The sequence below is a fragment of the Diadema setosum genome, chromosome 13, assembly GCF_964275005.1.
Source record: "Diadema setosum chromosome 13, eeDiaSeto1, whole genome shotgun sequence".
Lineage (NCBI taxonomy): Eukaryota > Metazoa > Echinodermata > Echinoidea > Diadematoida > Diadematidae > Diadema > Diadema setosum.
In genome coordinates this window covers 17,493,433-17,565,521 of record NC_092697.1, presented here as the reverse complement: position 1 = coordinate 17,565,521, position 72,089 = coordinate 17,493,433, and the positions used below count along the sequence as shown (strand labels likewise).

At 39.9% G+C, this 72,089-nt stretch overlaps 3 protein-coding genes across 3 annotated transcripts; all 3 read right to left on the bottom strand.

The window, feature by feature from the left end:
- Window positions 1–27,192: 27,192 nt before the first annotated feature.
- On the bottom strand, window positions 27,193–28,183 carry LOC140237020 (uncharacterized). Its single transcript, XM_072316964.1, has 2 exons — window positions 27,457–28,183; window positions 27,193–27,290 (listed from the first exon to the last, which is right to left on the bottom strand). The coding sequence occupies exons 1-2, from the start codon at window positions 28,181–28,183 to the stop codon at window positions 27,193–27,195; spliced, it is 825 nt and encodes a 274-aa protein (XP_072173065.1).
- A 3,111-nt stretch (window positions 28,184–31,294) lies between these two features.
- Window positions 31,295–35,974, bottom strand: LOC140237019 (uncharacterized). Its single transcript, XM_072316963.1, has one exon. The coding sequence runs from the start codon at window positions 35,972–35,974 to the stop codon at window positions 31,295–31,297; it is 4,680 nt and encodes a 1,559-aa protein (XP_072173064.1).
- A 2,677-nt stretch (window positions 35,975–38,651) lies between these two features.
- LOC140237018 (uncharacterized) lies at window positions 38,652–43,331 on the bottom strand. Its single transcript, XM_072316962.1, has one exon. It carries the CDS (start codon window positions 43,329–43,331, stop codon window positions 38,652–38,654), a length of 4,680 nt encoding a protein of 1,559 aa, XP_072173063.1.
- Between the last annotated feature and the right edge of the window lie 28,758 nt (window positions 43,332–72,089).

Genomic DNA, 72,089 nt, shown 5'->3' with positions numbered 1-72,089 from the left:
TGTGGACCGAATATGCACAAAATATTCATTAACATAATACTGATATTAATAAATAACATATTACTTATATCTACCGGATTACTTATGGTATTGCCATCTTTATAAAATACTTGAGAATCAGATAATTATTTGCTCTTGTTAAGAATTTCATTGATTATTTTCCATATAGTTGAACTTTTACCTTGAGCATTATCTATCTTTTTAGAAAAATACATTTGCTTGGACTGTTTAATAATGCTTGTTAATTTATTTCGATATGTCTTATAATTAAAAACATTTTCAGGGATAGCTTGGTGAAGACTTCTTTTGTACAAAATATCTCTTTTATTTATAGAATTCAAAATTCCTCTTTTTATCCAAGGTTTTATAGGTTTATTACGTTTTCTCCCTGCCTTGATCTTAGGTATACTAATGTTGAAATATATCTCAAATTTAGCAGAGAATAACTGATATGCTCTTTCGGCATCGTCACAGGTTAAAACATCTTCCCAATCTTCATCTTGAATGACTTTTTGACATTTTTGCAGGATTTAGAACAAAATCCCATTATAATTAATAAAGATACATTTTTGATGGGCGATTTTAATATCGATCTTATGAAATGTAACTCCTAAAACAGCCCACAAGAATTTATAGAAACATTATCTGTTGCCAGCCAATCGGCTACCCTCATAGACAACATTTTTTGTAATGTTCTTCCACTTCCTGAGTTTGGTATCGTCCTCTCAGACATCACTGACCATTATCCTATATTTGCCCAGGCTTCAATTAAATTGACTAAACAAAATAACTATTATAAGCGACATAAGATTACTGCAGATAATCTTACAAGTCTCCAAAACAGTTTAAAAGAAATCGACTGGTCTTCTGCATACAACACTACCGATGTCAACTTTTCTTATGACTACTTCATATCTACTATTACCTCCGAAATCGATAACCATATTCCCCTGCCTAACATAAAAAATAGATATAAGCAAATTCCAAGACTCCCGTGGATAACCCAGTCTATATTACGATCTATAAATAGGAAAAATAATTTGTTTTATTATTACAGATGCAAACCCATTGAAAAAAATAAGAACAAATATGTTACATACAAAAACACACTCACCAAATTATTACGTACGCAGATTTTTTTAACGTAAATCAGATAAGCAAACATAAAAATGACATTAAAAACACATGGAAAACATTAAAAAATGTTATGAATACATCTAACAATTCATCTAATATTTCTGAAGTTCGATGGGGCAATGCCTCCAGCAACACTCCCGCTGGCATAACTGAAATTTTCAATGACTTCTCCTCTTCAATTGGAATAAATCTTTCTCAAAATATTCCTCCTTCTAATAAATCTTTTAGTGACTTCTTAGATACACCTAACTCAAAAACTATATTTTTGACCCAACATATAAAGAAGAAATAACAAAGATCGTTGCCAATTTGAAAGAAGGAAAAAGTCCTGGTCACGACGGAATTGACAACCATTTGATAAAAAACATAATTATCCAGATAGTAGATCCTTTAGTACACATTATCAACTCATCGCTTACAACTGGCCATGTGCCAAATAGCATGAAAATTGCGAAAGTAATTCCTATTTATAAGAAAGGGGAGAAGGATGATGTCAATAACTATAGACCCATATCTTTATTATCTTCTATTTCTAAGATTCTAGACAGAATAGTTTATATCAGGACAGTACGTTTTCTTAAAACCTGCGACATATTTTCAAACTTTCAGTTTGGATTCAGGGAAAATCACAGCACAACACACACACTACTCGCCCTCATCGACAAAGTCACACACGCACTCGACACATTTTCACACACAATAGGTATCTTCTTGGACTTCTCCAAGGCCTTTGACACGATCAACCATGGAATACTTCTCGCCAAATTATCCCATTATGGCATACGTGGAAAGGCCTTGGAGTGGTTCACGAGTTACCTATCAAATAGATCCCAATTTGTACATGTCAACGGCTTTGACTCACAAAATAAAACAATTGCATGTGGAGTTCAACAAGGGAGCTTACTAGGCCCATTGTTATTCATTATTTATATCAATGATTCTCATAGATCCTCGGAGAAACTATCATTCATATTATTCGCGGATGACTCTAACCTTTTCTTTTCCCACCCTGACCCAAATATCTTAACAAGAACAGTAAATGAAGAATTGAAAAAGGTCATACAATGGATATATGCAAATAAATTGTCACTAAACATTCAAAAAACAAAATTTATGCTTTTAAGTAACTCTTTCGATAGCCTCCCAGGCAATATAACATATGATACTACACCCCTAGAAGAAGTTTCTTCCTTTAAAATTCTTGGTGTTTGCGTTGATAACAACCTTTCATAGAGGAATCATATTGATAACATATGTAAAACTATTTCACGTAACATTGGCGTAATGAACAGATTGAAATATTATCTTCCTTCATCTGCATTATTAACTCTTTATTCTAATTTGATACTACCTTATTTAAACTACGGGATCCTTGCTTGGGATAATACATATCAGACATAACTTGATAAATTTTTATATTGCAAAAGAAAGCGCTCAGAATTGTTTTTAACCTACATACCCAAGAACATGCAGATGCTTTGTATTTTGACCATAAAATACTACCATTAAAATATTTGTATGTGTTTCAATTGGCCAGTTCATGTTTGATTATAACATCAACTTCTTAACCAAAGTATTTCACGACTCATTTCATCGAAACAGTCATGTACATAACTATCCCACGCGACGATCCGACGAATTCCATCTTCCATTAATGAGAACCGCACATGCCCAAAATACATTTCTTTATACCGGACCCAGACTTTGGAATAATTTAGATAATAGTTTAAAAGATTCCCCGAATTCGTCACATTTAAATACAAATATAATAATAATATCAGAATTATAATTCTAGATAATTCAAATTACTTTAATTCATGCTTGAGTTTTCACCTGTCCTGATGTCGCAGCACTTGGCGTGTTCTGTATGCAGACCTCTCTTCTCTCTCTTCTTTCTTCTCTCCTCTTCCTTTCCTGTCTTTTGTTCTTCGTAGACTTGTATTGTTACCGTCTTCTCTCCTCTCGGTACTGTCTCGCGTCTTGAAATAATATGTGTGTGTGGGTAATTGAATGTGTGTACGAGTGTTGTCCTTGTCATATTTTCCCGGTACACGTGGTTCAGCGAACATTGTCCGGGCATTAGCATTGATACTCTATTTTTATTTTTTATTTTTTCCCGACCTGCGTATCTCAAAATAACTACATGTATATCTTTACAAATGACATAAATAAAACGTATAAATAAACGTATAGAACACCAGTGGGGAAATCGTTATGAGCATTTTAAAATTTTGACGCGCGCGTACGCGCGCGTCATGATGACCTGTGTGATAAGCATAACAGTGCAAGACGATCAGAGGTGACTTGAACTTTATGTCTACCGAAAGTATGATAGGGAAATGACGTTTAGTTATGAAGATATGATCGATCATCTGACATTGTCTGAAAATCGCAAAATGGCGCCTAGATGACGTCACAGATTATACTATGTTATCGTCATGAAAAGTTTCATGTATTGAGATGTAATCTATGTTCACTGAAAATTTCATGTTAATTTGTCATGTCAGTGTTGAAAAAAAAATATTCCACCGAAAGTGTGCGCCAGATCGTATGATTCAAATTCTATATAGAAAAATCATAATGCAAAAGCTCCCTCCTGAGGGAGAGGGATACCCCTCAGAAAGGTTCATCGTTTCAAAATTTGAAGCCCCTACCCTCTTCTAAAAAATCATAGTTAAGAGTCATTATCATATGTCAATGTATGGTTAGTCAGTAAATTTATAATGATGTTATAGTGCGAGTGTACAATTTTCAAATTACATTTATTTCGATTTCGCTTTCATTATTCCTTTAAACGTTTAGTAGTCAGAATAGGGTATTTTGAAGTATTCGTGATATTGCAAGAAGGTTGGGACAAATCCTTTTGTGTAGTGGAGTATGCATGTATTTGTTTGTAGTTATTTAATATGCTATCTATTTGCAGTTGTTAATAAAGAGATCCCTGTTCAACGTACAAAATATAGCTAAAGTATTTCCTTTTTTCAGTCCAAAAAGTTTTTTTTTTTTTTTTTCTCTGGGGAAACACTTGCTCCGTAATTATTCAAACATGTAAATGAATTATAATGAACAATCTATCGCCGGAGGATTTGTTATTCCTCACTTTACAAATTTTAGCACTAACCTTAGGAAGTCGAATATATGCTTTCGGAGTTATTTCAACAAGGTCATTTCCCGTGGCATTTGACATATTATTAGTCTTCGAATTCGCCTGGTGCAGAATTACTCCAGAAGTCGATCGAAGTGACGGGTGGTAATTCGCTACCTCCAATCTACAGTAAACAGTAGGCACGTTTAGGAAAATGGACACCATGTAAACTCGCATGCACAAGTAAATGACTTTACAGTGAATAATAATAATAATAAGGTCTTATTTCTCCAGGGTAGCCTTTTCAGTGTTACCACTGCTCTACCAGAGGGCCCTGCCATTATTATTATATAAGCCATACTAGCGTTGCCAGGTATATATAGACCTACCCATTTATACACCTGGGTCGAGAGGGACATGATAGGTGAAAACATCTTGTCCAAGGACGTACGCACTGGGCGGGAATGGAATTCGACGGTGAAGTCATTCATCAATTCGTCTCTCATCAATGGTTAGATAATATCACATCTGCTCTAGGAATAGCAATACCTTTAATGATATAATTAAAACTATGCTAAAAATCTCGGATCTTTGTGGACTATTTCACAGAAGTTCAGAAATTACGATCACAACTTTCTTAAATTTTACAACACATAATGTAACCCAACAATGTCAATACACGTATATTTCAATATATGTATAATATCGAGGGTTATAAAACACCTTATATATCATGACTTTTAATAAAGCATTTTGGACCATGTGGTTTGGTTGTATCAACAGTACTGCACGAAGCAGGAAAAAATGCTAGGATTTAGCAGCAGCACCATTTAAGGTGCTACACTAGTAAACGCGTGGACCTAGTGAATATGTTGACTAGAATTACTTGAGGAAACGTAGAACTAATCCTCTTCCCAATAGTCAAGGCGCTAATTCCTGTACGGGCCTTAATTAAGGAGTTCGTTCAACCCACCCCGCAGAAAAGTTTTGGCCACACAGAGTGGTAGATGGGACCTCCAGGAACACCCCCAGGTAGTATGTGATTCGAAATTGTGGTATCAATAAAATTTTAGAGGCCATTTTAGTTGCGACAAGACCTTATTGTTCGAAAAAGAGTCTGTGCACGCCAAGACTACTACACGCACCACTAGCACTGCTACAGGCGCCAGTACCAGTGGTGCGTGTAGTAGTCTTGGCGCACGCAGACTTTTTCCTCGGCAAACAAGGGTTTTTGCCAGCAAACTCACTAGCTGAGGTCAGTGTAGTTTAGTTTCTAGCCGTTTTTATTTCGTGTATATTTTTTCCGAGTTGCAGCAAGCCGAGTGAGGTTGCATACCCAGTGATTGTGACCCCAAACCGTTCGGGCGTCGCAATCACTTGGTATGCGCCTTCGCTCGGCTTAGCACAATAAAGTGGGCTTCTACACATGCGCAAGCTGCAACTCGGAGAGATGAAAACGAAATAAAAACGACTAGAAACTAGACTGGGGTCGGTTACGGCTGGCACTGAAAATTACAACATAATCACAGTTTTTTGCAGTTATTTCATGAATAATTCCTCAAAACACCGTAAAACCATATATATATATGTTGCTAGAGATGTCAGCAGAACAATGGGATACATTGTAAGTTAAAATATTGTGCATGGTTACCATGGTAACCAGATGTATACAGGTGATTGATAATCCAAAAAATGCCTCCAACTGCTGCAAACTTTGGTATTTTTTGTTCAGTTTTTTTTTTTTTTTTTATAGATAGGTGAATTAAAAACAAACATTTCTATTGATTATTGTTCAAAAAAGTTTTTTCCTGTTGCCATGGCAACCAGTAATATCAAATCAGGATTCAGCTGCCAATACTTAAGAACTAATGCCCATATTTTCAAAAAGCTCAATAAGCATGTCATTCTGCATAATTGTACCATTTACCGTACTTTTAACACATATTTGACTTCAAATTACAGGCAAATGTTGTTTCCAGCAATGTATGGACACAAAATTCCCTTCAAAATCTATGTTAATACAGAGAGCAAAGCCGACGATATTCTGATATTAGCTTTTTAGAGTATATATTTACAGAGAAATGGTTATTCGAAACAACCTTGGCAAAGAGCAGAAGAAAGCAATATTGATTTTTCTTGTTCTTAAAGGAAATTTATTCAAGAATGCAGATAAATTCCTTTCTATAATAATAATACTACTAATAATAATTGCTTTGGATATAAACTCCAAATTTTATTGTCCAAGAATGAAAATTCTTTTTGCCCAATTGATCTTGGGCCCGGCAGCCACTGAGCAGCGCCAGATCGACGTTGCTCTAACCTTTTCAACTGTTGAACGGCAAACAAGGTAGCAGCAACTCCCATCTTTTAACGTCTTTTGATATGACGCAGCCGGGGTTTGAACCCACGACCTCCCGACTGTGAGGGCAGCCGCTCTACTCACTGAGCCAACACAAAGAAGGAATATACATGTACACTGCATTATCCATCAATGGAATTAAAAGCGTACTTTTACGTTGTTAAGCTAGGGTTAAAAATAAAAAATAAAATGAAAAGTCATAACATGTAAATTTGTATTAAAACGTGCAGTAATGAATTAATGCTATTAAGGAGAGAATGAGGGAAAATCTTAGGGGTCCTATCCGTTTTATCCAGGTTAACTTTGTAGTGTTGAGGTGGGTAGTTTAACCCTATAAAGCCCAAGGGGGGGGGGGGCACATTGTGCCCCCTACCATATCTTCATTTGCCGCTCCTAAACCCTTTACCCGATTTCAACCAAATTTGGTGGCTTTTCCTAAAATCTTATTACAAACATTTTGATATATAATTTAGGTATGTCCGATATTCCTGTTTGCTATGGCAACCGTGAACTGACAACCATGTTAGTCAGATTTTGTATGATTTTCTGTTTCAATTTCAGTTAACAATATAATTATGGATGAAATTGGGGTTTTCTTGGCTATAGTTTGCTAAAGGAAAGAAATGTGAAGTAATTATGGTTGAGAATTACCCTGAAATGGTCGTCTTATTATTTCCTTTATTTTCTATATAACATAGGCGTCAAACAATAGATATAATAGAAATAATCGAAAATACAGCATTTTTCAAAGATTACCTTTTTATTTTGTGTTATCTTCACATAAGCTTTGCCTGGAATATCATTTGTTTATCATAATATCAATCTGTAAACTTAAAATTTCAGTATTTTGGAAATATGAAATGTGATACAAATATATTTATGCACCCATTCCAAGCAATACGTAATAGGTTTCATATATTTCTTAATATTGTAATGAATTACGCCCCACATGTTGACCTTGAGAAATTTCAACCATAACAAATAGTGAACGTTGAATTGCTCTTCCTTTGTAGTAAATATGAAAATGATTAATATAAAATAACAACATATTTACTGGGGATAAAGAAATAGAAAGAAAAAACATGATTTTAGCATATTTTCTATGTATTTTTTATATTTTGGGAAATAGTGCCCTCAGTGGGTAACCTTGAGAAATGTTGGGTCATGTAGAGCATGAGTTGCTCTACCCATGTGCCAAATATGACGGTCATACATCATATAATAAAGAAGTTATGAAGGGGGCACAATGTGCCGCCCCCCCCCCCCCCCTTGGGCCTGGAAGGGGTCAAAATAGCTTGGGCTTTATAGGGTTAAGACCCGACCTACAATGGGTGATCATGAGCACGTAAGGCAAAATAAACAAACGTGTCTGGATTCCAGATATTTTTTTTCACTTTATCCTACTTTGTTGTGGCAAACTTATAAATGACTGTGCAAAATAGAAAGTTATCTGAGCCCGAAATGTCCTTAAAATACCCTGATCCACAAATAAAATTGTTGAACAAAAAAGTTACAAAACTTGTACCGTAATGTATAAGAAAGTACTGAAAGTCAGTCACACTGTGAGCTCTAGTAACAGGCATAACAAGAAATTCATATCTAACAAAGAACTGACGATTCGAACTTGGTTATGAAATATCACCATAAGTTGTCCAAATAATGATACCCTATATCGACAGAATGAATCAAATTTCGTGCACTTACAGTCCACGAAAAGCACAAAAAATGTATCTACACTTTAGATATAGCCTATAACAAACAGAATGATTCAAATTTCGTGCACTTACAGTCCACGAAAAGCACGAAAAAGTATTTACACTCGAGATATTTTTTTTTCACTTTTATCGCACGCTGGTGTGGTACAAACACAAATGCTGATGGTTGAGACAGAAAGTTGTCTGATTGTCTGAATTGTCTGACCCTGAGACGTCCTTAAAATACCCTGATTAAGAACAAGAACAATCAATTGCTTTCTTCTGCTCTTTTCCAAGGTTGTTTCGAATAACCATTTCTCTTTAAATATATACTCTAAAAAGCACGAATATCAGAATATCGTCGGCTTTGCTTTTTTCACTTTTATCGCACGCTGGCGTGGTACAAACATAAATGCTGATGGTATATTTGAGACAGAAAGTTGTCTGATTGTCTGAATTGTCTGACCCTGAGACGTCCTTAAAATACCCTGATTCACAAATACCTCGATCCACAAATAAACTTGTTGAAAATAAAGCTAAAATACTTGTATATATATATATATATATATATATATATGTATGTATAACGAAGTACTGAAAGTCAATCCATCACACTGTGAGCTCTAGTAACAGGCTTAACAAGAAATGAAAAATTGAATTCATATTTAACAAAGAATTGGTAATTCGAACTTGATTATGAAATATCACCACAAGTTGTCCATATTATATATATAGCTTACCAACGAAAAGTACGCTTTTAATTCCATTGATGGATCATGCAGTATACGTGTATATTCCTTCTTTAGAAAGGAATTTATCTGCATTCTTGAATAAATTTCCTTTAAGAACAAGAAAAATCAATATTGCTTTCTTCTGCTCTTTGCCAAGGTTGTTTCGAATAACCATTTCTCTGTAAATATATACTCTAAAAAGCTAATATCAGAATATCGTCGGCTTTGCTCTCTGTATTAACATAGATTTTGAAGGGAATTTTGTGTCCATACATTGCTGGAAACAACATTTGCCTGTAATTTGAAGTCAAATATGTGTTAAAAGTACGGTAAATGGTACAATTATGCAGAATGACATGCTTATTGAGCTTTTTGAAAATATGGGCATTAGTTCTTAAGTATTGACAGCTGAATCCTGATTGGATATTACTGGTTGCCATGGCAACAGGAAAAAACTTTTTTGAACAATAATCAATAGAAATGTTTGTTTTTAATTCACCTATCTATAAAAAAAAAAAAAACTGAACAAAAAATACCAAAGTTTGCAGCAGTTGGAGGCATTTTTTGGATTATCAATCACCTGTATACATCTGGTTACCATCGTAACCATGCACAATATTTTAACTTACAATGTATCCCATTGTTCTGCTGACATCTCTAGCAACATATATATATATGGTTTTACGGTGTTTTGAGGAATTATTCATGAAATAACTGCAAAAAACTGTGATTATGTTGTAATTTTCAGTGCCAGCCGTAACCGACCCCAGTCTAGTTTCTAGTCGTTTTTATTTCGTTTTCATCTCTCCGAGTTGCAGCTTGCGCATGTGTAGAAGCCCACTTTATTGTGCTAAGCCGAGCGAAGGCGCATACCAAGTGACTGCGACGCCCGAACGGTTTGGGGTCACAATCAGTGGGTATGCAACCTCACTCGGCTTGCTGCAACTCGGAAAAAATATACACGAAATAAAAACGGCTAGAAACTAAACTACACTGACCTCAGCTAGTGAGTTTGCTGGCAAAAACCCTTGTTTGCCGAGGAAAAAGTCTGCGTGCGCTAAGACTACTACACGCACCACTGGCACTGGCGCCTGTAGCAGTGCTAGTGGTGCGTGTAGTAGTCTTGGCGTGCGCAGACTCTTTTTCGAATAAGGTCTTGTCGCAACTAAAATGGCCTCTAAAATTTTATTGATACCACAATTTCTAATCACGTACTACCTAGGGGTGTTCCAGAGAGTCCAACCGACCACCTTATGCAGTCAAACCTTTTCTGCGGGGTGGGTTGAACGAAGTCATTTTTTCTGGGTCCCTGCGCCTGGACTACAACGGGTTTTCACAAATGCGTGAAAAAAAAAAAATAATGTTAGGGCATGGCTTTCTCCCTTGCATTAAAGCCAAAACATAGTTCTGGCACGCCTGCAAAAGTTGTCAAATTTCGCTCCCAAATGTGAAAGTATGCCTAAGGAATGTGCGGAATAACGCTGTAATAACAAGATATTCAATCGGTTAACGACGAAAATGCGAAATATTAACAAAAAAAGTTCAGTCTCAGAACTTACCCGAACGGGGTCAGGCTAAACTCGGACTCTGGGACAACTCAGCCTCGCTTTGACGGCGGGCTGAGTTGTCTTGGTTGTCCCTCTGGATTGTACAGTGTTGTACTATGGGAGCGGCCTGTATAGCGCTTCGCGTTCTGGCTACTATACAGTCAGACCGCAACGTCCTGAAAAGCCTTCGCATTTATCGTACGCGTATGCATGGACCTCGCGGACATGAATACGTAATGAGCTGGGAGACCACATTTTTAGAGTGTCTGCAAATCTAAACGACATTATCAATCTTCGTGATTTATACATCGATAAAAAGCTGAAGAGTTGTACTTTGATGAAATTCGACCACTATGACAACTGAAATATACTGAACAAGGAAATTATAAAACACAAAATTTGCATATTTTTCATTTTTCTTAAGGGATACACTAGACGTAATTAAGGTGGACCAAAATGGAAGAGGTATAAAATGAAAGAGGAAATTCATTCTATGAAAACATAATGACTTTATGTGGACTGATCCTATGAACGGGTCAGGTTGGCAAATAAATCATTGAGTTGTACAGTTAATTTTTGACGAAATTTCAGTTTGCCGCGAATACGCGTTTCTGATTGGTTAATTCCCTCTGAGTGGAGAGTTGAACGAACCTCGCGGAATGACAGTAAACGTGTACTCTACATAACAGTAATACACTGTGTGTAAATGACAGTGTAGGACCCTATGGTGTGTGTGTGTGTGTGTGCGCGCACAATGTATGTATACGCGCTCAGGTTCAGGCAACTGCAGCTAAGATCTCCACGTAAACAACAAGAGCAACACTCCACTCTGTCGACAGCTCAACTTTGGCTTGAACTTTGTTTGCACAACTAGATAGAGTAGCGTGCATTAATAAATAGCATACAAATCAATAATAAAAGATCGAGCACAAAGTTTGCGCACATGAGTTCTTTGGGGCTCTCTATTTGGTATTAGAATATATTATTCCTTAATTATCCACTGTATACATCGCTGAGTAATTCATCTAATGATACCCTGGGAGCGCATGATCATTCATGTATCTCAAATTGCCACACTATGATTTTTACTCCACGAGACTTTCAATTTTTATTGTTTTCTAAGCGAGGGACCAATTCAGTTCTTACTGTGCTATTATAACAACTACAATGTATATCTAAAACGTTGACTATCATTCATGTGGTGATTCAACCTATGAACGGGTCGGGTTGGCAATAAATAGAAAGCCTTGTTCTAGTTTGTCTCAGGGTCGTTTGGAAAATATTGATATAATGCAGAAATATGAATAATGGTATCAAAAGCTCATTTTATATAATGTAAGCATTAAAAGGTGTGATTTATTTCAAATATTCACAAACCATGTCAATTAGTCACGGATAGTACATATTCGTGTCGTCAATAAGTGAATCTCGTAGACCATGCACTTTGTCTCTGAATTATCTCGCAAAATCTCGGGTGCTGAGAAGGACATGCGCAAAAACCTGCGCGTACGATAAATTTTTTATTTGAGCTCATTAACAGCAGCGTTGCGGTCTGACTGTATAGTACTCGCAGTAATGGTCCGAGTTGACACAACGCGCGCATCAAAAAAATCTCTTTGGCGCGCATGCAAAATTAGTGTGCGCCTATCAAGCACCTTACACAATCAAAGACGCTTGATAAACAACAACAACAACAACAACTTCAAAGACAGCGCGTCTCAGCAACTCAGGTGATGTGCGTAATACGCTTGAGGACCGCGCGCTGTCCATTTGTTTTGTACAGGATTAGCACGCACTTTCCTGTCTGTTCAATTAATATACAGTAGAATATGGCGATCACGAACTGCGTGTAAATTGTCTGAAATAGGGTCGAGTTTTCCCTGAGACCGAGTTAGTCTGGATCCTTCTGGAATAAAAGTCGGCTTACCGACTTTTATTTTTTATCTCAAAATACTCCAAAACGACTCATAATCCCGGCAAATCGCCAGGTAAGTTTCTTTGTAGACTCTTTCGATATATTGCAAGCAAATATGAAATGGTGCCAGACAGGTTCTCAAACCCTTACCAACACTATGTTTTCACTTTAAGTCAAGGCTCTATCAAGACTCTATCGGGGGCGCTGTGGCATAGTGGATAAGACTCCCGACTCCCGATCGGAGGACCCGAGTTCGAATCCCGCCCAGTGCTTACGTCCTTGGACAAGATGATTTTACCCACTGTGTCCCTCTCGACCCAGGTGTATAAATGGGTACCTGGCAACGCTAGGGTAATAATAATAGCAGGGCCCTCCGGTAGAGCAGTGGCAACACTGAGGAGGCTACCCTGGGTAAATAAGACCTTACTACTACTACTACTACTACTACTACTACTATCAAAGGAATTAGTCTTCATAGGGCATACAAGGGGCAATGCGGACAGGAATCACTTGCAAAAGTTTTCTGGTGCTTAGAGAGCCACACGTTAAAGGTATTGTTTGATTTGATTTGCTCTGGTTTGATCCCACCTCTTGTATCTTCTCCAAATAACACTAACAAATGGAATATTCAGAGCATGACAAAACGTACTAAACAATATCGAAATAGCTGGTTTTATTCCACGTTGGTCAGTGTTACTGTTAGGATATTTGCAAAATAATGCAATGTTTCAAGTTACACACTAAAAATACAAAAGAAATATCACAGGTTGGGATCGATATTATAGGCATGTTTTGTTTTACTATTCGTGAATATTAGTCAAATACTTTATCATTTTGAGTAACTGCAAAACCCCTACAAAACAATTCTTTTACTGTAATGCATTTTTGTCCCAGCGGCCTAACCATAACAAGTTGTTGGATCATGATTATGCATTACAAACACTCCTTTTAATCTTTTATGTACTCGAGCGTGTGGACTAAAACCCTCATATATATATATATATATATATATATATATACAGATACATCCAATACATATGCACATATTGCGAATACATGTCTCAGAGTGGTGATTTATACCTAAATTTCTGGACGTTTGTAGCATTTCTTTGCCAGACCTTTGGAAGAACATGGCCATACATGTAAATCACTTCTTCTAAGCCGCTGTTAAAAGACCACAATCGCTTTGTAAGTGAGCCATTTGTCCTGAAGGAGAAAGTTTAAAAATAGAGCACAAGAACATCAAGTCACATAAGACACTTGAGAAAATAGCAGACTGGGATACAATTTAATCTCGAATTGCACTTGGCAGAGTGTGATTCTGGACTAAACATTAACGTTAAAATGAGTAGCGTGCAGTTGTGTAACTGCAGTTAGGTGATGAGGAAGAGCAGACTAAGTTCGTGTGGACATGTGGCTAGGAGAGAAAAGAAATATTGGCTTCAGAGAACAGTAAATTTTCCAGTTGCTGAGAGAAACAAATACAACGCAAGATCTATGAAGAAAATATCAAAGAAGATAGAAGGGCGTCTAAAATCACCCACATCGACGCGATAGACAGGATATCATGGAGGAGGGCTATTGAGAAAACCCCTCCGAGTGTAAAAAATAGAACTTAAACGATGGCAATGATGGAGATGATACAATAATGTGCATTCATGTACATTATAAAACTCACTGCACACGGTAATACTGAATGAAAATCAAGGAGGCAAACTCACGTCAAGTGATGAGTTTTTGTCAAGTCTTTTGTCGTTGTGTTGACCTTCATGGCATTTACCATAACGATTTGAGGCAAATAGTCGCTAACTTCGTCATCTGTCACTCCCGTCAAGCAAATTCTGTTGATAAGATGTATAAGTTGTTCATTTCTCGCAGCATTATTTGAAGTGTACTTGGAATCTTGATATGTTGCATCGGAAACAGGAACACACAAAGTAGAATACAATTGAAATAAGGATGAAAGCTACTTACATCAAGCCAAACGAAAGTGCTGTGCAAGCAAGTACAATATTATGCCCTTTGTAAGCAAGTTTCCTCCTATCATGCCTATAAATGGTATCATTTTGTGAAAAAAAGGATACATTTGTATATTGCATTTTTTTTTTGCAATCAATGCATGATGACGATAAAAAACAAACCAATTAATCAAAGCGCCTTTTGCTCTACTATTTTTGGGAAATAGCAAATGTTATCTGCATAGTTGATAGTTTGTTATTTCATAATTATAAAGGTGCGAGCTCTTCGGTTCGTAATCACATTTTTTTTTTTGTTTTACTCTCAAAACAAAATGTTACCACAGAAATAGACATGATAGGTGAGAAATATTTTGAATTATGTGTGACACTGATATATAAACCAGGGCATGGATCAAGTCATATCCAATCCAGTTCGACATTTAAAAACGATGGAGCAATAAGGGAGTTCACGGTTGTGATTAGCGCATGTGCAAAACAAAGGTCAAATGAGACTGTCTGTGTATTTGCCACTGACTTTAAAATGAATAGAATCCTTGGGCAACTGGGAATCTGAATTATGTCATTACAATGTATGTGTTTTAGACTGAATTAGAACGTACAAGTGTGAGTAATTCATTCATCAACACTGATTAGCGAAATCTCTCCATGCATTTCGTGAGCATTGATTTAATACAAGATGCCATGCTTCAACACGGAATTCTTGATCACAACACAAGTCCATGTTGTTTGAGAGTCTGTGGCGTAGGGGTCAAATGAGGCACGCGCTAACCGTGAACTCCCTTATTATAAACACGCTTCAGAAAGCTTTATCTGAGAAAAAATGCAGACGGTGATTTCCGAAGCTTTTATAATGTCAGTTTTTTTGTGAGAATATATAATTTCTCATTTTGAAATGACTCACTAAGCACTATAATCAACTATAGCCTAGCGACGAGTTTACACACACAAACAAATACACACACACACACACACACACACATATATAATTGGTTGTATTGGTATCATGATAAAATGACATTAATGTTTCGTTTTAGTTAATTAGTTAATTCCAGCGGTAAACTATACTTTTTTTTTTTTCATTCTTGCACGGGGAATCCCATGTTAAAGAGTATGCTATAAATCAATGTTATATGTATAAGTACAAGCAATTTATTACAACAAAATGTTCTTGTATGTGCTAATCTCGCCAATATGGTATACTCCAAATGCATAATCAACCCTGATGTAATGCCATTTCACCGTTGACTTCGACCTTGGTATCAGTGATATATACACTATATAATGATATACATGTATCATATAATGTTATGATAATGAACACAGGCGTATACATGTATAAATGGACAAATAAAGATAGCTGATCGCAAATGACTCACCTTCTGCCAAAAGACTGCCTCAAAGTCGTTAAAGGCATTTTTGCATACATGTCATCAGACATATAGGTGGGGGTTGTCGCAGTCGTAATGACGATGATTATGACAGACATTATTAGTGCGAAAGTTATGAAGATTTTCCACCTCGTCACTGAGCAACAGTCCTTCATTGTATATATTTTCACCTCTTCCTGAAAGATAGTTGGAAGATCTTAATTTTACAATGACAATACATCACATTTATTTAACATAATGTACGGTCGATTTATTTTCATTTTCACCGTTTAGTACTTTATATAACATCATAACATGCGGCCGTCTTTGTGTCTTCAGGAAAGGAATACAACAAGAAAGAGATTTAGGGGCATTAATTTTCAATAGAACTCTGTGAGTTAAGTGGGACTTCACTACTGATCTAGCACTCTATCTCTCTTTTGGGAAAAAAAAAACCGACAACAAACAGTTATTTACCTATTATAATTGTGCCTGACATTTCTTTTTCACCTTGAATTGAAAGAGCAATCTACACCCCCGTATTATCCCACCACACCAAGTATATGGCAATCAGTCATCCTGATCCTACACTAGTCTACGCCAGGAAGGATGTGTTGTATGATATAGTATGATTGCTACGTATAAGAGAACAAATACAGTGAAATCAGTGGTGTATGTAGCACTGGGCGTATCAGGATACAGGGAAATCTCTCCCTAACCGCTAACCATTATACTATATAACTTATCATATTTCTGCTGAAGTATCATAAGCAAGTTTACTGTTCCATTTTGCGCGTGGGCTGAGGAGGTCATTTGTACAATCAGGCATGCTGGTTTTTTTAATTCACTCAGAGAAATATCCCCGATGTAATGATTATTCATGTCACTTTTGTAAAGGTGCTTGTCTTAGCACATCCACCTGACAGCAAGCCTGGTATTTGGCAATGTTGGTAGAAAAAGTTTGTCCATGCCCTCAACACAAAACAATGAAATGAATACCTGCCGAAGTGTCAATTAACAGACCATTCTTGTCACCTGCTCTGCGTAGGTTCATCAATTCTTTGAAGTGAACGTGAATTCCATAAATTGCGGGCGTGCTCGTGCATCGTGCTGCTTTGAGGGCGAGTGGGGTGCCTAACTATTGTTACCAGTAGGCGTTTTCACATCAGCCCGATGTTTCTAAATAGCGCGCTATTTTCTGACTTAGGAAATTAACCCGATCACAAAATAGCGCGCTATCTGATAATTTGAATACAAATTAGAGCGCTAATTGATCGAGAAAATTTCTCGAGTCCAACTCGGGAAATTTCCGAAATAGCAGGATAATTAATGCAAACTAGCGCGCTATCTGATAATGTTCGGGCTGATGTGAATTGGAAATGAAATAGCGCGCTAATTTGCGATCGCGAAAAATATATCGAGCTTGGATTTTTATCGGGCTGATGTGAAAACGCCTAATGTAAAATCGTCTCAAGAAATTAGCGCGATGCATCCCATCATGCCTAGCGTGTGTGACCGCGCTCTGCTGGTGTACCCGACACTGTTTGCGCATGCTCCGCTGTCGAATTAGCTCGACAAAATTTCGGGCTAATTCTCTTCGGGCTGATGTGAATAGGAAATGAAATAGCGCGCTAATTTGCGATCGCGAAAAATATCTCGAGCTTGAATTTTTATCGGGCTGATGTGAAAACGTCTATCGTGCCTAATCGATTGAGAGGTGGGAGGGGTCATTTGTGCTAATGTGCCCATGAGTTAACTGTGAACTGGTTTATTGTCAGTAATGTCTTATGATAGACACATGTTACACATTTTTTCATGCATAGTTGGTGAAATACACTGTAGTCATTTGTTATATGTTGGTAACCGAAATATGACTTGTCAGCCAAGGGGGTGCGCCGCCAGTGTAGTGTTTTTGTATCGTGTACATGTATGTCAGATTATGGCTGCCTAGTAACTTGTATCATTGTATTTTTTAATCGATTATATATCTTATATATATATATATATTTTTTTTTTTTTTATGCGGTATGTACAAAGACAGTAAAGGTTGTTTAGGGCATCATAGGTTATCACATGGGTTTTCTGCCTGTCCACTTTTAACGGGGAGGGCGCTTCAGACGGGGGGGGGGGGGGGGGATACAGACCTTTTATAGATCTTGGGATGTCGCATGGGCAATTCACTTCGTTTATGTGTCAGCCGGACGGGTATCATAATAGGCTCTTTCAATGTATTGTATGGGTTGCAAATGGTGGAAAGTGTTTTCCGGACCTTTTCGTGAATACTTTTATTTGTAATTCAGCATTTCATACATATACATTTTTTTTTTTTTTTTTGTATTGAGTCTGTAAGCCCTGTGTGGTGTTTTTCCCCTTTTTTGACTTACTGTACTTTTGTATACAACTTTGTATGTACTGCATTTTGTATTGTTTTGTTTTTTATAACTGAAAGGACTACCCTGTGGAAATAAAACGGAATAAAATGAATAGATAAATAAAATAAAACCATGCCAAGTGGTATCGTTTTCTTTAATGCAGTGGAGCGTACGTGTACATCGTGACAGGCCTTCCCTGCGTTAAGAATTGAAACAAAAATAAAGTACTGGTAACTTCTTAATGCTTGACTTCAATAACATGTATTATTTTCACAATATCGTGACTCTGTCATCTATTTCAACAGACAGAGCAATTTTTAAGACAGAATACAATCTAATAAATCAAAACAGAACAAAACCCCCGAAAGACAGCGACTATAGCTGTAAGTGATACGAAGCATGGAGCATATATATATATATATATATATACATATATATATGGGCGACAATACATACACACATACATACATATACTATTGTAATGTACATGCAAAAAAAAAACTAACAAAACTATGTGAAATTTACTTACACAACATAATACATACACTGCATCGTTCTCTCACAGACTTCCTTTTCATTTCATGCATGTGGAATAAGTATATGGGAATAAGTTTTAGTCATATTTCGTCATGCATAGGACCAAATGAACCTAAAATGTATTCTTGTATGCGCTGATTGTTATCTGTAGTGAAGGTTAAAACATGTTCCTGCTGGCATTTAACCACCACTCCTTGAAATAAGATTTCCGTATCATTTCAAAGTTTCTCTAAAGAATTTCACCTGAAAAAAAGATAGCGGTTGAAACAAATATAGATATATACAGCGTGTCCCAGAAGAAACGAAACCGAGTTTCATTGCATTTTTTTTTTTTTGCGATCATAATCACATATTTGCTTTATGAGATGTACATGGATTGAAAGATAAACTTCTCTTCTTTCATTTGATACACAACTCATTGTTCAAAATTCGTGCATGACTGAGTTAGACAATAGATAGTAGTGCTACTAAATTTTCATTTGCACGAGCAAATGGCGACTTTGAATGAGTTTTTCAGACTTTTTCAGCAATCTTTTGGAGAAATTAAAACTGTAGCCGTAATATTCATTCTTTTTTATTTCATATGATATCCCATGCGAAAAAAAATAATCAACGCCTGCCCGAGAAAACTTACTTTGAAAATATGCTCCCATTTTACCCGGATAGATAGATAGTAAATAAGGAGCCAGTTAGCTTTCCCTACATGCCCAACTTGGCTGATAACAATGGCCTTTATGCTTCAATGAATTTGCATAAACATGAAGGGAGGGGTAAAAGGGATTTTCACAGACGGTTCGGTTGTGAATAGGGTGGTAAATTAGCACATGATCATGGGCTTGCCTGATCATGCAGCTAACTACAGAGCAAAGGGTGTTCATCAGCGGAATGTTTGGGAAGATGGGGTGGGAGTAACGGACTGAGAAAAACCTTCCGAGCCTCCCCCCCCCCCAAAAAAAAAGACGACTTTCTATCCTGCACTTCCACAGTTGAAATGTTAGAAGCGCAAATTCAGTGATGAATAAAGTGATGTAGCCTCTCTTTCTGCTTCACCTCCCCCTTCAAAAAACTTCAAAACCCTGTCAGTGATGAAGGACTAACTACCCAGATAACAATTCTCCGTTGGGCCAACGTCAGCAATGGTCGCCGCAGTTGCGGCCGGTGAGATGACGTTGGCTCAACGTTGGGCCAATGTCTTTATGGTCGCCACTTGCGGTCAGTGGATATAGTTGGGTATCCTACGTTGGGCCAACGATGGCGATGGTCGGTACGGTTGCAGTTTGTAAACTAACGTTGGCGCAACGTTGGGCCACCGTTTCACCTTATCACTGATGCAAGATGGATATAAGCTAACGTTCGTACAAGGTTGGGCCATTGATCTACTTTCGTTCCCGAGGGAAGGTGGAAATTATTTGGTAAACCTACGTTGGGCCAACGTTGGCAATTATTGTTTTCGCACAGCCGGTAAGATAACGTCGGCACAAAGTTGGACCACCCGTCTCACTTTTGTCATTGATGCAAAATAGATACTGGTTGGCTATCCTACGTTGGGCCAACATTGGCGATTTGTGGGTATGATCGCAGTCAGTATGCTTACGATGGAACAACATTGGCCCATTGTCTTACTTTTGTAACTAATCTATGGTAGATATTGGTTTGCCAGCCTACATTGGGCCAACGTAGGCGATTATCGCCACGATTGCAATCGGTAAGCTACATTTGGAACATTGGCACAACATTGGGTAACCATCTTACTTTTATCACTGATGAAGGGTGGATCTTGATCGGCTACCCACATTGGGCTAATATTGGCAATGACTGGCACGGCTGCAGAGAAAGCTACAGTTAGCAGGCACAGCCTTGGGTTAGGCCAATATTGGCCCAAGAGGCAAAGCCATGACGGTTGACTAACTTTGGAACAATTGTAATGTAACGGGTGGTGTTACATTTGGAATGTTATTATGAAGCAGAAATGAAGGAGCTCAGGTACAGTTTTGGTACATTTCATCAATGCAAAGTTTTTATTCACAATCGTTCAGAAATATCATGATGAAGTTCAATGACAAGTTAAATGACGAGTATGTACATCAGAGTAAAATATAGAAGTATGAAGATGCAGGAGAGAGAGCAATATCAAGTAGAGGTTGACTCTCTGATGTCGAAATCATGATCTCCCTTGGGGCCTTGGAAAGAACACCAAACTTGGAAATGTTCAATGGGTGATGGGTGAGAATTTTGGTAAGACCATTCAAAAAGGGATAACTAAAAAGAGTGACCAAAGGGGTTGTCCTAAGGGGTGATGTTTGACCAATTAAAAGAGGGGGATTCTTTTGTGGGGGAGGAAGTATTATAAGATAAGGGGCAGAGTCTGGTGGTTCACAAGGTGTGTGTATATAATCTTTGGGTAATTAAACCAGGGACAAAGAAGGGTTGTTACAAGGGTGATTGAATGACTCCTTGATGTAAACATCAAACAAGGGTATTAACGACAGGAAATCAATAGTAAATAATCTTGGTGTTATATTCTGAGGTGAGTTTACAAAAACAAGGGAATTTAAGTTGAGTTGTTAATGAACAGGAAGTTATCCCCAAAATATCCTAAATATACATTACATCCCCTTTTGTTAGGAAACAAGGCTGGGGGGTTAAAATATTACAAACAAATCAGAACAAAGAGAGGCTTCTGGAATTTCTAGAATCTGAATGTTGGAAAACAAAATGATAGATATTATAAATAAAAACAAATGAATGGTAGGTAGTGGAACTCAAATCATTACTGTCCCACTATCACTTTGACACATTCACTCTCACACATTTAAATGACATAATGATGATCTATTTCCAATGAGATACAGTGAATAAAGTATCCAAAACTAATGCAATATTCTTCAACATAATTATCCTAAAATGGTCAATTTCTTCAACCATAACAATAACAACTGAGCAATGACTATAATTTATATCTTCAATATGCTCAATTATTAAACAAGGAAAATTAAACCAGCACAAAATATGCATGAATAGGAATTCATGATTAAAAGAGCAAATCAGGAAATATCAGCGAAAATTAATATATCAAATCATAATCAAGAATTTGAGTCAACTTCGCAGAAGCTAATTTCCAAGCATCTAATTGAGTATCAGCGGAGAGGTAACGAGTGCGCTCGAGGTATGAGAGCTATCTGTGCGGCCTATTAGGAATTATCACTTCAGTGAAGGATGTACACAGAAGAATATGACTCTCAAACCTCACTCGATAAGAAAGTAAATTTCTCCAAATTGATAACGATAGAAGTAAGCGAAAGAACAGACACTTTCAAGTCTGTTTATTAAAAATGAGTTTAAACTCAAATTTCTGCAATCAGTGTCAAGACAATTAATTTGATACAATAATATAACATTCAATTACACAGCCTTGAAAAAGGATTCCAAAGCTTATATTCTCATTATTTTGGCAATGAGATTAGTAATGTGAAAGTTACGTATATTACTTCAGCAACAAATACAACAAATCATGAAATGACAAAGAAATATATCATATACAGCTTTAGACTTATAAAGCTTATCAAGAAAATTATGTGTATAATCGTTTTATATATTTCTTTGGTGTTCCCGTGACAGGAATGATTCTATCAATCAGAATTTGTCTTATCAAGTTACTTGTGTCTGTATACAGTCCTATGTTCCACCAAAATCTAACCTCTGTGGGGTTATTACCGTCAGTCGGAGTCCTAATGAATGAAGTCAGTACTTGTAATTGCCCGTTCTTAAATCGTCCTCGGTGTAGGGTCATGTCATTGTCAGAAGGCGCAGTTGTTAGAAGGTCAAATTGTCGTTCAAGGTCAGTTTGTCGTAGGGGGGTTGGGGCGGCTATTCCGTTGTTAGGGGTGATGGATGTCACGTTGTCAGATGTTTGGATTGGGTCTGTCGTCTGAAAGCACATGATGTGATCAGCAGTGCATTTAGGAGGGGTGTGGTCATGCTCATCAATAAAATTTACTGATGGTTTGTCAGAGGTTTCACCGTCTCCAGGGGTCACTGTTTTTCCAAGTGCCTCTTTCAGTCGCTGGAGGTGGGTGATGGGTTTCCTCTCATCCGATGCTTTCATGAGACAGGGTTTCAACCTGTTGTAGTTAAAGATATCTCGCAGAATTTCACCTTTGAGAGTGGAGAGAATGAAGTGGGTTCTATCGAGCACTTCATGCACAACTAAAAGTCCGACCCAAGCAGCTGCAATCTTTCTCGAGTTTGCAGTGAGGGAGGAAGAAGTTGGCTTGTACAAATAGACTAGCTGGCCTACTGAATAAATAGGAGTTTGCCGTAGTTTATTTGTAATGGCGACATTCTGCTTGTCTTGAGTTCTCCTTTGGAGCGAAAGCATCGTGTGAGAGATCTGGTCAAATTTCCGTTTGAGATGGGAAACATATTCATCATAAGTCTGGGTCAGACCAGACATTGGGTTGAAGGTCAAGTTAGTCATGGTTGGGGGGTCTCGTCCAAACACAAGTTGGTAAGGGCAGTGGTCACCTAGATGAGGGGAAGAGAATGAGTTGTAGGCATAGCAAGTAGTGGGAATAAACCGAACCCAATCTGTTCCAAATTGGTTCAAGTTCACCTTGAGGAAGTCAGAGAGTGTTCGAATGTGGCGTTCAACTTGTAAGCTGCCGTGGTTTGCTACACTAATCACTTTCCTATCAATGTTCAGGGCGGTACACAGTGTAGTCAGTAGTTTGCCTGTGAGAGCGGCTGTTGCGTCAGTCACAAGGCAGGAAGGGGGTCCGAAAATGCAGATAACCTTTTGTATCAATGCCTCACAAATTGTTTCGGCATTGAGAGTGCGAAGTGGGGCACAAATAACAAAGCGGGTTATCTCGTCACAAATGACTATCAAATGTCTAAAACCAGTTGCCGAGGTAGGCATGGTCTTAAAGTCAAGGCTTATTCTGTCAAAGGGTCGATAGGAGTCAGGTACACGAGTGTGAAATGGGCGTAACTTGTCTGGTTTGCCACGGAACTGTAGGCATCTCAGGCAAGCTTTGACATAGTTTTGTACCCTGTCAAACATCTGTGGCATATAGTAATTACGTCGCATAAGTGCGCATTGTTCTTTGGTGGTTGCTAAGTAGGTTGTCATGGTATTGTGAAATGATAACATCAGTCAGTGATTCTGGTACAGCAAGTTGTAGTTTAAAGTCGTCAGTCTTGTCAAAGAAAAGGCGGAATAATTCACCATCACATAGGATGTATTGCTCAGCTTTCAGCTGAATTGTTTTCGCTGCCTTTTTGTCAATAGGTAATATGTCATGGGCTAGAAAGTCATAGATCGGTTTGAAAAATGGAGATGTCTCTTGTTCTGTCTTAAGTCTTCGTATGTCAATGGGCAGGTTGTAGTCACGGATGATTTTTCTCTTTATCAAGTCTAGTACTTTGTCATGTCATGTTGTTTGGGTTAGGGGCTGTAAACAAGTCTGGGGGCACATCCCTGTATGTTTCTGTACACGGTGACTCATTTTGTTTGTCCACCAGTCTAGGTTCTGTTTGCTTCGGAGCTTTAGGTGTTGGTTTTTGTGTGTTGGGTCTGTTATGGTCATGTGGGGCAAAGTGTGTCGTAGTTGGGGGCAGGTCAGGGGGTGTGTCTAATGCTGATCTCTGATTGGCCGGTTCATGCGAATGTGGGGTATTGTTATTGGGTGCAGGTGTGATGATTGGTTCAGGGGGTGGGGCGGTGTCAGTATCAGTATTGTTGTGGTTGTTAGTTTTGGGTCTGTCAGGATAAAGATTGGGAACAGAAATACCCATCTTTTTAGCAAAGGCGCGTGTCACTGGACGCTCGGCAGGTTGTATAGGATTAAGATGATCTAGGTCATGATTATCAACTAAACTAAATGAAATGGGCACTATGATCTATTTCGGCATGTTTGTCGCTTGGTATGCGAGACAGAAAATCTGCTAGGACAAGTTCGGTACCCTTCTTGTATGGAATCTTAAAGGAGTACTCTGATAATTTCAAGATTATTTTCTGAAGGCGGGTGGTGGATGGTTCATCTTTGGACTTTAATATCTGAACAATTGAGCTGTGATCAACATATGCATTGAATTCACAGCCACGCATTAAGTGTTTGAAAGCAGTTATGTTTATCAAAAGGCCAAACAATTCTAGTTTTGTTACACTATACCTGTGGCAAGCGTCAGGGAGAACTTTAGAGTAATAGCCTATAACTCTTTCATGTCCGTTGTTGAGTCAAGGAAGATCCAGTCGCAGTCCGTGATGTGTCACTGTAAAGTGTGAATCGTCCGGTATTCGTAGGCATGTGTAGTATAGGGGGTTTGGTCATGAGGTCTTTGATTTTGTTAAAGGCGCGTTCATGTTCGTCAGTCCATTTGAATTTCTTACTCTTTCGGGTAAGCTGGTGTAGTGGCTTCAAAATAGACTGTATTTTGGGGAAGAATCCTGCAACATAATTGACAGCACCAATTAACCGTCTAACTTGTCTGGGTGTCTTGGGTCGAGTCATGTTGTGTATAGAGGCGCATCTATTGTTCAGTGGTCGAAAACAAGCCTCACCGTCCGAGTTAATAGTTATCCTATGTCCCATGTAGTCTACGTCATTGGTGAAGAGTTTACATTTCTTAGGAGAGATTTTAAGTCCATTGTCAGAGAGGGCCTGTAATACTTTGGTCAGGTGGAGTTTGTGGGATGTCTTGTCAGGGCTAAATAGGATTATGTCATCATGGTGAGCAATGCAGAAATTGCGGGAGTTGGGAATGGTGCCTAGAATGTTGTCGATTTTTGCTTGGAATAGTCCGGGTGAAATGTTAAGTCCTTGGGCAAGTCGTTTATAGTAATAGTGCTTTCCTCCATGATAGGAGGCAATGCCGGTATACTGTTCTGCTTGTTTAGAGAAGGGAATGCAGTGAAAGGCAGATTTGAGGTCGATGACACTCATTACTTTAGTCTTAGCATGTCCGATGCGTTTACGGGTTTCAGTCAGTAGGGGAAAGGGATGGTTGATACGTCTAATTCTAGAGTTCAGGTAACGAAAGTCGGTCACTACTCGTTTCTCAGTCTTGTCTTTCTTGGCAATGAGTAACGCAGGCGAGGTGTATGCCTGATGTCCAACCTCAAGTATACCAAGTTTCACGAGTTTGGTCAGTTCTTTTTCGATTTGTCGTTTGTCAGGTTCAGTAGCAAAGTATGGTCGAATGAAAAATGGTTCGTCATTGGTCAAGTGTATGTCTACTTCAAAGTTTGGGCAACTAGATAGCTCACCATAGATGGAGACTGCGGGTCTGTTGTCTTTAAGGATCTGTATCAACTCATTCTTTTCAGAGGGAGAGAGCACACTATCCTTTAAGTCAATATGGGCCCTAATGATTTGGTCTTCAGTCATGTTAGCAATGGGGTCATTGGGATCAAGGTGGGGGTATTTGTCAAGGTTTGCTTGTCTAGTCTAGTTGTCAAGGTTACTGTCTGCGGTGTCAAGCTGAGTGGAGTAAAGTGCATGTGTGTTGTCAGTCAAGGTCATAGTTATGTTATCTACTGGGAGGGGCTCAGTCACACGTACGGGGTTAGAAGTGTCGAGAAAGGGAATCGCCCTACCCTTAGAGAAATGTAGAGGTCTGTCAGTAGTATTAGTCACAATGATTTGAGTCGCACCTTTTGTTAGTTTTACCACCATTGTTGATGGGCAGTGCATACTGAGGTAGTCATTGGAAGTCAGTATGACGTCAGAGTTACGTAAGTGGGCAGGTGTATGTCCCTGTAGTGTCATGAGTCTGGACCCAAATGGTTCGATTTTCACCTTTGATGTAGGGGAAAATGGTATCCTACGCCGTTTGATTTTGAACCTATGGTCCCTGAAAGTCAAAGTCCCGTCTACGTCCGAAAGTGTGTTATTGCCTAATATCAAATCAACACCAACAAGGCTTTCAACGACTAAAGCAGAAATTTAGAATTTGTAACCTTGAATTGTGACTCTGAATTTAATCGCGGTTTGCGCTTCAAGGAACTGCCCGTTCCCTAGTTTAAATCGAGTAGGAGTCACGCTCTGCCTCTTTAGGTTGGAAAGGTGTGGAGTTGATTTAACATAGCGGTCAGAAATCAATGTCTTGGTAGCACCACTGTCAAAAAGAATGAAAATGTGCTTACCACTGTCAATTCGTCCCTTAACAAAGTTATTACTAGTCAGTTGCAGGTCTACGTCCTCTGTCCCTAAGTATGTCGATTTGAGATTTTGTCCGTCCCTAGGCCTGGGGTGTTCATTTTGGGAGGTGGAATAGAGAGCGCTTCTATTTTCCTCGCTTAATGAAAACCCTGGGGATGTGTGTCGAAGTACTGTCCTGTGTATTGTAGATGATGTTGTTGTTGTTGTTGTTGTTGTCGATGATGATGTCGGTTATAGTCATTGTATTGTTGTCTGTGGGGTGGGGGTGGTCCGTAATATTGGGGTCGTCTGTCGCGTTCAATGTCTCTCAACCTATGCCGACAATCCCTCCAAAAATGGCCAGGAATGTGACAATAGTCACACTTGCCAGCGAATCGAGGTCGAGACCGTTGGTCGCGTCCCCGGCTTTGTGACCGATAACGATCACGAGAAGGAGAGCGCCGTCCAGGATGTCTGTCTCTACTATCATGTCGTCTGTCTCTACTTAAACTACGTCTGTAGTCAGAATTATGTCGGTCCCTACTTAAACTACGTTCATGTCTGCTGTGGTCATCCCTATGTCGAGTCCTACTAGCGCTGCGGCTGGTACTGCGGTCAGAGTCATTGTGTTGGGAATGTCGATTTCGTCTTCGTCCTCGGGAGTCTTTCTGTTCGGTTTTAAATCTAAGGGAGGAAATTTCCTCACTCAGGAGGTCGACATCGTCTTTGGTTGCGAATGTCACCTCTTTTGTCGGGGTAGTGTCAGTCCTAAGATCTATGAAAAGCTGCGCTTTCGCGGCTATCTCGTCAGGGGTGGTCGTTGATGTCGGCGATGCCATAAGAATGGCGGCGCGACAGTCGGGGGTCAGTGCAGCAAGTAAACGGTACTTTATTTGCTTCTCCCCATAGTCTATGTAGGAGGCAGTCTGTCTGAGTCGTTGGAGAAAAGTTTTGACACTCTCTCCATCAGTCATAGTCATGGTGTTAAAGTCAGTAACCCTAGCAAAAGTCGATTTGGCGGGGCTAAATCGCCTAGTGAAAGCCGTCTTTAGGTCGTCATAAGTAGTGAAAGTCAATTTGTCTATCCAGAGTCTGGCCTGTCCCTCTAATGTCCGCTTGAAAGTCTTAAGTATAGTCGTCAAGTTGCCAGCTTTGTCCGAGTCAATGTCATGGGCGTCTAAATAGTCTTCAAAGGTCAAAATATGGGCAGTACAGTCATTGTAATCTAGTCGGCCGCCAGAAAATTTAGTCGGTAAAAAGTCGGTCTGTCGGAGGGTCCTACTGGTGGTCATGGTGGTATTGGTACTGTGATTGGTCATGGTGTAATATTGAGTAACACAAAGCCTATCTAATCAAATATGAAAGTCAAAGATCAGTAAAAACAGTCAAACAAATATGAGTATGAAAAATTCATAAGGAAACACATGAGGATTAAATACAAATAACCAGTCAAAATAAAATAATGCAAACTCAGTAAGCACTAATCAAAATCAACATACTCTCAAATATCTCTCACAATGGGATAGTAATAACAATCAAAGTTCCACTTACCCAATGTGAAAGGGTTCAACCAAGTCTCCAATTCCCAAAATGATTGCATAGTATAGTATTCCAAAAACAAGAAAATAATCACAATAAGCAATCAAACTATCAGTCCTCCAAGTTAAGAGTCAATTATCCTCGAAAATGTTATTAGTATTTACACTGTAAGTGTCTGGTCCTGAATCCGTCTGGTAGTCCTATCGTTGTCGAAATGTGTCAGTCATTATTCAGCAAAGCGTCCATTTTTGAAGAATTTCCCCTGGAGCTGCATCCGCGTCAACACCAGTCATGGGTCCTCCTCGTACGTCCCTCAGGTCATGGTCGTCGTAGTCCTCGTTGCGTCGTCATCCAAGTCGGTCGTCAATCAGTCGTCATTTGCAAAGGCCGTGTCACCACAAAGTTCGTTGTTTAAATAATTGTTGAAGTCCATCGCCTGATTCGTCAGCACTGCAGTTTCGAAGTCGACGAAAAATCTGACCATTGTTATATCAACCATTTTTCAAACTTGAATGAACCGTTGGGCCAATGTCACATAGTGACCTTGCACCTTGTCACTCTGTGGTTATATATATTTTTTTTTTTTTAGACCTGCTAGTTCATCTACTAATGGCAATAATAACTACCGTTATAGCTACACAGCCACACTAAAACTTTAATAGGCCCATGATGTAAACACGATTGAATTCACGTGCACACAAATCAATGTTTGACTGACCGTTTGACACCACTTTGTTTATTTACTCATGTGTAAATTCTACAACAGGGTAATGCCTTGTGAAGGAGCTTGGCATTAAGTCTATGCAATCACATAAAAATTATCGTTAGTGTGAGCACTCAACTTAGATACTGTAGTCGACGTCTGCATTGGCTATACCAATACACGTAGCCCCGGGACGCTCCTTATACACAGTTGTACTGATGTCCCCACAAAACGTCTCGACATCGTCCGTCCTTCCCCAGCCGGATCCAGATCGTCGACCTCCACTGCTAAACCCTCAGCACAGCACGACGAGCGTCACGATCATTGTCTTCGATGAGAGCTCACCGACCTCCACTGGTAAACCGTTAGCACGATTGTCACGGTCATTGTCCATGATGAGAGCTGACTTGCCTATCGTGGTCGTCCATGCTTCCTGCTTATCCTCTCTCCTCAGCTGTATCTAATTCCCCGCACGTCTACCTTACCAATCTCTCGACTATACAATGCATAACCTCCCATACCGAATGTACGACACTACAGTACGTCCTGTACAGACCACGGCGCACGGAATGTGGTCGCGTGTCAGCTGTTTACATATGGTCTACTGATTTGCATACGATAAACAAACAACTACGCAAATTTTCAAACCCACCATATCTTGGCTATCATACTTCCATTGATCTAAGCTTACACTGTTCTCTGTAATAAAAAAACAACAACTATCGTGATCTGTCAATACATGCTTGGAAACCTAAGGAAATACATGTTTCATCCTGACAATATCCCCCACCTTAAGATATAATTCAAGGGGAAATCTTAATTATATCAACAACAACAAAAAAATGTATTTTCCTTGTAAAACACTGGCATATACAGTATAACAGTTATGTTCTATACAAAGAAAAACCTAGCAACTGAAAATCACCTTTGTTAAACTATAACAAAAAAAAAAACAATCATATATCCTACAATTATATACAACCCGGTGCATCAAGCAATTACACCTTGTACATACCAGTTCTAATTCCTTTCTGAAACATTACCAAATGACAAACAATCATTTCACTACTACTAAGCAAACAATAAGCTTGCATAAAATGTGCTATGTACTTCGCATGTGTAGCACATAATTCTAATCGGTTTCACCTAAAACTGATGTAATTGATAAACACTTGCAACATACACTGATCATCACTGTGCCTATCGTTTCGAATCAGTCACATAATATGCACTTGTGTAGATGTTTAATAAACCACCAGAAACTCTCAAATATCACAACTTCTCTTTGGTTAATGCCAAAATTATTAAAACTACAATAAAACTTTCCAAAACAAACAAAACCAATTTCCCTTTTTTTGTTTTTGTAATAAAAAAGTGACACATTCCAAGTTCAAACAGACTTATTAAACTTACATAATAATCATAAAACAATTCTACGAACAGCATGAATTTTTTTTTCACACTGCACATCATGCTTTGCGTGACTATGCATACATAAGTTTGAGATTTGGATAATACATGTATGTGTGTCAATGATGCCCCATAGAATTACAGAGTATCAATGCTAACCTTGCAACCTCTCGACTGTCTGAAGATCTGGTGTCTAAAAAGAGACATGAAACCTATCTCACTCCTCAACTCTGAATTATCACCTATATGATCCTGTATAGCAGTATCCAGTAATAGTTGGATAATAACCCAAGCTATGTAATTAAACATTACATATGCGATAACAACTCAAACTACAATCTGTACATGTACATAATTATACACTACAACGCGATTGCCCTACACCTAATCAATAGCGACGTTGATGTAGTGCGGGTGTAGTCTTGTCGCAATGCTGAAAGAAATAACAGAAATAAAAACAAGTATCATATTCTTTGCTTTGCGCATTTTGTTCTTAGCAAACAAAACATGTACAAAGGAGTTACTGAACTTATTGATTTTTTTTTCATGTATATGTCCATATTAACACCTGTCTACAGCCAACCATGTTGCCTGTACATTTAAAGTAGACTTCCATGATAATGCATCTTTGTAACATGAAGAAAAATCTTATAATACTGTACTGACGTCAGATATATGCAATAAACACTGTATAAAAAAAAAAATGTTTTGTCAGAATTGGTTATCTTGGCTTTACTATGTTCCATTTGAATTTGACCGTCTACTCTGTGTTGTAGGTTCACACTAGGCGGCTCATGGCATCTGCAGCCACATTGTCTTTGCCCTTTACAGAGACGAGCCTGAACCTGTGCTCCTGTAGGCTCATGCACCATCGCATGATTCTTTTGTTGTGCATTTTCTTCGCCTGTATGTACGTTAACGGCTTGTGATCTGTGTGTACTTCGAAAGACCGGCCACACAGATAGAACTCGAACTTGCGAATGGCCCAAACAATCGCAAGACACTCCTTCTCGATAGTGGCATAACGACATTCCCTCGGAAGGAGTTTCCGACTTGCGTAAGCCACTGGGAAGTCTTCGCCATTCCGTTCTTGCATTAGAACAGCACCTAGGCCAGTGTCTGAGGCATCGACCTTCAGCTTGAATACCTTGGTCTCATCGGGTAGGTGCAGAATGGGTGGCTTGATCAAGCTCTTCTTCATTCCGAGGAATGCTTGTTCTTCGCCTTCTCCCCACTTCACCTTCTCGGGACTTCCCTTCTTCGTGAGATTTGTGAGGGGCAATGCCACATCGGCATAGTTGGGTATAAAATCCCGGTAATAGCCGGTAAGGCCTAGGAAGGATCTGACCTGCTTCTTGGTCACCGGTCTTGGGGCCTCGGCAATCTTCTTTGTGAGACGTTCGCTCGTCTGTAGGATCCCCTCACTCACCTCATGGCCAAGGAACTCTATGGACTGAAATCCCAGCGCACACTTGGTTGGTCGAGCTGCCAAGTTGGCCTCCCGCAGTCTACTCAACACGGCTGAGAGTGTGGTCACATGTTCCTCCCACGAGTTTGTGTGCACCAACACATCGTCAATATAGGTCATCACATTGGGAACACCCAATAGCAGCTTTCTCATCATCTTCGTGAATTGGGCCCCTGCTGTGACAAGTCCAAATGGCATGTATCTGAATTGGAATTGTCCTATCGGTGTCAGAAATGCTGTCTTGGCCTTGTCTGAGTCTCTCAAAGGGAGCTGCCAGTATCCCTTTGATAAGTCCAATTTACTGAAATACTTGCTCTTTGCAAGTGACGCAAACAAGTCTTGCTGCACCGGCATCGGCTCAGGATCGAAAACCGTAACCTTATTAAGGCGCCGAAAATCGATACAGAAACGGTTGGTTCCATCCGGTTTCTTTACCATCACAATCGGATGACCATAGGGAGAGTCAGATGGTTCAATAACACCCAATTTCACCATCATCTCAACCTCCTTCTGGATTTCACCTTGCAACGCTTGGGGTACGCGGTATGGTGGTGACCGCACCGGTTCGTCTGTGGTCAAGTGTATCTTGCACTCTGCAATACTTGACTTCTTTGGTACATCTGTGAACACATCCTGATACTCGCACAGTAATCGTCTGATCTGCTCTTGTTTCACCTCGTCTAGGGAAACATCCAGCTGTACATCCTCAACGAACTCTCTCTGAATCGGACAAGGCATTTCTGGTATCTCAGTGAACACATCATCGTTGTTTTCCATGCCTTCGTCACTCCACAACTCATCTACACCACCATCATGGCACACCTCGAAACAACTTCCAGCAGTTTCTTCCTCTGCTACCCTGCTGAAGTATCGCTTGAGCATGTTTATGTGGAATGTCTTTTTCACGCCATCTACATCCACTACGTAGTCATAGTCATACTTGGCACCGACCACCTCATATGGCCCTTTCCATTTAACCAAGAGCTTGTTTTGCTCCGTCGGCAGTAACACCAAGACTTTGTCTCCGATCTTCAACTTCCGTTTCTTCGCACCTCGATCATAGTAGGTCTTGTATCGCTTTGCCGACTGCTTCAAATTTTCCTGTGCCATCTGCCATGACTCAACAAGTCTCTTTCTCAACTCGATGACATACTCATACTCACTCTTTCTTTCTGGCTCGACAGCATCGTTTGTCAACAGCTCTCTCAAAACCTCCATGGGTCCTCTCACATGCCGACCGTATAGTAATTCAAATGGAGAAAAACCCAGGCTTGAGCTTGGTGCCTCTCGCAAAGCAAACAAAAGGGCAGGAAGATACCTATCCCATTGGCGTGGCTCCTCTGTGCACAACCGCTTCAAAGACGATTTCACCACAGCATTATACCGTTCCACTAGCCCGTTGCACATGGGATGGTATCGGGAACTCGTCAACTGCTTGATTGACAATAACCGGCAGACTTCTTTCATCAAGTCAGAGACAAATTGGGGTCCTAGGTCAGACATAACCTCTTGCGGTATACCCACTCGACTGTACACTGTCACCAGTGCTTCTGCGACATCGACTGTCGTTATTGACTTCAACGGAATCGCTTCCGTATACCTCGTGGCATAATCTACAATTGTCAATATGTAGGTGTGACCACGTTCAGAGGGAGTGAACGGCCCCATCAAATCGATGGCGATACGCTGAAATGGTACCTCGATTGTTGGTAGTCTACCTAACTCCACCTTGGGTACTTTGCCTTTGCTGATGGTCTTCTGACATACATCACATGATCGGCAGAAATTGGCAATGTCTTCATACATGCCCGGCCAAAAGAACTGTGTCTTTACCTTTGACAATGTGTTGTTGATCCCTAAGTGACCACCAAACAATGACTCATGTGCCAAATGCATGATATCAGCACGATATTCCTTTGGCACCACAACAAGTTTTGGGCCAATCCCCTCTGTCGGGTTTTGCGGATCTCTTTCCTGCCTCAATAGGCAACCTTGATCTACCCGGAACAGATACCTGGAATTATCAGTCACACCAACCTTATCCCACGATGCTCGAAGAGTGGGGTCATCTTTCTGTTTCTGACGAAACTCTGGCGGATCTGCGACTTTGACCGAATCGACCACAACTAACCCCTTCTTGGGTTTTGTACTGCGTGCTTTTTGGGCCCGTGTCTCCACAGCCATGACAGCTGGCACTCCACTGTCATCATTCCTGACTGAACACTCTGTCTCGCCCAACACCTGGTCTTCCTTCTGAGATCGGGTTTCGACTGCCATCACCTGTGGATCATCTTCTTTCACCTCAGAAAGATTGTCAACCTCTTCCTTATCAACGCCATCAACCTTGGTATCTACAGTTTGCTCACCATCTCCAATGACGTATCTACCACCATCATCCTCCTGATCAGCATCGTCACTCAATGCTTTGCCCCCTCTGGGCACCCACTTCAAATCTGGATCATTGGGCTCACGTGCACCAGTGACATTCCCAACAATCACTTCACACAAGCAATCCGGCATACACAATGCTTCAATCTCACCTGAAAAATATGGAGAGTCTAACTCTACCTTGGCGACTGGAAATTGCTTGACTGTTCCATCAATCAACCTCACTGTTTGACACTTCCCAGTCAGCTGATGTCTCTCAACCAGTCTGGACTTAACAACACATGTACTGCATCCTGTGTCACGGAGTACTGAAATTGGAACTTCACCAGGATATAACCTGCCTGAAACAACTGGCATACGATTCATCATCGCACTTACTTGTCCGTAAGCCATTCCCAGCTTTTCAACTTTCTGATACCCGTCAACGGGCACATGATTTCCAACAGGCATGCACGCAGCTGATTGCCCTGTTGCCTGTGGCTGTTTGCCACCCCCGTCATTTGACCTCAAACTACCTATTGAGTTTCCTGGACTGCCAGCTGACGGCGTGCTAGCATCCATGTTTGACCGTGTCATTTCTGATCCTTCAGTTAGCACCTCTGTACCAACCATTGCTTGAGCTGATTTCACACGCACCATGGGACAATCCCTCTTCAAATGTGTAGGACTCCCACACTGATAACAACCCCTCGGGCCATCTCCGCGCCCAGCCCCATACTGGGTTTTCTTACCCTGTGATGGCTGATTCCTTCCCCTCACTTCAAATGGGCGCTGTGGGGGTTTCGGACTGCCTGGTGTGTTTTTCACACCACCTTGTGAGGGCTTTGAACCTCCCCATTTCTGATTCTGATCAGATGTCTTTGATTGCTGTCCAAATGTGTGCACACCATGTGCATTTACATACACATCAGCATTCTTACTGACCACCTCCATTGAATCACAATCCCTTTCTTTCAAAAATGCCACCACTTCCTTTGAACAATTATTCAAAAATTGTTCCCGTAGGACTAGATCAAACAACTTATCATACTCTTCATCGATCCCTGACAACTCAATCCACTGCACCAGATACCCTCTGAGCCTCGTCGCAAAATGATGTGGCCTTTCTCCTTTCTCTGGCCGTGCAGTCCTAAACTTCCTGCGATACCCTTCTTCAGTCAACTGAAAATGCACCATCAACTCCTGTTTGACTCTTGCATAATCATCTCTATCAGCAGGCTCCATTCTGTTCACCACTTCAAGGGCTTTGCCACTCAGATTTGAAATCAGATATAAGGCCTTGAATTCAGTAGGGATCTTCTGACTGTCAGCAAACAACTCAAACTTGTTGATATAGGCATCGAACCTATCCCGATTCTCGTCAAACTTGCCTATTTTCAAGTGCAAACCACTCAAATCCACATGCGTACTACTACTGGAATTTGTCGATCTCATTTCAGCCATTTTCATTTCATGTTCCCGGACCTTGGCTCTTTCCTCAGCCCGCATTTTCTCTGCAGCCTCATCACAACGAGCATTCACGAAACTATTCAACTCTCCACCGGAGTAACCAAGTTCCCTACCAAGGGTGGCAAAGTCTCTAATTTGTTCTGGAGTTGCCATCGTATCATCCAACAACAGCCAACCAAAAGAACATCAACCAGGAGAAAAATCCACTCCCAATTCACAACAATTCACTGAATACTCCGCTCAGACTTTTAACTGCGAATTCGACACAACCTCAACCAGGTCTACTCTTAACCAGTACACACCTTAATACATGCATACACTGCATACAATACCATGCTCAACTACATAACACCTTAAATCAACCACATGATAAGGAAGCCTTTAATTTTCTTTACCAGCCTATGGCTGTGTCTTACACCACCTAACATAGATCTAACGTTAGCAGGTCTCGGTGGGACCTCCAAAATTGTCACATAGTGACCTTGCACCTTGTCACTCTGTGGTTATATATTTTTTTTTTTTTTAGACCTGCTAGTTCATCTACTAATGGCAATAATAACTACCGTTATAGCTACACAGCCACACTAAAACTTTAATAGGCCCATGATGTAAACACGATTGAATTCACGTGCACACAAATCAATGTTTGACTGACCGTTTGACACCACTTTGTTTATTTACTCATGTGTAAATTCTACAACAGGGTAATGCCTTGTGAAGGAGCTTGGCATTAAGTCTATGCAATCACATAAAAATTATCGTTAGTGTGAGCACTCAACTTAGATACTGTAGTCGACGTCTGCATTGGCTATACCAATACACGTAGCCCCGGGACGCTCCTTATACACAGTTGTACTGATGTCCCCACAAAACGTCTCGACATCGTCCGTCCTTCCCCAGCCGGATCCAGATCGTCGACCTCCACTGCTAAACCCTCAGCACAGCACGACGAGCGTCACGATCATTGTCTTCGATGAGAGCTCACCGACCTCCACTGGTAAACCGTTAGCACGATTGTCACGGTCATTGTCCATGATGAGAGCTGACTTGCCTATCGTGGTCGTCCATGCTTCCTGCTTATCCTCTCTCCTCAGCTGTATCTAATTCCCCGCACGTCTACCTTACCAATCTCTCGACTATACAATGCATAACCTCCCATACCGAATGTACGACACTACAGTACGTCCTGTACAGACCACGGCGCACGGAATGTGGTCGCGTGTCAGCTGTTTACATATGGTCTACTGATTTGCATACGATAAACAAACAACTACGCAAATTTTCAAACCCACCATATCTTGGCTATCATACTTCCATTGATCTAAGCTTACACTGTTCTCTGTAATAAAAAAACAACAACTATCGTGATCTGTCAATACATGCTTGGAAACCTAAGGAAATACATGTTTCATCCTGACAATATCCCCCACCTTAAGATATAATTCAAGGGGAAATCTTAATTATATCAACAACAACAAAAAAATGTATTTTCCTTGTAAAACACTGGCATATACAGTATAACAGTTATGTTCTATACAAAGAAAAACCTAGCAACTGAAAATCACCTTTGTTAAACTATAACAAAAAAAAAAAAACAATCATATATCCTACAATTATATACAACCCGGTGCATCAAGCAATTACACCTTGTACATACCAGTTCTAATTCCTTTCTGAAACATTACCAAATGACAAACAATCATTTCACTACTACTAAGCAAACAATAAGCTTGCATAAAATGTGCTATGTACTTCGCATGTGTAGCACATAATTCTAATCGGTTTCACCTAAAACTGATGTAATTGATAAACACTTGCAACATACACTGATCATCACTGTGCCTATCGTTTCGAATCAGTCACATAATATGCACTTGTGTAGATGTTTAATAAACCACCAGAAACTCTCAAATATCACAACTTCTCTTTGGTTAATGCCAAAATTATTAAAACTACAATAAAACTTTCCAAAACAAACAAAACCAATTTCCCTTTTTTTGTTTTTGTAATAAAAAAGTGACACATTCCAAGTTCAAACAGACTTATTAAACTTACATAATAATCATAAAACAATTCTACGAACAGCATGAATTTTTTTTTTCACACTGCACATCATGCTTTGCGTGACTATGCATACATAAGTTTGAGATTTGGATAATACATGTATGTGTGTCAATGATGCCCCATAGAATTACAGAGTATCAATGCTAACCTTGCAACCTCTCGACTGTCTGAAGATCTGGTGTCTAAAAAGAGACATGAAACCTATCTCACTCCTCAACTCTGAATTATCACCTATATGATCCTGTATAGCAGTATCCAGTAATAGTTGGATAATAACCCAAGCTATGTAATTAAACATTACATATGCGATAACAACTCAAACTACAATCTGTACATGTACATAATTATACACTACAACGCGATTGCCCTACACCTAATCAATAGCGACGTTGATGTAGTGCGGGTGTAGTCTTGTCGCAATGCTGAAAGAAATAACAGAAATAAAAACAACTATCATATTCTTTGCTTTGCGCATTTTGTTCTTAGCAAACAAAACATGTACAAAGGAGTTACTGAACTTATTGATTTTTTTTTCATGTATATGTCCATATTAACACCTGTCTACAGCCAACCATGTTGCCTGTACATTTAAAGTAGACTTCCATGATAATGCATCTTTGTAACATGAAGAAAAATCTTATAATACTGTACTGACGTCAGATATATGCAATAAACACTGTATAAAAAAAAAATGTTTTGTCAGAATTGGTTATCTTGGCTTTACTATGTTCCATTTGAATTTGACCGTCTACTCTGTGTTGTAGGTTCACACTAGGCGGCTCATGGCATCTGCAGCCACATTGTCTTTGCCCTTTACAGAGACGAGCCTGAACCTGTGCTCCTGTAGGCTCATGCACCATCGCATGATTCTTTTGTTGTGCATTTTCTTCGCCTGTATGTACGTTAACGGCTTGTGATCTGTGTGTACTTCGAAAGACCGGCCACACAGATAGAACTCGAACTTGCGAATGGCCCAAACAATCGCAAGACACTCCTTCTCGATAGTGGCATAACGACATTCCCTCGGAAGGAGTTTCCGACTTGCGTAAGCCACTGGGAAGTCTTCGCCATTCCGTTCTTGCATTAGAACAGCACCTAGGCCAGTGTCTGAGGCATCGACCTTCAGCTTGAATACCTTGGTCTCATCGGGTAGGTGCAGAATGGGTGGCTTGATCAAGCTCTTCTTCATTCCGAGGAATGCTTGTTCTTCGCCTTCTCCCCACTTCACCTTCTCGGGACTTCCCTTCTTCGTGAGATTTGTGAGGGGCAATGCCACATCGGCATAGTTGGGTATAAAATCCCGGTAATAGCCGGTAAGGCCTAGGAAGGATCTGACCTGCTTCTTGGTCACCGGTCTTGGGGCCTCGGCAATCTTCTTTGTGAGACGTTCGCTCGTCTGTAGGATCCCCTCACTCACCTCATGGCCAAGGAACTCTATGGACTGAAATCCCAGCGCACACTTGGTTGGTCGAGCTGCCAAGTTGGCCTCCCGCAGTCTACTCAACACGGCTGAGAGTGTGGTCACATGTTCCTCCCACGAGTTTGTGTGCACCAACACATCGTCAATATAGGTCACCACATTGGGAACACCCAATAGCAGCTTTCTCATCATCTTCGTGAATTGGGCCCCTGCTGTGACAAGTCCAAATGGCATGTATCTGAATTGGAATTGTCCTATCGGTGTCAGAAATGCTGTCTTGGCCTTGTCTGAGTCTCTCAAAGGGAGCTGCCAGTATCCCTTTGATAAGTCCAATTTACTGAAATACTTGCTCTTTGCAAGTGACGCAAACAAGTCTTGCTGCACCGGCATCGGCTCAGGATCGAAAACCGTAACCTTATTAAGGCGCCGAAAATCGATACAGAAACGGTTGGTTCCATCCGGTTTCTTTACCATCACAATCGGATGACCATAGGGAGAGTCAGATGGTTCAATAACACCCAATTTCACCATCATCTCAACCTCCTTCTGGATTTCACCTTGCAACGCTTGGGGTACGCGGTATGGTGGTGACCGCACCGGTTCGTCTGTGGTCAAGTGTATCTTGCACTCTGCAATACTTGACTTCTTTGGTACATCTGTGAACACATCCTGATACTCGCACAGTAATCGTCTGATCTGCTCTTGTTTCACCTCGTCTAGGGAAACATCCAGCTGTACATCCTCAACGAACTCTCTCTGAATCGGACAAGGCATTTCTGGTATCTCAGTGAACACATCATCGTTGTTTTCCATGCCTTCGTCACTCCACAACTCATCTACACCACCATCATGGCACACCTCGAAACAACTTCCAGCAGTTTCTTCCTCTGCTACCCTGCTGAAGTATCGCTTGAGCATGTTTATGTGGAATGTCTTTTTCACGCCATCTACATCCACTACGTAGTCATAGTCATACTTGGCACCGACCACCTCATATGGCCCTTTCCATTTAACCAAGAGCTTGTTTTGCTCCGTCGGCAGTAACACCAAGACTTTGTCTCCGATCTTCAACTTCCGTTTCTTCGCACCTCGATCATAGTAGGTCTTGTATCGCTTTGCCGACTGCTTCAAATTTTCCTGTGCCATCTGCCATGACTCAACAAGTCTCTTTCTCAACTCGATGACATACTCATACTCACTCTTTCTTTCTGGCTCGACAGCATCGTTTGTCAACAGCTCTCTCAAAACCTCCATGGGTCCTCTCACATGCCGACCGTATAGTAATTCAAATGGAGAAAAACCCAGGCTTGAGCTTGGTGCCTCTCGCAAAGCAAACAAAAGGGCAGGAAGATACCTATCCCATTGGCGTGGCTCCTCTGTGCACAACCGCTTCAAAGACGATTTCACCACAGCATTATACCGTTCCACTAGCCCGTTGCACATGGGATGGTATCGGGAACTCGTCAACTGCTTGATTGACAATAACCGGCAGACTTCTTTCATCAAGTCAGAGACAAATTGGGGTCCTAGGTCAGACATAACCTCTTGCGGTATACCCACTCGACTGTACACTGTCACCAGTGCTTCTGCGACATCGACTGTCGTTATTGACTTCAACGGAATCGCTTCCGTATACCTCGTGGCATAATCTACAATTGTCAATATGTAGGTGTGACCACGTTCAGAGGGAGTGAACGGCCCCATCAAATCGATGGCGATACGCTGAAATGGTACCTCGATTGTTGGTAGTCTACCTAACTCCACCTTGGGTACTTTGCCTTTGCTGATGGTCTTCTGACATACATCACATGATCGGCAGAAATTGGCAATGTCTTCATACATGCCCGGCCAAAAGAACTGTGTCTTTACCTTTGACAATGTGTTGTTGATCCCTAAGTGACCACCAAACAATGACTCATGTGCCAAATGCATGATATCAGCACGATATTCCTTTGGCACCACAACAAGTTTTGGGCCAATCCCCTCTGTCGGGTTTTGCGGATCTCTTTCCTGCCTCAATAGGCAACCTTGATCTACCCGGAACAGATACCTGGAATTATCAGTCACACCAACCTTATCCCACGATGCTCGAAGAGTGGGGTCATCTTTCTGTTTCTGACGAAACTCTGGCGGATCTGCGACTTTGACCGAATCGACCACAACTAACCCCTTCTTGGGTTTTGTACTGCGTGCTTTTTGGGCCCGTGTCTCCACAGCCATGACAGCTGGCACTCCACTGTCATCATTCCTGACTGAACACTCTGTCTCGCCCAACACCTGGTCTTCCTTCTGAGATCGGGTTTCGACTGCCATCACCTGTGGATCATCTTCTTTCACCTCAGAAAGATTGTCAACCTCTTCCTTATCAACGCCATCAACCTTGGTATCTACAGTTTGCTCACCATCTCCAATGACGTATCTACCACCATCATCCTCCTGATCAGCATCGTCACTCAATGCTTTGCCCCCTCTGGGCACCCACTTCAAATCTGGATCATTGGGCTCACGTGCACCAGTGACATTCCCAACAATCACTTCACACAAGCAATCCGGCATACACAATGCTTCAATCTCACCTGAAAAATATGGAGAGTCTAACTCTACCTTGGCGACTGGAAATTGCTTGACTGTTCCATCAATCAACCTCACTGTTTGACACTTCCCAGTCAGCTGATGTCTCTCAACCAGTCTGGACTTAACAACACATGTACTGCATCCTGTGTCACGGAGTACTGAAATTGGAACTTCACCAGGATATAACCTGCCTGAAACAACTGGCATACGATTCATCATCGCACTTACTTGTCCGTAAGCCATTCCCAGCTTTTCAACTTTCTGATACCCGTCAACGGGCACATGATTTCCAACAGGCATGCACGCAGCTGATTGCCCTGTTGCCTGTGGCTGTTTGCCACCCCCGTCATTTGACCTCAAACTACCTATTGAGTTTCCTGGACTGCCAGCTGACGGCGTGCTAGCATCCATGTTTGACCGTGTCATTTCTGATCCTTCAGTTAGCACCTCTGTACCAACCATTGCTTGAGCTGATTTCACACGCACCATGGGACAATCCCTCTTCAAATGTGTAGGACTCCCACACTGATAACAACCCCTCGGGCCATCTCCGCGCCCAGCCCCATACTGGGTTTTCTTACCCTGTGATGGCTGATTCCTTCCCCTCACTTCAAATGGGCGCTGTGGGGGTTTCGGACTGCCTGGTGTGTTTTTCACACCACCTTGTGAGGGCTTTGAACCTCCCCATTTCTGATTCTGATCAGATGTCTTTGATTGCTGTCCAAATGTGTGCACACCATGTGCATTTACATACACATCAGCATTCTTACTGACCACCTCCATTGAATCACAATCCCTTTCTTTCAAAAATGCCACCACTTCCTTTGAACAATTATTCAAAAATTGTTCCCGTAGGACTAGATCAAACAACTTATCATACTCTTCATCGATCCCTGACAACTCAATCCACTGCACCAGATACCCTCTGAGCCTCGTCGCAAAATGATGTGGCCTTTCTCCTTTCTCTGGCCGTGCAGTCCTAAACTTCCTGCGATACCCTTCTTCAGTCAACTGAAAATGCACCATCAACTCCTGTTTGACTCTTGCATAATCATCTCTATCAGCAGGCTCCATTCTGTTCACCACTTCAAGGGCTTTGCCACTCAGATTTGAAATCAGATATAAGGCCTTGAATTCAGTAGGGATCTTCTGACTGTCAGCAAACAACTCAAACTTGTTGATATAGGCATCGAACCTATCCCGATTCTCGTCAAACTTGCCTATTTTCAAGTGCAAACCACTCAAATCCACATGCGTACTACTACTGGAATTTGTCGATCTCATTTCAGCCATTTTCATTTCATGTTCCCGGACCTTGGCTCTTTCCTCAGCCCGCATTTTCTCTGCAGCCTCATCACAACGAGCATTCACGAAACTATTCAACTCTCCACCGGAGTAACCAAGTTCCCTACCAAGGGTGGCAAAGTCTCTAATTTGTTCTGGAGTTGCCATCGTATCATCCAACAACAGCCAACCAAAAGAACATCAACCAGGAGAAAAATCCACTCCCAATTCACAACAATTCACTGAATACTCCGCTCAGACTTTTAACTGCGAATTCGACACAACCTCAACCAGGTCTACTCTTAACCAGTACACACCTTAATACATGCATACACTGCATACAATACCATGCTCAACTACATAACACCTTAAATCAACCACATGATAAGGAAGCCTTTAATTTTCTTTACCAGCCTATGGCTGTGTCTTACACCACCTAACATAGATCTAACGTTAGCAGGTCTCGGTGGGACCTCCAAAATTGTCACATAGTGACCTTGCACCTTGTCACTCTGTGGTTATATATTTTTTTTTTTTTTTAGACCTGCTAGTTCATCTACTAATGGCAATAATAACTACCGTTATAGCTACACAGCCACACTAAAACTTTAATAGGCCCATGATGTAAACACGATTGAATTCACGTGCACACAAATCAATGTTTGACTGACCGTTTGACACCACTTTGTTTATTTACTCATGTGTAAATTCTACAACAGGGTAATGCCTTGTGAAGGAGCTTGGCATTAAGTCTATGCAATCACATAAAAATTATCGTTAGTGTGAGCACTCAACTTAGATACTGTAGTCGACGTCTGCATTGGCTATACCAATACACGTAGCCTCGGGACGCTCCTTATACACAGTTGTACTGATGTCCCCACAAAACGTCTCGACATCGTCCGTCCTTCCCCAGCCGGATCCAGATCGTCGACCTCCACTGCTAAACCCTCAGCACAGCACGACGAGCGTCACGATCATTGTCTTCGATGAGAGCTCACCGACCTCCACTGGTAAACCGTTAGCACGATTGTCACGGTCATTGTCCATGATGAGAGCTGACTTGCCTATCGTGGTCGTCCATGCTTCCTGCTTATCCTCTCTCCTCAGCTGTATCTAATTCCCCGCACGTCTACCTTACCAATCTCTCGACTATACAATGCATAACCTCCCATACCGAATGTACGACACTACAGTACGTCCTATACAGACCACGGCGCACGGAATGTGGTCGCGTGTCAGCTGTTTACATATGGTCTACTGATTTGCATACGATAAACAAACAACTACGCAAATTTTCAAACCCACCATATCTTGGCTATCATACTTCCATTGATCTAAGCTTACACTGTTCTCTGTAATAAAAAAACAACAACTATCGTGATCTGTCAATACATGCTTGGAAACCTAAGGAAATACATGTTTCATCCTGACAGCCAATATCGGCCCAACAATGAAAGTCTGACGTTGTACTGACATTGGTACAATGTCAAACCAACATCATATCAACCGTATTTCCACTTTGAATGCTATGGTTTTCTAATGTTAATCCAACTTGCAAGTGTATATTGGCACAGCATTAAGACATTTGACGTCACGCTGACGTCATTTTGGCCACCGGGCCAACTTTGACCCAACAATGAAAGCCTGACGTTGGACCGACGTCACACCGACATTATACCAACCATGTTACCAATTTAATGCTGCGTTGGCCCGATGTTGGTCATACGTCATGCGTGTATGTTGTCACAACATCAAAATATGACGTTGGCTCAACGTATTTTCGGTTGTCGGGCTACCACTGGCCCAACAGTTAAAGTCTGACGTTGGAATGACGTTAGCTCAATGTCAAATCAACATCATATCAACCATATTTCCACTTTGAATACTGCATTTGTCCAATGTTAATCCAATTTGAAAGTGTGTATTTGGCACAACGCTGACGTCGCTCCGACGTCATTTTGGCCATCGGGCCAACATTGGCGCAACAGTGAAAGCCTGACATTGGACTGACGTTGGTTCAATGTCAGACCGACATCATACCAACCATTTTACCAATTTGAATGCTGCATTGGCCGGATGTTGGTCAAACGTCATGCGTGTATGTTGTCACAACATCAAAATATGACATTGGCTCAACGTAATTTCGGTTGTCGGGCTACCACTGGCCCAACAGTTAAAGTCTGACGTTGGAATGACGTTAGCTCAATGTCAAATCAACATCATATCAACCATATTTCCACTTTGAACACTGCGTTTGTCCAATGATAATCAAACTTGATTGTTTGTATGTTGGCACAATGGTAGGAATATAACGTCGTTCCGACGTCATTTTGGCCATCGGGCCAACGTTGGCCCAACAGTGAAAGCCTGACATTGGTTCAATGTCATACCGACATTATACCAACCATTTTACCAATTTGAAAGCTGCATTGGCCCGATGTTGGTCAAACGTTATGCGTTATGCATGTATTTTGTCACATCATAGAATGACGTTGGCTCAACGTCATTTTGGTCGTCGGGCTACCACTGGCCCAACAGTGAAAGTCTGACGTTGGAATGACGTTGGCTCAATGTCAAATCAACATCATATCAACCATATTTCCACTTTGAATACTGCATTTGTCCAATGTTAATCCAATTTGAAAGTGTGTATGTTGGCGCAACGATAGAAATATGACGTCACTCCCACGTCATTTTTCAAATTCACCATTCAAATTGGTTACATGATTGGTATAATGTCGGTCTGACATTGAACCATCGTCAGTCCAATGTCAGGCTTTTACTGATGGGCCAATGTTGGCCCGATGGCCGAAATGATGTTGGTCAAACGTCATGCGTGTATTTTGTCACATCATAGAATGACGTTGGCTCAACGTCATTTTGGTCGTCGGGCTACCACTGGTCCAACAGTTAAAGTCTGACGTTGGAATGACGTTGGCACAATGTCAAATCAACATAATATCAATCATATTTTTACTTTGAATACTGCGTTTATCCAATGTTAATTCAACTTAAATGTGTGTATGTTGGCGCAACGTTACAAATATGACGTCGCTCCGACGTCATTGTGGCCATCGGGCCAACATTGGCCCAACAGTGAAAGCCTGACGTTGGACCGACGCTGGTTGAATATCAGATCGATATCATAACAACCATGTTATCACTTTGAATGTTGCGTTCGCCCACTGTTGGTCAAACGTCATGCATTTATGTTGACCCAACATTTATTATATGACGTTGACTCAACGTAATTTAGTTCGTCGGGCCACCACTGGTCCAACAGTGAAAGTCTGACGTTGGATTGACATTGGTACAATGTCAAATCAACATCATATCAACCATATTTTCAGTTATTTGAGTACTGCATTTGTCTAATGTTAATCCAATTTGAAAGTGTGTATGTTGGCATAACGTGCAAAATATTACGTCGTTCCGACGTCATTTTGGCCATCGGGCCAACATTGGCCAATTAGTGAAAGCCTGACGTTGGTCCAATGCTAGTACAATGTCAGACCAACGTTATATCAACCATTTTCTACTTTGAATGCTGCGTTGGCCAAATGTTGGTAAAACGTTATGCGTGTATGTTGGCACAGCGTCAGAATATGATGTTGGCTCAACGTCATTTTGGTCGTCGGGCCACCACTGGTCCAACAGTGAAAATCTGACGTTGATCTGACGTTGGCACAATGTCAAAAACATAATATCAACCAAATTTCCACTTTGAACACTGCGTTTGTCCAATGTTAATCCAACTTGATTGTTTGTATGTTGGCACAATGGTAGGAATATGTCGTCGTTCCGACGTAATTTTGGCAATCGGACCAACGTTGACCCAACATTGGAAGCCTGACGTTGGTCCAATGCTGGTACAATGTCAGACTAACATTACATCAACTATATACCTATATACTCTTCCAGTTTGAATGCTACGTTCGTCCAGCGTTGGTCCAACGTCATGCGTGTATGTCTGCACAATGTCAGAAACGTGAGGTTGGCCCAACGATATTTTGTCCGTCTGGCCATCATTTTTCAAACAGTGAAAGCCTAGTGTTGGACCAACGTTGGTAAAATGTCAGACCCTCATTGTATCAACAATTTTCCACTTTGAATGCTGCGTTTGTCCAACATTAGTCCACATGCGCGTATGGTATCACGTCAGAAACATGAGGTTGGCCATTGCTTTGGCAAAGAGTTGCGTGAGCGTTAGCCAATGTTGGGGAGATTATAGCATACATGTAATTCACAACCGGGTACTTGTCCAAAATGTTGATGAATTGCAGCATACATTTGAGCTAGCTAGAAATGGTCTACTGGAGTGGGGTTGGTGTACTCCTGGAACGATACTCCGTATAAGTTCACTATAGCTTGGTCTAAATTAAGTTGGGATAAACGACATTTCCATCATTATCCATCATTAGGAAGGGAGAGTCTGTAAATTGAAAACTAATTAAGATAGACCAAAGACATTAAATGAAAATGTATTGATGCCAAGATTAAGCTGTTTTTTTTTTAGATTCAACAGTTTTATTCTTACTTCCACCAAAGGAAAAAAATAATTAAAGCCGTACATGTTTACAATTTGACTTTCAATCATTGAATGATGGTTCACCGAACAGAATATAAAAAGGCACGAATACTATAAAAAAAAATGCACATTTTGTCATTTTAACAAAAAAGATAATTAATCATAACAAGGGAAAAGAGAAAACTGTTAAGCTATTTAAGGGTTTACTGCTTATATCATTGCAGTATGTTCATGATATAAAGACATTTTTCAATACATTGTATTGGGATTTTTATTGCCAAGTCATAATTATGAGAAAAAGCTTTTGGGACAACGTTGGCCCAACGTTCGAATAACGACGTACAAAGATCATGAATATTAATGAGAGAATTTGCAATTTAAATCTGGCGAATATATCAAAAAATGTTAAATTTAAAAGTATTGATGCTGGAATTAAACTGTAAACTATGTTAGAAATTGCCATCAAATTATTGCTGATTTACGCACAATTTCCACTCGCGTTTGTAAAAAGTATTCCGATGTTTTGATGGAATTTTGACGAAAATGTAAAGAAAGTGTCATCCAGTTAGTAACCATGTCTTGAAACATTATCATCACGCAGGGGTTCATAAAGAAAACCAAATACTTTTCTTTCAACTAGGAAATAGGAATAGATATAGGTATAGAATAGGTATAGGATGTTAGGAGTTTAGGAATAGGGTAGATTGTAGGAATTATAGGAAGATACTCTAATTCAGGCGGCTTCTGCCCAGAAACAAGACTACGATGGCCTAACGTCAGAAACATGACGTTGGCCTAAAAAACGTTTTCTGGCCATCGCACCAACGTTGGCTCAACAGTAAAAGGATGACGTTGAACCAACGTTGGTACATCGTTGGCACAACGGTGAAAAGTGAAGTGTAAGCTGTTGGTCCAGCGTTGGGACAACGTCATAATAAGGTCGGAGGGGAATTTTTATGACGTTGGTTGGAAGTTGAGATTGCGTTATTATATGGTGAAAATGGTTGGTATAAGGTTGGTCTATCGGTGGGATAACATCAAAACACTTTTGAAAAGTGGTCGGTATAACGTTGGGATAGTGTTATTAGCATGGTAGAAAAGTGGTTGCTACAACGGTGGTTTAACATTGGGATAACAGAGTGGAAAAGTGTTTGGTATAACGTTGATCTATGGTTTGGATAACGTCATTACATAGTCAGAATGTGGTTGGTATAACGTTGGTGATAACGCCATATAACATTCGAAATGTGGTAGGTATAACAATGGGATACTGCCTTAGTATGGTGGAAAAGTGGTTGGTACAACGTTGGTCTAACATTGAGATAACGTTATTGTGGGGTGGTTGATACAACGTTGGTCTAAGGTGGGTCTAACACCATGACACATTTGTAAAGTGGCAGGTATATCGTGGGGATAATGTTATAGTATGGTATGAACTTGGTTGGAACAATGTCGGTGTAACGGTGGGATAGCGTCATAACAAAGTGGAAAAGTCGTTGATTTCATGTTGGGATAACGTCATTACAAAGCCGAAAAGGGAATGATTTAACTGTGTGATAATGTCTATATATAAAATGTCTACATATAAAAGAAGAAAACATGAATATTTTGGTTATGAACTTTGTTTTTCCAATACGCAACGTTAAAAGTCTAAAAAAAAAATCACTGAAAGTCACCATTTGCGCGTGCAAATGAAAGTTTGGTAGTACCACTGTTCATTGTTCTAACTCAGTCATGCATGAACGATGAACATCGAGTTGTACATCAAATGAAAGAAGAAAAGTTTATCTTTCTATTGATGTATATCTCATAAAGGAAATGTATGTTTTCAATAGCAAAGAGTTGCATGGAAACCCGGTTTCGTTTTTTTCTGGGACACGCTGTACAATTATATATAACGAGAGTAAAGAAGAGGCGGTAGACGTAGCTTTTGAATCCTCATAATTTGACTTTACTTCTCGAGCTTTCGGGCCCTGCCCTTTATCAAGACTGAGGACAAATCGGACAAAATACAGAACATGGATATTATATACAAAAAAAAATAATGATGAACGGGACAATAGTGAAAATAATGACAATGATAGAGGCAGAGACGGCAGAAAATAACATCACTAATAGGAGTGCATCATTGCTTGCGAGCACTACGTCTATAGTCAGTCTATCGCTTATATACTCCCGGCACCTTTCCAATCATACTCACCTTGTTTTCTACTCTTCTTTCATCTCTCCTGGATTTTCGCTGTTGTTTTCCATGGTATGTGTGCATATATATGTATTTATATATCCATGCTGTTTTTTTTTTTCCTTTCCTATACCCACCAAACCAAATGTACAACCTTGAAATGTGTATTAATTCTTTTGCTTGATTGTTTTACATGTGTAGTGATATTTAAGCATTACTGGGGCCCCTATTTATAAGCACTGCTTCTCCTGGGGTCCCCATCATCAAGTTTAATTGTTTTTCTGCTTTGTTTTTGTTTACTTTGTATATAGTTATGTATCTTTGTGTATCTTTTTTTATTGTATACTCCTAAATTGATGGTGAATAAAACTGAACTGAACTAAACTGAACTGAACTATAATCATATGCGTCAATCTTACATAATATAACATACATATACAATCACAAACAAGCATACATATAAGCACTTATAGGAACACGTATAACTAAACATCTGCGCACACACATGTACATATATACGAATATGTACGCACATACACACTTGTAAATCTCCTCACACATGTGAAGACAGGCAACCATATAAACAATAACGGCAATTAATAAAAATCATAATAGTAATTAATTTGAGGTGTGTATGTATAAATAAACGGAACATAGGTACGAAAAAAAGCAGAGCACATAAGTGGCATTCTTAACCAGAAACATGTGTATAATAGTGTGTTTGACAGCATTCAAAGTTACAGGAAGGGAGAAACAAAATCTATAAATAAGTACGATGTGAGACGCACAGTTCACATTTGGCCTGGTTGCAAGCCGGCAATAAATTGGCAAGCGGTTGCGGGAAACCGAGACATGCTGGTGGTATATGAGAAAATAAAAACGGGGATGGGCTAGTATCGGACAACATGAGCTACATCTCGCCTTCCTCCTTCAATATGAACAAAACGACATTGTTCCTAAAAACCTACTCGCTACGGTAAATCCCACCTTCACAAAAGCCGATTCTCAATGGCGAAAGATAATCTGGGCCGGTATTCCATAAACTAGATAAGCATGCTTAAGTCAGAAAATATAAGCAATTTTGCAATTTTCTGGCGAAGATAAAATTCTTAGCTTAAGTTCGTATTCCATAAAAATTTGCTAAGAATTTGTCTTAGCATTTTGCTAAGAATTTTGCTAAGAACTCTGTCTTAGCTAAGACATATTTCGGCTTGCTGGCTAAGCATATTTTCTTAAAAATGTGCCGTCGGTATTCCATAACGACATTTGTCTAAGAAATTTACCCTAAATCTAAGACAGCTAGTGGAACCCACCTGTTCACAATGCACATTTAGAGGTCTTTTTGGAAAACGTCAAGTGTGACATCGACAACGTGGTACAAAGATAAAATAACCGCACTGACAATCTCTCCCAACCAGAAAGACAAGCACTACAAAGCCTATGCAAAAATAGGGACATTGTAATCAAATCAGCGGACAAAGGCTCATCAATTGTTATAATGTCAATCGCTGACTACATCGCTGAAGGCGAACGACAACTACTGGTATGAGATTCCAACACCTACACACTACTAGACAAAGACCCCACACAAACCTATCTAGAACAAGTAAAGGAAGCCATTGAACCACTAGATATTGATCCCAAAGTCAGGAGGGTATTGCCCCACCACACCCAACCTGTCCTAACATTTTATTTCCTACCCAAAGCCACAAAGAGAACCCTGGGAGACCGATCGTATCCGGATTCGCATGTCCAACGGTAGAAATCTACAGACTCGTCGATTTACACCTACGACCGCTTGTTCAAAAATTGTCCTCTTTCATTCAAGACACAACACACTTCTTACAACACGTACAGGAAATAAACACCAAGTATGCCCCATTTTCACCACTTAGCATCCTAGTATCAGCCGACGTATGTAGTTTGTACACCAACATCCCTCACAATGAGGGTATCCTAGCAACAAAACGCGCAATGGACAACCGCATCAGCCCACATCCTCCACCTGACCAGCTCTTGCGCCTATTAGAGCTTGTACTTAATCTGAACTACTTTCAGTTTCAAGGGAAAATATACAAGCAAACCCATGGAACTGCCACCGGAACCCCCTGCGCTCCCTCATAGATTATGCAAATCTGTTTATGGGTGACTTAGAGCAGAAACTGATCTTCTCGAAAATCAACACCACAATCATCTTGTCAGGCAGTTGAAAACGCTTCATTGATGACATCCAATTCATATGGCTAGGATCACCACGCACACTGTCAAAGTTCGGCCGTAATCTGGCAGAACTCCCTAAGTCGATTTTGGTCGATTTTCAGGTTTTGAGTGTTTTGTGTCTTTTTTCTCATGCTCTTTCACGTGGGCCAAAAAATAAGTTGTGATTCGGTACAGAAAGTTATTTTCAGAAAGTAATTTTGGCAAAATTCCTGAGGAGAGAGGGCGATTAATCTGGCAGAACTGCGTAAGTCGAGATACGAAATGAATTTTCCGATGTTAATCAGGCAGAACTGCGTAAGTCGACTTACGACAACGCTTGGACCAAGGTGTTCCTGCATCCCGCACGGACATGGTATATCTTAACACGCGCGTGCGCGACCTTGGTAGTGACGAACGCGCTGACGCGCTGCGCGTTCAAGCTAGCAGTGCCTAGCTAGCTAGCTAGACACGTCGTACGGCTACGTGTATTGTACACGACGACAGTCACGCTAAAGCAATAACCCTCGTTACTCTTGGGGGAAATTGCCACTTTCTTTCCCTTCATAGACTGACAGGCTTCAAAACAGGTCGATATGCGGTATGCCTTACTATTAAGTTTTGCTACAATCTAGTGTGTTTTAAGCCTAGAGCATTTCTAGATCTAACATACGTTATAGTTTGCATCTTGTCTGACATCACGCTCCAGTCAACTTTAGGCGTACGTAGTACTGCTGCAGCACTTGTCCATTGTTAGTGTACGTGAAATCAATGTACTGTGCGGTAGCGTAGGTCACGCGAACAACAATATCTGTAATCCATTGACCATAGCTTCTTATTTTGTTTTTCATTGTAATAAGCGGTTAGTGGGCTTGGATCTATGGGATTGATCTCGAGAAGTTTAATGAATATCTAGGATACCGTCCATAACGATGGCATTTTCGATCCAATCCTACAGACGTCAGAAATTGACCATCTACTAACACTTTTACAGTTTACTTTTTAATACCGGTACCGTACCGTTACTCCCAGGAGAGTTGTGCAGTAGGGGCCTACTAGACTACTAGGTAAGTACTGGGGCCTACCGTTATTTAACTTAGGCTGAATCGCCGGTTATTCTGTCTTTACTCAGTTTTCTATTTTTCTAGATTTGATTCGGCTAGACATTCTTCAAGTCTGTAATAATCTACAGGTTAAACGCTAAATTATAACCATTTAGCCCTAGAAATAGATCTGAAACTTAGTAGTTACATTTAGATCTGTGATCCGTTAGTCATAAGATAGGCAGGTTAGGCTTTACGTTGTTCTTAGATCTACTATAACATTAGTACTAGGCCTAGATCCCCAATAGACAGTCTAGCTGTAGATTTAGCCCCTACCTGGATATAGAGTCTAGATCTAGTCTAGACTAGAAAATCTAGAAACTAATTTTCATTGATCTAGTTCTACTACTTAGTACTAGTCTGTTATAATGACGCCCCAAAATAGACGTCTGGATGTTACATAGACCTAGTCCTAGACAATCGAGTAGAAAGAGTCCGAGAGCTCTCGTACGTTTTAGGCCTGCGTAGATAGTAACGGTTAGAACACTACTACCCTAACGTTAGTACTGTAGTGACAAATTGGCCTACAGTAGGAGTCGACACAAACGAGATCTAGGGTCTATTTTTTTTCTAATAAAGCTGTAAATAAACTTTTAGTCAGGCCTAGCTCCTAGTATTCTTTAGTTTAAATAGAGTTTAGGCCTTCAGCCAAAAGGGTCTAGGCATACTCTTACTTTGGGCATAGAGTAGGATAATGATGAGATTAGGCCTATCGTATACAGATTCCTACGTACCGCTCTACTAGTCTCTAGATGTCTAGTGTATCGTTAGGCCTGAATAGACTACGGTCTAGACGGTCTACAGTGTAGGACTAGTACCTGTAGTCTTGATGAACAACATAGCTTGACATCTAGAACATAGTCTAATATTATTCTTAATCCAAATGCAATGCTTCATGAGATCGACAATAACCCAAGCAGCTGCCAGGCTTTTGATGTAGCAGTACTTCTTGTGCCGCTAAATAATACTGAAACATGAACACAGACTGACAACATTTGGGGAAAGCAAGTTATTTTCCACATACAAATGAATTGATAAAATGAAATTAAATGTGAATCAATAATGATGACTTTATACAATCCAAATATTTCAAAAAAATTGTACTCGATCTAAAATATTCATTGTTTTGACACTGCATCCGCTGAATAGTAAGGGGGTGGATGGTAAAATCCGATAGGCAACCCGCAGAAAATAGACCGAGATACGTAGTTCTGGTTGATAAACCACGTGCTTATCAGCCAGAACTGCGTATCTCTAGGAGATACGCAGTTCTGGCTGATAAGCACGTGGTTGACGACGAAAAGAGATACGTAGTTCTGCCTGATGAAACACGTGCTTATCAGGCAGAACTGCGTATCTCCTAGAGATACGCAGTTCTGCCTGAAGAACTCCCCCGCATGGCCAAAAACTTGGGCAGTTCTGGCTCATCAACCCGGGCACGTGACCAGAGATACGCAGTTCTGCCAGATTACGATCGCAAAAATTTGGCGACGATTAATCTGGCAGAACTGCGTAAGTTTTTTAAATTGGTAATTTTTACTACTTAAAAAAGTCAAATTGTCATTTTTTTGCTGGAAATAAATTCTTTAGACCAATTATGACCAAGAAAAGAGGAAAAATGCAACTCATCGTATCTCAGTTTAGAAAGGTGTAACATTGAATCTTTAAACCCGATTTCTGGCGTAATGTGTTAAAGGAGATACGCAGTTCTGCCAGATTACGGCCGACTTCCAACTGTCCTTAAAGGGAGGCAGTCCTGAGATTTTCACTGTACTGATAATTAAGAAGAGTAAAAATATAACCTTTCACCAGTTTATACGCGTGGAAATGAAAAACTGTCTCCGTACGCGATTTTTGAAAAATGATCGTGTAAGAGCCTGCAGAAAGATGCTACGTCATTCATGCCCTACTCACCAAGTTGACAGCCGTGCCTCTAAAAATCAAATTAAGTGTTCAAAATGATCAGTTGTAATTTTATCATAAAATGTGAATTTGAATTTATTATTTTAAACAAAATATTTCAAGCTTAGTTATATATAATTCATGAAAAATCAATATTGTAAACTTAAATTTATATATATATATATATTAAAATCAAATATACCATGTACTTGACATCAAATAGGCACTGTCCTTTTCTAGCTTCCGTCCGTGTTGCATGTACTACTTTGCGTACAAACCACTCTCGCGCGCGAATTCTTACCATACTAATGTACACAGTACTCCGTCTAGCTGAGTTTGGCATTCAAACCGAGGATAACCTGTGCATTACAGAGTCGAATTCTTCAAAGAGAATATTGTTTGTATCTCGATATTTCTGTAAGTACTCAGATATCGCCTTTCCTCGAAAAAAGAAATATGACATCTGCCGGGCAGGGTAAACACAGGAGGCCGCAGGGACATGATTTCGCTCCACTTTGCCGTGCATGTCCAGTCGGCACTGGCAGCATCTAGCTCGCAGTGGCACTGTACTGCAGTCCAACCCCGGCTGCAGCCCCACCGTAAATGAAACATAGTTAGTCACTTTCCTCGGTTCTCTTCGAAGACGATGCTCGAGGTGTTTCTGTTTTATAACTCATGTGAGCAAATATGGTCGGGATTGCATCTGGCTTCAGGAGTTTTTTCAGTTTATAACCGAGGGCCACAGCCTACCTGTCCACGTAAAAACATTGCTTCTCAAATGGTCCACGCACAGGTAGGTCACAACACGATATCGAGAATTCTTGTAGGCCCTAAGTTTTTTATGTTCGGCTTCGTTGTACCGAGATTTCTCAGCCATACAGCGCACCTTTCACAATACTTTTGTGGGTCTGGGACGGAAAAAACGATTTTCCTGGGCAATTTTCTGCACAATTCGAGCAAAACTACTGCTTGACACATCGGCATGATATAAGATAGCCCGACCAGACGACGCTGAATGCGGTCACCCCAACCAATAACGTGTTAGTGCCTCGCAAGTGTAGAACCGTTTCTACCTACAATCTGTACGTACCAGAACATAAACAGCTAGCTAAACTGCAAGCGCGGCGACAGGGCTGCAGCTGCGCTGTGATAGACTGGAAAAGTATCTACCGTAGATCTAGTAGTACCGTCCACACGTGTATTTTGCAAATATACAATACACAATACATACACACACTGGCGTAGCCAAGGGGGGGGGGGGGGCTATGGGGGCGGTCGCCCCCTCCCCCCCCCCCCCCCGAAGATTTGGACCGGGAATTTGGGAGGCGGAAAGAAAAATGTGTGTATACTGTATGCATGCACATGAAGCGGGTCTCCTTTGCAACCTTTCATCAAATAAGATTTTTTTTTTTTTATATTTCGCTCAAAGTCTGCACCAGATCGTTGAATTTCAATTCAAAATATGCAAAATCTCTCGGGCTTGGGAGGGGGCATCGCCCTCCCAACCCCCCCCCCCCCCTGTGCCTCTTTCCCTAGCATAGTACACTTTTTAGATTTACCAAAAATTACGAATTCTGAGTGCACAAGACTTATCACTTATATTCCGAAAACCCAAAGTTCCCTCATGTACAAGGGGAATTTCCCCTTTTAATCGACCCTTTCCTCCCTCAGTCTCCGCCCCCCCCCCCCAATCATTTTTTTTTTTTGTGATTTCCCAAATATTCCATCAAATATGCGTATACGAGATATCTCAAAAGCTCCACAGTAAGGGAAGGATGGAGATAACACTCGCCCTCGCCTTCTCCCTGCTCGCCCCCCCCCCCCATGCATATAGAAGTAGACTGTGGCTACACTTTGAACATAAACAGTTTTCCAAATATGACACAAAATGTGCGCACCAAAACGTTAAACTACAATCAGAAAATTATACAGAATCTTCTTCCACAGACTTGCTACACTTCTCTTCTGATTGACAAATTTCCAGATACTCCAACAAAAGTGTGTGCCAGATTGTTGAATTGCAGTTCTAAAAGCTTAAAACTGAAAAAAAGAGGTCCCTTTAATATGGGAGAGGTATCTTGCCACCCATTCATTGCTTGTTACCCACTATAGACTTGGTACATTTTTGGGAATGACATTTTCCGAATTTTTCACAAAAAATGTGCCCCAGATCGCTTTAGTTCAATTCTAAAAACGCAAAAGATCAGAGAGCGGGAGGGGGAATCCCCCTTCCCCTAAGCTCTACCTCACTAGACTTTGTACATACACACAGATGATGCACATTCGGAATAAGAGCTAAATTCCGTGATTTTAACATTTCGATAAAAAAGTATTGCACCAAACAATTTCCCCAGATCGCTCAATTTCAGGTCTGAAAACGCAAAAATCACCTTCGTGTGAGAGGGGATATGCCCCTATCTACACCCTCGTGTGCATGCTTTTTCTGTTTGATTGCTGAACAGACAGCGTTTATGATATTCAGTGTAAGAATTAATACAAGAAGATAATTTAAATGATACCATTTTATAGGCAAATTGTTCAATAATAATCTACTCTAGAATATACTGCAACCTTAAACAAGTGGGACTGTTTAAGCACGCAAAAATATGCATCAAATTGCATCATTTGCAACATCAAAATGCTAAAAACAAATCTCACCGTGGGAGGGGGGACACCCCCCTCCACCACCCCCCCCCCCCCCCAACACTCTCCCCTCCCCCCTCCAACACTCTCCCCTCCCCCTTCGCTCGCTCCGCTCGCTCGGGTTCAGTCTCGTTCATGATATTCAGTGAAAAGAATTCATACAAGAAGTGTATTTAAATCATACCATTTTATAGGCAAATTGTTCAATAATAATCTATATACATCAAAATATACTGCTACCTTAAACAAGTGGGACTGTTTCACGTCGATAAAACGCGCAAAAACATGCATCAAATTGCACCAGTTACAACATCAAAATGCAAAAAGTTCTTACCGTGGGATGGGGGACACCCCCCTCCCGCACCCTCCTCTCCCCCTCGCTCGCTCCGCTCGCTCGGGTTCAGTCTCGTTCATGATATTTAGTGAAAAGAATTAATACAAGAAAAGTATTTAAATTATATCATATTGTAGGCAAATTGTTCAATGATAATCTACATCAAAATATATTGCAACCTTAAACAAGTGGGACTGTTTCAACTCGTTAAAACACGCAAAAACATGCATATAATTGCACCATTTGCAACATCAAAATGCAAAAAGTTTTCACGTGGGAGGGGAGACACCCCCCTCCAAAACCCTCCCCTCCCCTTCGCTCGCTCCGCTCGCTCGGGTTCAGTCGCGTTCATGATATTCAGTGAAAAGAATTAATACAAGAAGTGTATATTAATTATACCATTTTATGGGCAAATTGTTCAAAAATAATCTACATCAAAATATACTGCTACCGTAAACAAGTGGGACTGTTTCACGTCGATAAAACGCGCAAAAACATGCATGAAATTGCATCATTTGCAACGTCAAAATGCAAAAAGTTCTCACCATGGGAGGGGGACAACCCCCTCCCACAACCTCCCCTCCCCCCTCGCTCGCTCCGCTCGCTTGGTTTCAGTCGCGTTCATGATATTCAGTGAAAAGAATTGATACAAGAAGTGTATTCAAATTATACATGTACCATTTTATAGGCAAATTGTTCAATAATAACCTACATCAAAATATGCTGCTACCTTAAACAAGTGGGAATGTCGATAACACGCGCAAAAACATGTTACAAATTGCACCATTTACAACATCAAAATGCAAAAAGTTCTTACCGTGGGAGGGGGGATACCCCCCTCCCACACCCTCCCCCCCCCCCCCCCCTTCGCTCGCTCCGCTCGCTCGGGTTCGGTCGCTTCGCTCCCTCGCAGACTGACCGCCCCCCTAAGATGAAATCCTGGCTACGCCGTTGCATACACACATACACACACACACACACACACACACACGCACAGCATGTAAAAACAATGTCAAGTACTAGTAGCCATCGACTTCTTCATGCATCCGGGTAACTAGGGAGCGTACGGATAACGAGCAGAACAAGGCTGGGAAGAGTTGTGCCTCGGTGACGTCTGACTCTCCGCCAAGACTTCTTCATTAACATATTCACCATGCAGATTAACACTTTTTCAATCAAAATTTACGAGCTTATTTGGTGATTTGAAAGTTTGTTTTTGGTGAAAGTAGTTCATTGGAGGTACCAACATTTTTTTTTAATTCTTGATCACTGCCTCACTTTAAAGGGGATGGCTAGTAACTGATCAGTGGGTATCAGTGGGAATGCTGGGGGATGATTGTTCCAATCCTTGTGGGATTCATTTAAGAGTATATATCTATTGTTGTGCGAGCATTATTTTCTTCAGAATGGTACAGTGACGGGGCGATCGTTAACGGGCCGTTAACGATCGCCCCGTCACTGTACAGGCGTGCTAACTTTGGAAACATTAAACTGCATGTTATTTGAATATTAGACCATTCTGAAGCAAATAATTTTCACACAATAGATATATAATGTACTCTTAAATGAATCCAACAAGGATTGAAGCAATTATCCCCAGCATTCCCATTAATTCCTACTGATCAGTTACTAGCCATCCCCTTTAAATGAAGCGCACCCCACAATCACCCCATGAGTATTTGTATTGTTATGAATTTAATACTTCCCTACCTTTTCCTCGGGCCGGCCATCTTTTCAAGCAATGCTTACAATGGCGGCCCTCTGCATTATCGCTTCTTAAATGTAATATTGTTATTGTAATCCCTGCTGCATAGACATGCATACTGTAATATAATATCATTAATTTCCTTTTATATCGTTGTTTATGCAAGTCAAACAACTCTGTTTCAAATGTACTTTGTATGTTTCCCATGTCCATGATTATGTAATTTATGTATACATGTATATTGATTTGCAGAAAATAAAGTATCTATCAAACAAATTCACATTTCAATCATCCGACACTGAAATCACCTTCCTTGACACATACCTCCTACTCCACAACGGCACCCTAAACACAGAAATCTACGCTAAACCCACGGACACACATGCATACCTTCTTCATACATCATGCCATCCCAAACACACATTTCACAATATACCATACAGCCAGGCCCTCAGAGTGAGACGTATCTGCTCTTAGCCGAAGACGAATCGCATCATTAGTTCATGGGCCAGTCCAGATATTGGTATCACCTGAGGTGGCAAAACCTTTTTGGTGTCATTTTGTTTGTCGGGCATAGATATACTTATCAAGCTATGATAGCATTTCCAAATGAGTAGCTTAGTCATAATAAATGTACTTTTAACCAATCTGGTCTCGTTTTTATATTCCTATACTTCTCAATCGAGACTAATCGCTATACAAAGAAGAGCCCTGTCTTCTGCATGTCCACATGTGTTCTGTTTATTCAAGGCAGCGAAGAGAATATCCAAAGGTTATGATGTCCACAGATTTTCTGCTGTAAACGTGGTGCGCTTAGTCTTTATTCAAGACAGCAAAGGGAATATCCAAAGGTTATGATACAGTGAATATCCCTTTATCTAAAAACAACAACAAAAAAGCAATTCTGCCGTATTTTGATAATTATTTCTTTCAACTATTCATCATTTTCCGGTGAAAACGTGAATGCCACGCCAATTTCGCTTTATTTCCATCCAACAACGAAAGATAATGCAATACAATGTACCTTTACACTACAATTCATTAATATAAATAATATTATAAATGAACATAGTGACTTAAGATAGATCTGCTTAGAAAAAAAAAGGCTTGTGAATCTGCGCCTAGTCTTCACAATATTCACCTTTATGTTTGAAGAAGGGGAGGGGATCTTTGTCCCTCGTTCAAACTCGAAGATGAAGCAAAAGTTGCTGCTATATAGTGCCGTGGGACACGATCACATCGCGCGGCAATGGACATTTCTAGTTTGCATACAGCACGATTGCTTATACTTAAAGTTACAGTGATGTATTCATATAAGTTTTGCTTTTGTCATGTAAAAGTTACACTAAAGTCACATTGAATGAGAGAGAGAGAGAGAGAAGAGAAAGAAAACAAAAACAATCATCTACGAAGCATAGCATTCTATGTGCCTATGAACCATGATTTGCCCAACATAAAATGAACAATGAACAACAGGTCAATAAATCCCACTAAGATCACAGGAGCACAGTATACTGCAGGTGCATCGGCAAAGACTCAGAAATAAACATGATAGATAGAACAATGAATAAAGAATGAGTTGTTAAGGGTTTCTACATAACGTATCACTGGTACTGTGAGACAAAATAAGATTTGTGTTGACCCATTCTGGTCATCACTGCAAACAGCATACAAAATCAAGTGGTGAATAATTTTTAGTGCTTTCCCAAAGACGTATTATTGGGAAAAGTCTCTAGCATGGCTCGATATGATTTCTTCACATGAAATATGAAATATGATTAGATAAGTTTTTCTGTGCATTTTGTTTTTACATTTTCCGAGGTAATAAATAATACTATTTTATAGCAGCGTCTCCGTAACAATTGTGACAGCGCCTTTTAATCTGCTTCAAAGCAATACATAATAATTATGTACAGTCAGAACCACAACAAAGGTTATTTTAAAGAAATTTTCATTAATTATTAATACGGCTATAGCGCCCTCTTTAATTTTTTTCTTTATTTCTTATGTGGTAAACACCTTTTTCTTGCAAGATTTGGCCATTTGAATGCACTAAATTTGTCAAAATAAGGCTCAAAATATGTGACCCGCTACAACAAAATGATCCTAAAGTCGGGCGAGGTCGATTATTTGAGAATTGCATGACACAAATCCCTAATCTTTCTGCTTTAAATTGATATATAACACATCGTATAAAAACAATCGGCTCCGGAGATATCGATGTTTAACCCGTTTAGGACGTGTCCCGAGTATACTCGGGCTGACGTTTTCCAGGCTGTGGACTGGTCCCGAGTATACTCGGGCTGAGAGAGTGAAATGAACAGGCATTTTTAAACTTAGAATTTCACCAACAATACGATGCCTATGTTAAAAATGATTTATATTTTGTGAGACTACATACATCAAAGTTGCCATCTGTGTACATTTTGTAATGATTGGTCATATCTTATGTCTATAAACAAGCAAAATATTGACAACATGAGTGCAATTTTCACAACATTCAGACCTTCGCAACGGTCGGGAAACTGGCCAATGACGAGCGACCAGCCGCACGCTCTGGCGATCTCATTTGCATCGGTATGCAAATTGCCACACTCAAGTGAAAAGCGTGCGTGCGGCGGTCAAGACCGTTGCGTGCACGCACCTACCTTATTAGCACACATTTACATGATAAAGTATTGCGGCATACTACTTCGTGTTATATCAGTAATGTAATGTCGTACTTATGGATTTTCTATGAAAGCCATCTCGGCATGGCAACCTGCTTACCATTATTGGCATGAAATGTTGGCCTTCCTCTTCCGCTACCGAGTCCTGGGATTTACCAAAACTAGGCAAACTGAATAAATTCAAAAGTAAATCTTTTGTGTGTCCCTGCATGTGATGTGTGTGAATGTTTTTTTGTCTGTTTGTTATCATGACAGCGATGTTACTTGTAGTTGTTTGAAGAGTTTTACCGTCATGAATAATATTCTGATTATGTTATAAAATCGTTTTAAAAAAAGAAACCACTTGGCCAAGAACAAACCGAGTAGGGGATGTACTGCATACAAACAACGCAGTCGATTGTGCTACTTCATCGAAGTCGTATATTCATCAGGGCGTAACACAGCGTCACATGTGCACGTGTTATGGGCGAGAATATTTTGAATAGACCAGCTGGCAAGAGTGTCAGGTTACATTGTATATTTATGAATAGACAGGATGCAGACACAAAAACATTCCTAGATAGGGCAGGGGAGGGGCAGGGCAGGGGATTATGAGCATAATAGAGAAGGTAAAAGGTCGATTGCCGACAGTCTTTTCGTTTCTGTACCGGTCCCTATAGAATGGATGTTAGCGATGTGCTTCGTATGTTATGTAACCATAACTTTATGGTTGTTGGGAATTGAATGTGCAAGTTCTCATGTGCATGTTCCAAACATCAATTTATCATAGAAATTAAAATGCAACAACGAAATGCGCTGCAATAAAGCGAATAAAGAAGACACATGGCACAAGTTTTCTCTCATACGTTTATAGCATTTGCAAGAAATTGTCTATGAAAAATCGGTATCTGGTATTTGCAGCCGTTCAAAAAAGTATATTTGCTATAATTATATCCTATATTACGTTGATAGTGACAATGGTGATTTCGACTGTTTAGTCTGTATTTCTTTTTTTTTGTATGAATTCTTTTAATATGCTTATTTTCGGCTGCAGTCGCTCGATAAACGTTTAGAAATCTGGTTTTTTTTAGTCCATTAAAATTTTCTTTCGTAAGCTCATAAGTCAAAATGATTTTGCTATCATTGAATTGCAAGGATTTTAGCCAAACGTCACTGGTTGTAGTTCAATCCATTTTCAGTCAATCGGATATGACAACTCATGCCGAAAAAAAAAAATATCTATTTTTCATTCAAATTTGTAGAAAACGCTCAAAATTTGCGAAGCGGTCATTCAATTCTGCGAGAGACGGAGATGTAATTATGGAGCGCTTCAATTGTAGCTCTCGACTTTTTGGGAGTAAGGTATTTCGAGCAATAAAAGTACGAAATGCTCTTCTCTTTATTTGATGTAATTAATGTTTGCTATCACCAAAGTGGTTTAAGCCCTTATTGTGCATGTGTCTTCTCTCTATCTACCTCTGCATTTAGGTACATGCTTTCAATCCAATTATAGACTTCATGAAATCGCGTTGCAGCATTTTGATATTCATAAACGATTGCAGCAAAATAATGCTCGTTTGCTTTATGCATTATGCATATTGAATGAGAAAAGTACTGTATTTTCTGTCTTTTATCGGGGGATGATTGGTATACACAATGAAAAAAATATTGATTTACACTCTTGACAGAAGAGAAGATCATTTCAGGGGAATTAGCCCTCTGCTATGAGAGATCGAAGAATGTCGGGAGAAATGGTGTAATTTCAAGAAGCATGTTGTCTTTTCCTTATTTTTTGAAGTGTGTAACGATGTTAGGCCTTCAAGCCTGTGTGGCATGTGCTCGCCATTCTTCCATGATCATGCCGACTTCTTCAGCTTTCAGGTGGCCAACATTTTGTTGCTAAATTGAATGAACTTCTCCGACGAATTCGGAAATGCTACCTGCGACTCTGTTTGAAACAAAAACAACAACAAAAAACCTCTCTCACATAGCGACGAATATAAGTTCTCGATTGGCATTCTAAATTGAAGTGTGTTCATGCTACATTTTTGAAGGGATAGGATATAGCGAAAGGAAAACAAAGCCGAATGATCATCTTCATGAAACTATATTTTTTGTTGGCGATTATGAATTACCTAACTATGAAATTGAAAGACAAACATACGCAAAAAATGACTGCAAAATCTTGCATAATGTACCATTTTGTAAACTAAGTTTGCCATTTTGCTTTCCCTTTATGATACATTTGCTTCGATTAGTGCTCCTTCATTCTATCTCATTACATTTCATCACTTTCCTTTCCAGCTTTCCACGTCATTCCCGTCTACAAACGTAGAGATTGGTTATTATCATTGATGGTGGCGGTCACTTCTCCCATATTTATCCCATGGAAACCTAAGTCAAATCTGTAGGCAGTCATGATGGATAATTTCAGAAAGCAAACTTCTTTATACACAAAAACTTCAGTGTGGATGGCAGGTACCGCAAGAGCATGGATTTTTCAGATTTAGTCATCATCAGTTGTCAAAAACAGCAAGAAAGATGCAGTGATTTATTTGAATATTGAACATCCCATCAGGCTCTTGTCAATATTATGGCAAAAATACTTGCTGAAACAAAACCAGGAAACAAACTCAAATGAAAGATTGGTCTGCGAAACTCAACTTTGATGATGCTTGAAGTTTTTTTTCTTCTTCTTTTCCGTCATGCTTATGAATGACAGCCTGATTATGCTATAAGATCGTTCAAAAAATCTACCTGGCCAACGAACCAAATAGAGGATTTACTGTAAAATATTTATACAACGCAAGAGCCGATATTGCCACTATGGGGTCCTATATATTCATCATGGTAAAACACAGCCTATTATGCGCGTGTTTTGGGCAAGAACGCTTTGAATAGACCAGGTGGCCAGAGTATCAGGTTACATTGTACCTCCTTGAATAGACAGGATGTTGATATGAAAAAAAAACATTCATAGACGCGCTCGTTTGCTCGTAGACGTCATCTGAAAAGTCGGGGATTATGAGCATAATAGAGGAGTTCAAAGGCCGATTACAGACAGTCTCTTTTTTTTTCTGAACCGGTCCATAGAATGCATTATAGTGATGTGCTTCGTATGTATTACGTAATCGCTTTTGCGGACCCCAATGATTTTATGGATGTTGGGAAGCGAATGTGCAAGTTCTCATGTGGTTGTTACCAACATATAGCTATGTATAGAATTTAAACTTCGACAGCGAAATACGCTGCAATAAAGCGAGTAAACAAGACATAATATGGCATATTTTTTTTTTTCTCTCATACGCTTAGCATTCGCCAATTTATGATGTTCGGTATTTGATGTTTGCAGCATTTCAAAGAGGCAGTCAAAATAACATAATATCCCATATTACGATGATACCGACGATAGTGATGTCGACTGTTTAGTCTTTTTTGTTCTAGTTCTATATGAATTCCTCATAATATGCTAATTTTCGGCTATAGTCGCTCTGTCAATTATTTTATACATTTAGAAGTCTGAGGTGTTTTCAGTCCACTTCTTTCGTAAGTTCACGAGTCAATTTTGTTTTTGATCATTGAGTTCAATCCATTCATAATCAATCAAATATGACAACTTATACCGAAAAAACCGTGTTTTTTTTTTTGTAGAAAGCGCTACAAATTTACGAAGTGGTGATTCAATTTTGCAACAGACGGAGATGTGATCACCATATCGCTTCAATTGAACGCTTTGTTTAGGAGCAAGGTATTTCAGGCAATAAAAGCATGAAATGTTCTTGTCTAATCTCATGTTTATGGATGTAATCATTTTCTTTTATGCTGCTATTGAAGTAATTTATGCACTTATCGTGCCTGTGTATTTTTTGATATATATCTACGTATATCTCTGCATTTAGGTACGCTTACATTCATTCATTCCTTTAGACTTTGTGAAATCGCATTGCAGCATTATTATTCATAAACGATTGCAGCAAATGCTCGATTCCTTTATACATTATGCTTATTGAATGAGATTGTTAGTACTTCATTTTTGTTTTTGTCTTTTATCGGGGGGATGACTGGTATACACAATAAAACAAATATTGATTTACACTCATGACATAAGAGATGATCATTTCAGCAAAATTAGCCGTCTGTTATGAGATATCAAAGAATGCCGGGAGAAATGTCGTTTATTTCAACAAAAATATCGTCTTTTCCTTATTTTCTGAAGTGATGTAATAACTTCAGGCGTTCAAGCCTGTGTGGCTTGTGCTTGCCATACTTCCATGATCATGTCGGCTTTTTCTACAGCTGCCGGATGGCCAACCTTTTTTGTTGCTAAATTGAATGAACTTCTCCGTCGAACTCGGGAATGCTCACCTGCGACCCTGTTTGAAAAGACGCTCTCTCACATTGAGACGAATTTGAATTCTCAATGGACATACTAATTTGAATTGTGTTAAGGCTACGTTTTTTTTTTGAATTGATAAGATATAGTGAAAGGAAACTGAGATTGAATGAACATCTTCATTGCGCTATCTTTTCTTTTCTTTTTTGTAGGCGATTTGAATTACCTAACTGTGAAATTAGAAGACAAACGTACACACACAAAAAAAATGACTGCAAAATCTTTGCATAATGTTAAACCATTTTGAACACTCGAATATGCCGTTTTGCTCTTCCTTTGTAATACATTTGCCTCGATTAGTGCTCCTTCGTTTTATCTCATTGCATCTCATTACTTTCCTTTCCAGCTATCCACTTCTTCATTCCCATCATCTACAATTAATCGTCTAGATTGAATATCCCCATTGATGGTGGCGATCACTTTTCCAAGATACGTTGCCCGTATTGTTATATATAATCTAATAAGATATCACCATAACACAGATTATAGGCAAACCTAGCCGTGTATAATATTTCATTTCGTTTGCAAAAGTGTGTTCAGATTACCGTCCATGGAACTAAATTTAGAAGATCAACCTATTTTTTTTTCTCTCTCTATCTCTCAATCTTTCTTCTTATCGCATAAACTCCGATGTTTCGTTTGCAGACGGGAAGAGCTCATAAAATGTTCCATTAACTGACTTGAACAGGTGTTTTATAGAATCATATATATATATATATATATATATATATATATATATATATATACAGGTGTATATATAATATATATAACAATAATGTATCCCGTTTGCTGATGATTATCATATCACTGTGTGACATTTAATTTCAAGTGATGTGCAGTGAACAATACCTTCCCGCCATTACGGTAGAGTTGTAAGGGAATCATGATTGCACATAAAATTTGCAACATAAAACCCGACAGTAAACTTACAAATGCGCTCGTTGATCTCCTTTATTCATCCCATGGAAACCCAAGTCATATAATTATGGTCGAAATCTAGAGGCAGTCCTGATGGATAATTTCAGAAAGCAAACGTCTTTATTCAAAAATGCATGGAGTTCGCAGGTTTAGTCACCATTAGCTGTCAAAGATTGCAAGAAAGATGCAATGATTTATCTAAATATTGAACATCCCATCAGGCTCTTGTCAACATTATGAAAATTGTTGAAACAAAACCAAGAAACAAAATCAAATGGAAGATTGGTTTGAGAAACTCAACTTCGATGTTGCTTGAAGCTTTTTTTCCCCTCTCTCATACTTATGAACGTCAGCGTGATTATGTTATAAGATCGTTCAACAAATCTACTCGGCCAACGAACGAAATTGAGGATATACTGTATAGTAGTCATTATTTTGATACAATGCAAGAGCCGATATTGCCACTATGGGGTCTTATAATTATATTCATCATGGTGAAACACAGCGTAACATGTGCGAGTGTTATAGGCAAGAACACTTTGAATAGACCAGGTGGCCAGAGTATCAGGTTACATTGTACCTCCATGAATAGACAGGATGTTGATACAAAAACATTCCTAGACGCACTCGTAGACGCCATCTGAAAAGTCGGGGATTATGAGCATAATAGAGAAGTTCAAAGGCCGATTACAGACAGTCCCTTTTTTTCTGCACCGGTCCATAGAATGCATTATAGTGATGTGCTTCGTATGTATTACGTAACCGCTTTTACGGATCCCAATGATTTTATGGTTATTGGGAATCGAATGTGCAAGTTCTCATGTACTTGTTACGAACATGTATTACAGAATTTAAGCTTCGACAATGACATACGCTGCAATAAAGCGAGAAACAACACATACGGCAGAAGTTTTTTTTTTTCTCTCTCTCTCTCTCTCATACGCTTAGAATTCACAAATAAATATTATGATGTTCAGTATTTGATGTTTGCAGCATTTCAAAGAGGCAGTCAAAATAAAATTACATCCCATATTACGACGATACCGACAACGGTGATGTCGACTGTTTAGTCTTTCTTGGTTCTAGTTTTGTATGAATTCTTCATAATATGCTAATTTTCGGCTATAGTCGCTCTGTCAATTATTTATACGTGTAGAAATCTGGGTTTTTCAGTCCATCTCTTTCGGAAGTTCACAAGTCAAATGATTTCGCGATCATCGAGTAACAATGGTTTTAGCAACACACTACCGTTTTGTAGCTCAATCGATTTATAGTCAGTAGAATATGGTAACTCATGCCTTAAAAAATAAACTTTTTTTTTTTTAATTTAAATTTGTTGAAAGCACTCCAAATATGCGAAGTGATGATTCAGTTTTGCGAGAGACGGAGATGTGATAACCCGTCGCTTCAATTGAACATTGTACTTTGTTTAGGAGCATATTTCAAGCAATAAATGCATGAAATGTTCTTGTATATCTCATATACTGATGTGATCAAATATTTTCATGCTGCTATTGAAGTGGTTAATGCACTTATCGTGGCTGCGTATTTTTCATAATAATTGCATTATACATCAGATTCTCTGTATTTAGGTACACCTACTTGAATTCATTCCTTTAGACTTCGTGAAATCGCATTGCAGCATTTTCATATTCATAAACGATTGCAGCAAATGCTCGTTTCCTTTATACATTATGCTTATTGAATGAGAATAGTACTTCATTTTCTGTCTTTTATCGGGGGATGACTGGTATACACAACAAAACAAATGTTGATTTACACTCATGACATAAGAGAAGATCATTTCAGCAAAATTAACCGTCTGCTATGAGAGATCGAAGAATGTCGGGAGAAATGTCGTTTATTTCAACAAACATATCGTCTTTTCGTTATTTTCTGAAGTGATGTAATGATTTTAGACCTTTAAGCTTGTGTGGCATGTGCTCGCCGTTCTCCCATGGTCATGTCGTCTTCTTCTATCAGCTGCCGGGTGGCCAACTTTTTGTTTCTAATATGAACGAACTTCTCCAACGAACTCGAAAAATGCTCACCTGCGACCCTGTTTGCAAAGACGCTCTCTCACATTGATGCGAATCTGAATTCTCGATGGGCATTCTCATTTGAATTGTGCTAATGCTACATTTTTTTGAAGTGATAGGACATAGTGAAAGGCAAACGAGGTTGAATGAACATCTTCATGGCGCTATCTCTTTTTTTCTTTTTTGTTGGCTATTTTGAATTTATACGTAACTACGAAATTGGAAGGCAAACGTACACAAAAAATGACTGCAAAATCTTTGCATAATGTTGTACTCTTTTGCCTTTTTTTGCCGTTTTGCTCTTCCTTTGTAATACATTTGTCTCAATTATTGCTCCTTCATTTTATCTCATTACATCTCATCACTTTCCTTTCCAGCTATCCCCTTCTTCATTCCCATATACAAACCTGTAGATTGAACATAATCATTGATGGTGATGATCTCTTCTCCAAGACACTCTGCCCATAAAATTTATAATGTATAATAATAATATATATACATATATATATATATATATATATATATATATATATATGTATAATATATAATATGTATACATATATAAAACGTAGAAAGATATTACCAAAACACAGGTTGTAGGCAAACCTCATCTTGTATAATTTTACATTACGTTTGCAAAAATCTGTTCATATTATCTACCGTCCATCAAACAAAATTTAGATGACCAGCCTATTTTTCTCTCTTGTTTTTTCTTCTCATCGTATAGACTCCCATGTTTCATCTGAAGAGCTCATACATGTTCTGTCAACTGGCTTGAACAGGACCGGTGTTTTATTCTTAGTTTTTTTTTTTCTATGTAAGAATTAACGATACTCATTTAGGTTGGTGATTACTTTTTATAATAATTAAATATATGTCTTGTATCACTGTGTGAAGTCTTATTTCACTGTCTTGATACATAGTGAATAATATCTTCCAGACATTACGTTGAAGTTGTAAGGGAATTGTAAGATCGCACAGAAAAATGGCAGCATCAAACCCCGATAATAAACTCACAAATCCACTCGGTGATCTCTCTTATGCATCCCATGAAAACCTATTATAAGTCGCATAATCGAAATATGTAGGTAGTCACGACTGATAATTTCGAGAAGCAAACTTCTTTATACTGACTTCTTCAGGGGATGACAGGTATCGCGCAAGCGTGGATTATGCATTTTTAGTCGTCTCAAAGAAAGTTAGAAAGATGTAAAGATTTATTTGAATATTGAACATTCCAGGCTCTTGTCAACTTTATGGGAATTACTGAAACAGAACCAAGAAATAAACTCAAGTGGACGTTATTCTATTACGAAATTCGACTTTGATAAATCAGTACCACCAATTCTACTTGTGATATTACATCGTTGATGGTTTGCCTATACAGTGTTGAAATAAAGCCACGTGCTTCTGTTACAGACACGCGAGCTTTGTATTTGGATACAAGTAGCAGGGACAAACAAGGTGTTACAGATTTTCAAACGTTGTATACAATAAATAAACTTCCTTCTGTTTCCAAAATTCCTTGACTAGCTATGGTAAGGAATTTTGCGAACAACAGTAAGTTAAGAGTGGGTTCGTGTGCTTTTGACATCGCCACAATACGAGATTTACTCGCCGTGTCTTATAGTCGTGTAAATGGAAATACGCAAGCCTGTACACAATCCTCCGATCGATCGCTTTTCATTGAAAGACTTTGAAGGCTTGTGATCAACGGATTACAGTTTCCATAAAAGATTGCCTCCATGAATCAGTAAATTCAAGACAATAACGTAGTAGAAATTTGCGACACCCTCGGCATAGCCTGGTGCCCAATGATAAAAGACGCTATTCATTTGAGTTGACGAGGGAACGTAAATTGGCGATCGTAGAGTACGTGAAGTTCAAACCGCGCGCGCGAACACAGATAGCGAAGGGAAGCGACATTATTATTCATGAGCGGTCGTTATTCATCCAATCAGAAAGCGGATTCCTACACCGCAAACACGGCAATTTGATGATTGGGTAAAGCGGGACCGTAAGTCACACCCCCTTAGTAACCCTCGGTTCGGGCTCGATTTTGGAAAACCTGTCCGTCTGTGGGGGTGTTCGGTCGCCAAAGCAAACCGTCCTAAACGGGTTAAAAGAGAGCATGTCGATACGTCTGGGAAATCACTGTTTCGAGAAAAGCGCCCTAAAAGTTCTCCTTGCGACGCAATCACGATCAAAGCACACGCAAGTCAGTTTTCACCTCCGAACAATAGAAGGTAAGCCCTAGCAACCCCCGAAATGCTCATTCAAACACAGCGTCGGCGGTCTCCTCACCGACCAATCAGTGACCAGGATGGCAGGA

Coding starts and splice junctions, on each gene's coding strand:
- LOC140237020 (XM_072316964.1), bottom strand. CDS start 28,183: ATGACCAATCACAGTACCAATACCACCATGACCACCAGTAGGACCCTC. Junction 27,291..27,456: donor CAGTACCAGCCGCAGCGCTA/GTAGGACTCGAC, acceptor TCGGTCACAAAG/CCGGGGACGCGACCAACGGT.
- LOC140237019 (XM_072316963.1), bottom strand. CDS start 35,974: ATGGCAACTCCAGAACAAATTAGAGACTTTGCCACCCTTGGTAGGGAA.
- LOC140237018 (XM_072316962.1), bottom strand. CDS start 43,331: ATGGCAACTCCAGAACAAATTAGAGACTTTGCCACCCTTGGTAGGGAA.